At 29.9% G+C, this 72089-nt stretch overlaps 1 protein-coding gene and 1 long non-coding RNA gene across 2 annotated transcripts; one reads left to right on the top strand and one right to left on the bottom strand.

Moving 5' to 3' along the window:
- The first annotated feature begins 32538 nt into the window (after positions 1-32538).
- LOC147814395 (uncharacterized) lies at positions 32539-41680 on the top strand. The gene is made up of 3 exons (XM_087155538.1): positions 32539-32688; positions 38692-38896; positions 41485-41680. The coding sequence occupies exons 2-3, from the start codon at positions 38706-38708 to the stop codon at positions 41603-41605; spliced, it is 312 nt and encodes a 103-aa protein (XP_087011664.1). The 5' UTR covers positions 32539-32688; positions 38692-38705; the 3' UTR covers positions 41606-41680.
- A 20193-nt stretch (positions 41681-61873) lies between these two features.
- LOC147814394 (uncharacterized) lies at positions 61874-68156 on the bottom strand. Its single transcript, XR_015430655.1, has 2 exons — positions 67960-68156; positions 61874-62214 (listed from the first exon to the last, which is right to left on the bottom strand). It is a non-coding gene; the product is annotated as an uncharacterized LOC147814394 (long non-coding RNA).
- Positions 68157-72089: the final 3933 nt, after the last annotated feature.

Raw genomic sequence — 72089 nt, 5'->3', positions numbered from 1 at the left:
TTATAAAAAACGGCTCATAACATGTATTTGAGGGAGACAGTCTTGAAAAGAAAAAAAAGTGAGACTTCCTCATATCCAAAATTAAAATCGTCATGCAAGTAGTCTATGCACCCAAGTTATTTTTTTAAGTTTTTTTTTTTTTAAATAAACCTTAAATCAACTTTGACACCTCAAAACAACCTCATATAAACCTCAAAAATACCTCAACTTTTTGTAAGGGAAGAAGTTATAAAAAACAGCTCATAACATGTATTTGAGGGAGACAGTCTTGAAAAGAAAAAAAAGTGAGACTTCCTCATATCCAAAATTAAAATCGTCATGCAAGTAGTCTATGCACCCAAGTTATTTTTTTAAGTTTTTTTTTTAAATAAACCTTAAATCAACTTTGACACCTCAAAACAACCTCATATAAACCTCAAAAATACCTCAACTTTTTGTAAGGGAAGAAGTTATAAAAAACAGCTGATAACATGTATTTGAGGGAGACAGTCTTGAAAAGAAAAAAAAGTGAGACTTCCTCATATCCAAAATTAAAATCGTCATGCAAGTAGTCTATGCACCCAAGTTATTTTTTTAAGTTTTTTTTTTTAAATAAACCTTAAATCAACTTTGACACCTCAAAACAACCTCATATAAACCTCAAAAATACCTCAACTTTTTGTAAGGGAAGAAGTTATAAAAAACAGCTCATAACATGTATTTGAGGGAGACAGTCTTGAAAAGAAAAAAAAGTGAGACTTCCTCATATCCAAAATTAAAATCGTCATGCAAGTAGTCTATGCACCCAAGTTATTTTTTTAAGTTTTTTTTTTTTAAATAAACCTTAAATCAACTTTGACACCTCAAAACAACCTCATATAAACCTCAAAAATACCTCAACTTTTTGTAAGGGAAGAAGTTATAAAAAACAGCTCATAACATGTATTTGAGGGAGACAGTCTTAAAAAGAAAAAAAAGTGAGACTTCCTCATATCCAAAATTAAAATCGTCATGCAAGTAGTCTATGCACCCAAGTTATTTTTTTAAGTTTTTTTTTTTTTAAATAAACCTTAAATCAACTTTGACACCTCAAAACAACCTCATATAATCCTCAAAAATACCACAACTTTTTGTAAGGGAAGAAGTTATAAAAAACAGCTCATAACATGTATTTGAGGGAGACAGTCTTGAAAAGAAAAAAAAGTGAGACTTCCTCATATCCAAAATTAAAATCGTCATGCAAGTAGTCTATGCACCCAAGTTATTTTTTTAAGTTTTTTTTTTAAATAAACCTTAAATCAACTTTGACACCTCAAAACAACCTCATATGAACCTCAAAAATACCTCAACTTTTTGTAAGGGAAGAAGTTATAAAAAACAGCTCATAACATGTATTTGAGGGAGACAGTCTTGAAAAGAAAAAAAAGTGAGACTTCCTCATATCCAAAATTAAAATCGTCATGCAAGTAGTCTATGCACCCAAGTTATTTTTTTAAGTTTTTTTTTTTAAATAAACCTTAAATCAACTTTGACACCTCAAAACAACCTCATATAAACCTCAAAAATACCTCAACTTTTTGTAAGGGAAGAAGTTATAAAAAACAGCTCATAACATGTATTTGAGGGAGACAGTCTTGAAAAGAAAAAAAAGTGAGACTTCCTCATATCCAAAATTAAAATCGTCATGCAAGTAGTCTATGCACCCAAGTTATTTTTTTAAGTTTTTTTTTTTAAATAAACCTTAAATCAACTTTGACACCTCAAAACAACCTCATATAAACCTCAAAAATACCTCAACTTTTTGTAAGGGAAGAAGTTATAAAAAACAGCTCATAACATGTATTTGAGGGAGACAGTCTTGAAAAGAAAAAAAAGTGAGACTTCCTCATATCCAAAATTAAAATCATCATGCAAGTAGTCTATGCACCCAAGTTATTTTTTTAAGTTTTTTTTTTAAATAAACCTTAAATCAACTTTGACACCTCAAAACAACCTCATATAAACCTCAAAAATACCTCAACTTTTTGTAAGGGAAGAAGTTATAAAAAACAGCTCATAACATGTATTTGAGGGAGACTGTCTTGAAAAGAAAAAAAAGTGAGACTTCCTCATATCCAAAATTAAAATCGTCATGCAAGTAGTCTATGCACCCAAGTTATTTTTTTAAGTTTTTTTTTTTTTAAATAAACCTTAAATCAACTTTGACACCTCAAAACAACCTCATATAAACCTCAAAAATACCTCAACTTTTTGTAAGGGAAGAAGTTACAAAAAACAGCTCATAACATGTATTTGAGGGAGACAGTCTTGAAAAGAAAAAAAAGTGAGACTTCCTCATATCCAAAATTAAAATCGTCATGCAAGTAGTCTATGCACCCAAGTTATTTTTTTAAGTTTTTTTTTTTTAAATAAACCTTAAATCAACTTTGACACCTCAAAACAACCTCATATAAACCTCAAAAATACCTCAACTTTTTGTAAGGGAAGAAGTTATAAAAAACAGCTCATAACATGTATTTGAGGGAGACAGTCTTGAAAAGAAAAAAAAGTGAGACTTCCTCATATCCAAAATTAAAATCGTCATGCAAGTAGTCTATGCACCCAAGTTATTTTTTTAAGTTTTTTTTTTTTTAAATAAACCTTAAATCAACTTTGACACCTCAAAACAACCTCATATAAATCTCAAAAATACCTCAACTTTTTGTAAGGGAAGAAGTTATAAAAAACAGCTCATAACATGTATTTGAGGGAGACAGTCTTGAAAAGAAAAAAAAGTGAGACTTCCTCATATCCAAAATTAAAATCGTCATGCAAGTAGTCTATGCACCCAAGTTATTTTTTTAAGTTTTTTTTTTTTTAAATAAACCTTAAATCAACTTTGACACCTCAAAACAACCTCATATAAACCTCAAAAATACCTCAACTTTTTGTAAGGGAAGAAGTTATAAAAAACAGCTCATAACATGTATTTGAGGGAGACAGTCTTGAAAAGAAAAAAAAGTGAGACTTCCTCATATCCAAAATTAAAATCGTCATGCAAGTAGTCTATGCACCCAAGTTATTTTTTTAAGTTTTTTTTTAAATAAACCTTAAATCAACTTTGACACTTCAAAACAACCTCATATAAACCTCAAAAATACCTCAACTTTTTGTAAGGGAAGAAGTTATAAAAAACAGCTCATAACATGTATTTGAGGGAGACAGTCTTGAAAAGAAAAAAAAGTGAGACTTCCTCATATCCAAAATTAAAATCGTCATGCAAGTAGTCTATGCACCCAAGTTATTTTTTTAAGTTTTTTTTTTTTTAAATAAACCTTAAATCAACTTTGACACCTCAAAACAACCTCATATAAACCTCAAAAATACCTCAACTTTTTGTAAGGGAAGAAGTTATAAAAAACAGCTCATAACATGTATTTGAGGGAGACAGTCTTGAAAAGAAAAAAAAGTGAGACTTCCTCATATCCAAAATTAAAATCGTCATGCAAGTAGTCTATGCACCCAAGTTATTTTTTTAAGTTTTTTTTTTTTTAAATAAACCTTAAATCAACTTTGACACCTCAAAACAACCTCATATAAACCTCAAAAATACCTCAACTTTTTGTAAGGGAAGAAGTTATAAAAAACAGCTCATAACATGTACACTGGTTATCATAAATTAAGGAAAAATCACAAAAATAGCGATAACTCTTTCAAAAGTAAGCCAAACCGTGCAAAATTTGCATATGTTGTCCACTAAGAGTAGCTGAGTAAAATTGCAATATGCAAATTAGTGGCGCTGCACTCGGCTTACGTCATCTGCCTGGAGCATAAAAGTCCAAGTTTGAGAGAAAGCACACAAATTTTACTGTGATTGCGACATTGAAAATCTGAGATAGCCAATTCGTAATAATGACCTCTAGGCATCATTTGCCTGAAGAACTACGATGGAGAGCCATCGGGAGACTAGAGGCAGGGCAGAGTCAATCAGAAGTGGCCAGATGGCTAAATGTGAGTCCATCTGTGGTTCATAGACTTTGGAGGCAATTTCAAACCACAGATTCGGCATCTAGGAGGTTCAGTCAAGGACGGCCAACTGTTACGACCAGTGCCGATGACCGATATTTGACATTAAGTGCACGCAGGAATAGAACCGCTACTCCGACACATCTTAGATCCTCTCTTGCTGCAGCCACCGGAAGGTTGGTGTCAACGTCAACTGTGCGCAGAAGGCTCCACGAAGGTGGTCTGTATGCGAGACGACCAGCCATTTGCGTGCCGCTCACATCACGCCATAGGAGAGACCGTTTGCAGTGGGCCCGACAACATGTCCACTGGACGTCAGATCAATGGAGGCCTGTTCTCTTTACGGATGAGTCCAGGTTTAGTCTAGAAAGTGACAGTAGACGTTATTTGATATGGAGAGAACCTGGGACCCGTTATCATCCATCAAACATCCGTGAAAGAGATGCATACGGAAGAGGCAGTGTCTGTGTTTGGGGAGGCATATCCTTAGGAGGGCGCACATACCTCCATGTCTTTCCAAGGGGAACCGTGAATGCTCAGGTTTATCGAGACAACATCCTTGATGCTTATGTGCGCCCATATGCCGGGGCAATTGGTGATTGCTTCCTGTTACAGGACGATAATGCAAGACCACACAGAGCTCGCATTGTTGATGATTATCTTCAACAGGAAACAATTACTCGCATGGAGTGGCCAGCTCGATCCCCGGACTTGAATCCTATCGAGCACGTTTGGGATGCTCTAGGGAGGCGTGTATCTGCCATCAATCCGCCCCCTCAGACCCTTGCCACGCTTGCAACTGCTTTACAAGAGCAATGGCTCTCACTTCCTATTGAACTGATAGACCGCATAATTGAAAGCATCACACATCGCTGTTTGTGCTGTATTGCTTCTAGAGGCAATCATATTCCATATTAAAGGTACTTTTTCTATTGCAAACCGATACTTCCAATTTGTTTATTTTATACATGTGCTAATTTCTATACTACTATTAATGTCTGATAATTTCTTTTTATGTTGTTTAATACCTTACTATGTGTTGTATATTGTGGGTAAGTTTCATAAAATTCCATGTGTAATTTCTTGAGTTATCGCGATTTTTGTGAATTTTCCTTAATTTATGATAACCAGTGTATTTGAGGGAGACAGTCTTGAAAAGAAAAAAAAGTGAGACTTCCTCATATCCAAAATTAAAATCGTCATGCAAGTAGTCTATGCACCCAAGTTATTTTTTTAAGTTTTTTTTTTTTAAATAAACCTTAAATCAACTTTGACACCTCAAAACAACCTCATATAAACCTCAAAAATACCTCAACTTTTTGTAAGGGAAGAAGTTATAAAAAACAGCTCATAACATGTATTTGAGGGAGACAGTCTTGAAAAGAAAAAAAAGTGAGACTTCCTCATATCCAAAATTAAAATCATCATGCAAGTAGTCTATGCACCCAAGTTATTTTTTTAAGTTTTTTTTTTTTAAATAAACCTTAAATCAACTTTGACACCTCAAAACAACCTCATATAAACCTCAAAAATACCTCAACTTTTTGTAAGGGATGAAGTTATAAAAAACAGCTCATAACATGTATTTGAGGGAGACAGTCTTGAAAAGAAAAAAAAGTGAGACTTCCTCACATCCAAAATTAAAATCGTCATGCAAGTAGTCTATGCACCCAAGTTATTTTTTTAAGTTTTTTTTTTTAAATAAACCTTAAATCAACTTTGACACCTCAAAACAACCTCATATAAACCTCAAAAATACCTCAACTTTTTGTAAGGGAAGAAGTTATAAAAAACAGCTCATAACATGTATTTGAGGGAGACAGTCTTGAAAAGAAAAAAAAGTGAGACTTCCTCATATCCAAAATTAAAATCGTCATGCAAGTAGTCTATGCACCCAAGTTATTTTTTTAAGTTTTTTTTTTTTTAAATAAACCTTAAATCAACTTTGACACCTCAAAACAATCTCATATAAACCTCAAAAATACCTCAACTTTTTGTAAGGGAAGAAGTTATAAAAAACAGCTCATAACATGTATTTGAGGGAGACAGTCTTGAAAAGAAAAAAAAGTGAGACTTCCTCATATCCAAAATTAAAATCGTCATGCAAGTAGTCTATGCACCCAAGTTATTTTTTTAAGTTTTTTTTTTAAATAAACCTTAAATCAACTTTGACACCTCAAAACAACCTCATATAAACCTCAAAAATACCTCAACTTTTTGTAAGGGAAGAAGTTATAAAAAACAGCTCATAACATGTATTTGAGGGAGACAGTCTTGAAAACAAAAAAAAGTGAGACTTCCTCATATCCAAAATTAAAATCATCATGCAAGTAGTCTATGCACCCAAGTTATTTCTTTAAGTTTTTTTTTTTAAATAAACCTTAAATCAATTTTGACACCTCAAAACAACCTCATATAAACCTCAAAAATACCTCAACTTTTTGTAAGGGAAGAAGTTATAAAAAACAGCTCATAACATGTATTTGAGGGAGACAGTCTTGAAAAGAAAAAAAAGTGAGACTTCCTCATATCCAAAATTAAAATCGTCATGCAAGTAGTCTATGCACCCAAGTTATTTTTTTAAGTTTTTTTTTTTTTAAATAAACCTTAAATCAACTTTGACACCTCAAAACAACCTCATATAAACCTCAAAAATACCTCAACTTTTTGTAAGGGAAGAAGTTACAAAAAACAGCTCATAACATGTATTTGAGGGAGACAGTCTTGAAAAGAAAAAAAAGTGAGACTTCCTCATATCCAAAATTAAAATCGTCATGCAAGTAGTCTATGCACCCAAGTTATTTTTTTAAGTTTTTTTTTTTTAAATAAACCTTAAATCAACTTTGACACCTCAAAACAACCTCATATAAACCTCAAAAATACCTCAACTTTTTGAAAGGGAAGAAGTTATAAAAAACAGCTCATAACATGTATTTGAGGGAGACAGTCTTGAAAAGAAAAAAAAGTGAGACTTCCTCATATCCAAAATTAAAATCGTCATGCAAGTAGTCTATGCACCCAAGTTATTTTTTTAAGTTTTTTTTTTTTAAATAAACCTTAAATCAACTTTGACACCTCAAAACAACCTCATATAAACCTCAAAAATACCTCAACTTTTTGTAAGGGAAGAAGTTATAAAAAACAGCTCATAACATGTATTTGAGGGAGACAGTCTTGAAAAGAAAAAAAAGTGAGACTTCCTCATATCCAAAATTAAAATCGTCATGCAAGTAGTCTATGCACCCAAGTTATTTTTTTAAGTTTTTTTTTTTTTTAAATAAACCTTAAATAAACTTTGACACCTCAAAACAACCTCATATAAACCTCAAAAATACCTCAACTTTTTCTAAGGGATGAAGTTATAAAAAACAGCTCATAACATGTATTTGAGGGAGACAGTCTTGAAAAGAAAAAAAAGTGAGACTTCCTCATATCCAAAATTAAAATCGTCATGCAAGTAGTCTATGCACCCAAGTTATTTTTTTAAGTTTTTTTTTTTTTAAATAAACCTTAAATCAACTTTGACACCTCAAAACAACCTCATATAAACCTCAAAAATACCTCAACTTTTTGTAAGGGAAGAAGTTATAAAAAACAGCTCATAACATGTATTTGAGGGAGACAGTCTTGAAAAGAAAAAAAAGTGAGACTTCCTCATATCCAAAATTAAAATCGTCATGCAAGTAGTCTATGCACCCAAGTTATTTTTTTAAGTTTTTTTTTTAAATAAACCTTAAATCAACTTTGACACCTCAAAACAACCTCATATAAACCTCAAAAATACCTCAACTTTTTGTAAGGGAAGAAGTTATAAAAAACAGCTCATAACATGTATTTGAGGGAGACAGTCTTGAAAAGAAAAAAAAAGTGAGACTTCCTCATATCCAAAATTAAAATCGTCATGCAAGTAGTCTATGCACCCAAGTTATTTTTTTAAGTTTTTTTTTTTTAATAAACCTTAAATCAACTTTGACACCTCAAAACAACCTCATATAAACCTCAAAAATACCTCAACTTTTTGTAAGGGAAGAAGTTATAAAAAACAGCTCATAACATGTATTTGAGGGAGACAGTCTTGAAAAGAAAAAAAAGTGAGACTTCCTCATATCCAAAATTAAAATCGTCATGCAAGTAGTCTATGCGCCCAAGTTATTTTTTTAAGTTTTTTTTTTAAAATAAACCTTAAATCAACTTTGACACCTCAAAACAACCTCATATAAACCTCAAAAATACCTCAACTTTTTGTAAGGGAAGAAGTTATAAAAAACAGCTCATAACATGTATTTGAGGGAGACAGTCTTGAAAAGAAAAAAAAGTGAGACTTCCTCATATCCAAAATTAAAATCGTCATGCAAGTAGTCTATGCACCCAAGTTATTTTTTTAAGTTTTTTTTTTTAAATAAACCTTAAATCAACTTTGACACCTCAAAACAACCTCATATAAACCTCAAAAATACCTCAACTTTTTGTAAGGGAAGAAGTTATAAAAAACAGCTGATAACATGTATTTGAGGGAGACAGTCTTGAAAAGAAACAAAAGTGAGACTTCCTCATATCCAAAATTAAAATCGTCATGCAAGTAGTCTATGCACCCAAGTTATTTTTTTAAGTTTTTTTTTTTTTTAAATAAACCTTAAATCAACTTTGACACCTCAAAACAACCTCATATAAACCTCAAATATACCTCAACTTTTTGTTAGGGAAGAAGTTATAAAAAACAGCTCATAACATGTATTTGAGGGAGACAGTCTTGAAAAGAAAAAAAAGTGAGACTTCCTCATATCCAAAATTAAAATCGTCATGCAAGTAGTCTATGCACCCAAGTTATTTTTTTAAGTTTTTTTTTTTAAATAAACCTTAAATCAACTTTGACACCTCAAAACAACCTCATATAAACCTCAAAAATACCTCAACTTTTTGTAAGGGAAGAAGTTATAAAAAACAGCTCATAACATGTATTTGAGGGAGACAGTCTTGAAAAGAAAAAAAAGTGAGACTTCCTCATATCCAAAATTAAAATCGTCATGCAAGTAGTCTATGCACCCAAGTTATTTTTTTAAGTTTTTTTTTTTTAAATAAACCTTAAATCAACTTTGACACCTCAAAACAACCTCATATAAACCTCAAAAATACCTCAACTTTTTGTAAGGGAAGAAGTTATAAAAAACAGCTCATAACATGTATTTGAGGGAGACAGTCTTGAAAAGAAAAAAAAGTGAGACTTCCTCATATCCAAAATTAAAATCGTCATGCAAGTAGTCTACGCACCCAAGTTATTTTTTTAAGTTTTTTTTTTTAAATAAACCTTAAATCAACTTTGACACCTCAAAACAACCTCATATAAACCTCAAAAATACCTCAACTTTTTGTAAGGGAAGAAGTTATAAAAAACAGCTCATAACATGTATTTGAGGGAGACAGTCTTGAAAAGAAAAAAAAGTGAGACTTCCTCATATCCAAAATTAAAATCGTCATGCAAGTAGTCTATGCACCCAAGTTATTTTTTTAAGTTTTTTTTTTTAAATAAACCTTAAATCAACTTTGACACCTCAAAACAACCTCATATAAACCTCAAAAATACCTCAACTTTTTGTAAGGGAAGAAGTTATAAAAAACAGCTGATAACATGTATTTGAGGGAGACAGTCTTGAAAAGAAAAAAAAGTGAGACTTCCTCATATCCAAAATTAAAATCGTCATGCAAGTAGTCTATGCACACAAGTTATTTTTTTAAGTTTTTTTTTTTTAAAATAAACCTTAAATCAACTTTGACACCTCAAATCAACCTCATATAAACCTCAAAAATACCTCAACTTTTTGTAAGGGAAGAAGTTATAAAAAACAGCTCATAACATGTATTTGAGGGAGACAGTCTTGAAAAGAAAAAAAAGTGAGACTTCCTCATATCCAAAATTAAAATCGTCATGCAAGTAGTCTATGCACCCAAGTTATTTTTTTAAGTTTTTTTTTTTAAATAAACCTTAAATCAACTTTGACACCTCAAAACAACCTCATATAAACCTCAAAAATACCTCAACTTTTTGTAAGGGAAGAAGTTATAAAAAACAGCTCATAACATGTATTTGAGGGAGACAGTCTTGAAAAGAAAAAAAAGTGAGACTTCCTCATATCCAAAATTAAAATCATCATGCAAGTAGTCTATGCACCCAAGTTATTTTTTTAAGTTTTTTTTTTTAAAATAAACCTTAAATCAACTTTGACACCTCAAAACAACCTCATATAAACCTCAAAAATACCTCAACTTTTTGTAAGGGAAGAAGTTATAAAAAACAGCTCATAACATGTATTTGAGGGAGACAGTCTTGAAAAGAAAAAAAAGTGAGACTTCCTCATATCCAAAATTAAAATCGTCATGCAAGTAGTCTATGCACCCAAGTTATTTTTTTAAGTTTTTTTTTTTAATAAACCTTAAATCAACTTTGACACCTCAAAACAACCTCATATAAACCTCAAAAATACCTCAACTTTTTGTAAGGGAAGAAGTTATAAAAAACAGCTCATAACATGTATTTGAGGGAGACAGTCTTGAAAAGAAAAAAAAGTGAGACTTCCTCATATCCAAAATTAAAATCGTCATGCAAGTAGTCTATGCGCCCAAGTTATTTTTTTAAGTTTTTTTTTTAAAATAAACCTTAAATCAACTTTGACACCTCAAAACAACCTCATATAAACCTCAAAAATACCTCAACTTTTTGTAAGGGAAGAAGTTATAAAAAACAGCTCATAACATGTATTTGAGTGAGACAGTCTTGAAAAGAAAAAAAAGTGAGACTTCCTCATATCCAAAATTAAAATCGTCATGCAAGTAGTCTATGCACCCAAGTTATTTTTTTAAGTTTTTTTTTTTAAATAAACCTTAAATCAACTTTGACACCTCAAAACAACCTCATATAAACCTCAAAAATACCTCAACTTTTTGTAAGGGAAGAAGTTATAAAAAACAGCTGATAACATGTATTTGAGGGAGACAGTCTTGAAAAGAAAAAAAAGTGAGACTTCCTCATATCCAAAATTAAAATCGTCATGCAAGTAGTCTATGCACCCAAGTTATTTTTTTAAGTTTTTTTTTTTTTAAATAAACCTTAAATCAACTTTGACACCTCAAAACAACCTCATATAAACCTCAAATATACCTCAACTTTTTGTTAGGGAAGAAGTTATAAAAAACAGCTCATAACATGTATTTGAGGGAGACAGTCTTGAAAAGAAAAAAAAGTGAGACTTCCTCATATCCAAAATTAAAATCGTCATGCAAGTAGTCTATGCACCCAAGTTATTTTTTTAAGTTTTTTTTTTTAAATAAACCTTAAATCAACTTTGACACCTCAAAACAACCTCATATAAACCTCAAAAATACCTCAACTTTTTGTAAGGGAAGAAGTTATAAAAAACAGCTCATAACATGTATTTGAGGGAGACAGTCTTGAAAAGAAAAAAAAGTGAGACTTCCTCATATCCAAAATTAAAATCGTCATGCAAGTAGTCTATGCACCCAAGTTATTTTTTTAAGTTTTTTTTTTTTAAATAAACCTTAAATCAACTTTGACACCTCAAAACAACCTCATATAAACCTCAAAAATACCTCAACTTTTTGTAAGGGAAGAAGTTATAAAAAACAGCTCATAACATGTATTTGAGGGAGACAGTCTTGAAAAGAAAAAAAAGTGAGACTTCCTCATATCCAAAATTAAAATCGTCATGCAAGTAGTCTACGCACCCAAGTTATTTTTTTAAGTTTTTTTTTTTTTAAATAAACCTTAAATCAACTTTGACACCTCAAAACAACCTCATATAAACCTCAAAAATACCTCAACTTTTTGTAAGGGAAGAAGTTATAAAAAACAGCTCATAACATGTATTTGAGGGAGACAGTCTTGAAAAGAAAAAAAAGTGAGACTTCCTCATATCCAAAATTAAAATCGTCATGCAAGTAGTCTATGCACCCAAGTTATTTTTTTTAAGTTTTTTTTTTTAAATAAACCTTAAATCAACTTTGACACCTCAAAACAACCTCATATAAACCTCAAAAATACCTCAACTTTTTGTAAGGGAAGAAGTTATAAAAAACAGCTGATAACATGTATTTGAGGGAGACAGTCTTGAAAAGAAAAAAAAGTGAGACTTCCTCATATCCAAAATTAAAATCGTCATGCAAGTAGTCTATGCACACAAGTTATTTTTTTAAGTTTTTTTTTTTTTAAAATAAACCTTAAATCAACTTTGACACCTCAAATCAACCTCATATAAACCTCAAAAATACCTCAACTTTTTGTAAGGGAAGAAGTTATAAAAAACAGCTCATAACATGTATTTGAGGGAGACAGTCTTGAAAAGAAAAAAAAGTGAGACTTCCTCATATCCAAAATTAAAATCGTCATGCAAGTAGTCTATGCACCCAAGTTATTTTTTTAATTTTTTTTTTTAAATAAACCTTAAATCAACTTTGACACCTCAAAACAACCTCATATAAACCTCAAAAATACCTCAACTTTTTGTAAGGGAAAAAGTTATAAAAAACAGCTCATAACATGTATTTGAGGGAGACAGTCTTGAAAAGAAAAAAAAGTGAGACTTCCTCATATCCAAAATTAAAATCGTCATGCAAGTAGTCTATGCACCCAAGTTATTTTTTTAAGTTTTTTTTTTTAAATAAACCTTAAATCAACTTTGACACCTCAAAACAACCTCATATAAACCTCAAAAATACCTCAACTTTTTGTAAGGGAAGAAGTTATAAAAAACAGCTCATAACATGTATTTGAGGGAGACAGTCTTGAAAAGAAAAAAAAGTGAGACTTCCTCATATCCAAAATTAAAATCATCATGCAAGTAGTCTATGCACCCAAGTTATTTTTTTAAGTTTTTTTTTTTTTAAATAAACCTTAAATCAATTTTGACACCTCAAAACAACCTCATATAAACCTCAAAAATACCTCAACTTTTTGTAAGGGAAGAAGTTATAAAAAACAGCTCATAACATGTATTTGAGGGAGACAGTCTTGAAAAGAAAAAAAAGTGAGACTTCCTCATATCCAAAATTAAAATCGTCATGCAAGTAGTCTATGCACCCAAGTTATTTTTTTAAATTTTTTTTTTTAAATAAACCTTAAATCAACTTTGACACCTCAAAACAACCTCATATAAACCTCAAAAATACCTCAACTTTTTATAAGGGAAGAAGTTATAAAAAACAGCTCATAACATGTATTTGAGGGAGACAGTTTTGAAAAGAAAAAAAAGTGAGACTTCCTCATATCCAAAATTAAAATCGTCATGCAAGTAGTCTATGCACCCAAGTTATTTTTTTAAGTTTTTTTTTTTTAAATAAACCTTAAATCAACTTTGACACCTCAAAACAACCTCATATAAACCTCAAAAATACCTCAACTTTTTGTAAGGGAAGAAGTTATAAAAAACAGCTCATAACATGTATTTGAGGGAGACAGTCTTGAAAAGAAAAAAAAGTGAGACTTCCTCATATCCAAAATTAAAATCGTCATGCAAGTAGTCTATGCACCCAAAATGTTTTTTTAAGTTTTTTTTTTTTTAAATAAACCTTAAATCAACTTTGACACCTCAAAACAACCTCATATAAACCTCAAAAATACCTCAACTTTTTGTAAGGGAAGAAGTTATAAAAAACAGCTCATAACATGTATTTGAGGGAGACAGTCTTGAAAAGAAAAAAAAGTGAGACTTCCTCATATCCAAAATTAAAATCGTCATGCAAGTAGTCTATGCACCCAAGTTATTTTTTTAAGTTTTTTTTTTTTTAAATAAACCTTAAATCAATTTTGACACCTCAAAACAACCTCATATAAACCTCAAAAATACCTCAACTTTTTGTAAGGGAAGAAGTTATAAAAAACAGCTCATAACATGTATTTGAGGGAGACAGTCTTGAAAAGAAAAAAAAGTGAGACTTCCTCATATCCAAAATTAAAATCGTCATGCAAGTAGTCTATGCACCCAAGTTATTTTTTTAAGTTTTTTTTTTTTTAAATAAACCTTAAATCAACTTTGACACCTCAAAACAACCTCATATAAACCTCAAAAATACCTCAACTTTTTGTAAGGGAAGAAGTTATAAAAAACAGCTCATAACATGTATTTGAGGGAGACAGTCTTGAAAAGAAAAAAAAGTGAGACTTCCTCATATCCAAAATTAAAATCGTCATGCAAGTAGTCTATGCACCCAAGTTATTTTTTTAAGTTTTTTTTTTAAATAAACCTTAAATCAACTTTGACACCTCAAAACAACCTCATATAAACCTCAACTTTTTGTAAGGGAAGAAGTTATAAAAAACAGCTCATAACATGTATTTGAGGGAGACAGTCTTGAAAAGAAAAAAAAGTGAGACTTCCTCATATCCAAAATTAAAATCGTCATGCAAGTAGTCTATGCACCCAAGTTATTTTTTTAAGTTTTTTTTTTTTAAATAAACCTTAAATCAACTTTGACTCCTCAAAACAACCTCATATAAACCTCAAAAATACCTCAACTTTTTGTAAGGGAAATAGTTATAAAAAACAGCTCATAACATGTATTTGAGGGAGACAGTCTTGAAAAGAAAAAAAAGTGAGACTTCCTCATATCCAAAATTAAAATCGTCATGCAAGTAGTCTATGCACCCAAGTTATTTTTTTAAGTTTTTTTTCTTTAAATAAACCTTAAATTAACTTTGACACCTCAAAACAACCTCATATAAACCTCAAAAATACCTCAACTTTTTGTAAGGGAAGAAGTTATAAAAAACAGCTCATAACATGTATTTGAGGGAGACAGTCTTGAAAAGAAAAAAAAGTGAGACTTCCTCATATCCAAAATTAAAATCGTCATGCAAGTAGTCTATGCACCCAAGTTATTTTTTTAAGTTTTTTTTTTTAAATAAACCTTAAATCAACTTTGACACCTCAAAACAACCTCATATAAACCTCAAAAATACCTCAACTTTTTGTAAGGGAAGAAGTTATAAAAAACAGCTCATAACATGTATTTGAGGGAGACAGTCTTGAAAAGAAAAAAAAGTGAGACTTCCTCATATCCAAAATTAAAATCGTCATGCAAGTAGTCTATGCACCCAAGTTATTTTTTTAAGTTTTTTTTTTTAAATAAACCTGAAATCAACTTTGACACCTCAAAACAACCTCATATAAACTTCAAAAATACCTCAACTTTTTGTAAGGGAAGAAGTTATAAAAAACAGCTCATAACATGTATTTGAGGGAGACAGTCTTGAAAAGAAAAAAAAGTGAGACTTCCTCATATCCAAAATTAAAATCGTCATGCAAGTAGTCTATGCACCCAAGTTATTTTTTTAAGTTTTTTTTTTAAATAAACCTTAAATCAACTTTGACACCTCAAAACAACCTCATATAAACCTCAAAAATACCTCAACTTTTTGTAAGGGAAGAAGTTATAAAAAACAGCTCATAACATGTATTTGAGGGAGACAGTCTTGAAAAGAAAAAAAAGTGAGACTTCCTCATATCCAAAATTAAAATCGTCATGCAAGTAGTCTATGCACCCAAGTTATTTTTTTAAGTTTTTTTTTTTTAAATAAACCTTAAATCAACTTTGACACCTCAAAACAACCTCATATAAACCTCAAAAATACCTCAACTTTTTGTAAGGGAAGAAGTTATAAAAAACAGCTCATAACATGTATTTGAGGGAGACAGTCTTGAAAAGAAAAAAAAGTGAGACTTCCTCATATCCAAAATTAAAATCGTCATGCAAGTAGTCTATGCACCCAAGTTATTTTTTTAAGTTTTTTTTTTTTAAATAAACCTTAAATCAACTTTGACACCTCAAAACAACCTCATATAAACCTCAAAAATACCTCAACTTTTTGTAAGGGAAGAAGTTATAAAAAACAGCTCATAACATGTATTTGAGGGAGACAGTCTTGAAAAGAAAAAAAAGTGAGACTTCCTCATATCCAAAATTAAAATCGTCATGCAAGTAGTCTATGCACCCAAGTTATTTTTTTAAGTTTTTTTTTTTTAAATAAACCTTAAATCAACTTTGACACCTCAAAACAACCTCATATAAACCTCAAAAATACCTCAACTTTTTGTAAGGGAAGAAGTTATAAAAAACAGCTCATAACATGTATTTGAGGGAGACAGTCTTGAAAAGAAAAAAAAGTGAGACTTCCTCATATCCAAAATTAAAATCGTCATGCAAGTAGTCTATGCACCCAAGTTATTTTTTTAAGTTTTTTTTATTTTTTTTAATAAACCTTAAATCAACTTTGACACCTCAAGACAACCTCATATAAACCTCAAAAATACCTCAACTTTTTGTAAGGGAAGAAGTTATAAAAAACAGCTCATAACATGTATTTGAGGGAGACAGTCTTGAAAAGAAAAAAAAGTGAGACTTCCTCATATCCAAAATTAAAATCGTCATGCAAGTAGTCTATGCACCCAAGTTATTTTTTTAAGTTTTTTTTTTTTTAAATAAACCTTAAATCAACTTTGACACCTCAAAACAACCTCATATAAACCTCAAAAATACCTCAACTTTTTGTAAGGGAAGAAGTTATAAAAAACAGCTCATAACATGTATTTGAGGGAGACAGTCTTGAAAAGAAAAAAAAGTGAGACTTCCTCATATCCAAAATTAAAATCGTCATGCAAGTAGTATATGCACCCACAGTCATGTGCTTCTATCAAACGATTTCACATAGTTGCAATACCTTAGAAACTACTAGGCATGTTCCCAATTACCATATATGTACCGGCACGACGTCCGCTAACATGAATCTCAGTTTACGTTACTTAAAATTACGTTTTACCAGTATAGTTTAGTTACTTTACCTTTTTGTCAAATAAGTAAAAAATAAAAAGTATCATCGAAGGCAGCAAGATCAATGTGGTCATTATAGACCAGAAATTGTTTCTCGAATGTGAACTAACAGACAGCTTCAAGCTGTCAGTAAAAAAAAAAAAAACTCATTGATTCTAAATGAGTATTATAAAAACATAAGATCAGAAACAAAAAAAAATTTTTTTTTTGTTTGACACATAAGAAGGGAATCACGCGAAGTACTGTTTTCATAAATTTCATCTCGAATCGTTTCGTAACATGTTCGCTTAAAATAGAATGTATTGTCTAGAATAACATATTTTTTCCTCAACTTCTTTTTTATGCTTTTAAAGATAAATAATTTGACACGTTAATGTTTTCATTACTTGCATAACCTATAAAAGTTGTTATAAAAATGAAGGGAATCAAATCATGGATAATTGAATCCTTCAAAACTAACAAGGTTTTTTTCGTACATACCAATGTTCTTTGCGCTCGTTTCACCCATTAACGATGTTTTTAAAAGATTTCAACAAAAACTAATCAAATATAGTTTTATCACAATTTTTTTATGAGGAAAGAGTTATTTCGAACATTTAGGATTGGTGCATTAATATAACAAACAATAATATTTTTCGTTAGTTACTCAGTACCGTTCCAATGTTAAGAAAAGCATACCAAAGGCAACTTATGATAAAGTTTTTGCCACGAATGTCGTTGACATTGATCATTTATTGAAAGCTATACAAAAATCGACAGATAGGTTTTGTGCAGTACTTGGATCTAAAATTGACGATTCACTCCAAAAGCAACTCGTAGATGAAGGAAAAGTCGTTGGTGTGAGTGGAGTTTCTCCCTCTTTGCTATACAACGTTTACGTCTACACAATTGGAAAAATGTTAAAGGAAAATGAAAAACTGAACTCTAACAACGTCAAAGACGTAGCACAGAAATGGGTGAACGAGCTCAACAAATCTGCCAAGTCTTTGAAAAGAACAAACTTCATTTCGACTTTTCCAGCTCTGACTGCTGCAAACGCTAGGTTGTTAAAATCCTTTGGTTTGACTTCACAGGAAAAAGCCAATCAGTTCGCTCGGATATTGCTTAAGGAAACAGACAAGTACAATATACTACTAAATTGAGTGAGAAATTTGGCATATAAAATAATTCTAAACCAAAATGTATTTGTTCTATTGATATAATGCATAAAAATTTACTTGAGGTTAGCTTTTTTCTTCATTTAATCAATTCAAATCAATTTTTTTTTTCGAAATTCTATGCGGTTCAAAAGTTACTGGAATTTTAAAAATTATTTTTCCGCGAATTTTGATTATTATTATTCATTTATCATTATGATTAATTATCATTAGTATTAATGTCTATTATTATTATTATTCATTTATAATTATTATTATTTTGCTTTGAATAAGGGTTATTTGTTCAACGCTGTCGAAAATTTTATTTCTTTTTCTCAAGACTTTCATTCTATAAAGTGTCACACTTGACTTGATGTCAAAACATAAAAAAAATACTAAACTATATAAAAATAAAAATACTAATGAAAACTAACACTAATAAAATACTAAAATAAAAATACTAATAAAAACTGAAACTTGCCAGATCTTAACATTTATATCGAAATTAGAAATATAAAGGACCCTGGCTAGCGAAAAACTGTTTTCAACTTTAACTGTTATATGTTATAAGGCTACATTTTATATTGTTAATAAATAAAACTTTCTTTTATTGTGCCTCATATTTTGTATTCCTAACCCTAAACTTAAATATTTTTTTTTCAAATACAATTTATTATTTTTTTAAAATCAATTAATCGTTTATTTAATTACGTTTAAAATATTAAAAAAAAAATTCTTTACATAAAATTATCATAATTCTAAGTTTCTTAAACGAAATAATCATTTTTTATTTATTTATTCATTTAGTACTTTTTTTTGTTGATAATATTGATTTTTAAGGAAAAAAATTGAAGTGACCATGGGGCTTTCGAGCAGAGCGAGCAGGGATCAAAGCCTCCTGGTTATGATTTGAAAAAAAGCATTAAAATGAAAGTGTTGTATATTTATATCTTATAAAGTCATCAGATACATTGAATTATCAAATTTATCAAAATATATTGCATAACAATAACTTATAAAATATTTTTTGATAAACGTATGTAGTAACCTTTTTCACAATTATTAAATGGTTGATAAGTTATGTTCATTTGACAAGACATATAATTACTTATAATAAATTTTATAAAAAAATTCAGTTCAATCAGCTTGAAATATTAAATGCAAATTAACTATATGAATAACTCTCATATGAATAATAATCACATGAATAATAAAATGAATAATAAAACTTCATGAATAATAACTATATAACTGTCAATATATATGGAATTAGAAAGAAATATTAAAAACTAATTTTTATCACTGTTGCTAAATACTCTTTTAGGCGATTTAAGGAATTTTCAAGGTACTTAAAAATTAAATCAAAATTCCAAAAACAATTTTTTGGATGTTACAATATGGCAGCCATGTAAAATTATTATATTTAAATTTTATCTTAATTGCAGTGGAAACTAAATATGCGAAAATAATATTATATTAATAATATAAAACATAATGAAAACTTTTAAATGAATAAATTTTCATTTGAATAAAAGATTTTGTTTAAAAAAAGGGTTGGGATGCTATCGTAAGAGCTGGTGAGCTAAGCGATCAAAGGGTCAGGGACGATGAAAGAGTTAGAAGTTTAGTTTCTAGTAACAGAAAGACCTTATTAGAAATGAATTATAAATCTAAGTTTCCATTTGAGTGCTTAGCAGCATTATAACATTATTATATGGCAATATTATATGACTTGATTATAAAATATAAAGCCATCGAGTGTATGGATGAAGTCAGTAAAGAAGTGAGAGGAATCAAAGAAATGCATGAAATCTTTTACAGAAGTCCATAGCTGCAGTTATCCAAAACTTTTTAAAAATTATTATAATAAATAAGAATATTTTATTTTTGATTATAAATCTAATACTTTTTATATAATATCATTTCTAAGTTCTTAGTAAATGTTTCTGTAAATGCCTTAGAACTGTTTAGCGAGAGACGAAATGCTTGCAAAGTAAAAGTGTTATATATTTCCAAGAGATGGCAGCACTAAGCCTTGAAAGACTAATGTTAAAATTAAAATTCTTTTATTTGAAGACAGTGAAAAACATCAACTTTTTTTCAAGTAGTATACTTTTTTCTTAAAATTTATTTCAACTTGAAGTAAAAAGGGCAGAATATTACTTATGAGCATATTTTTTTGAAATACTTTCGGAAAATTTGTACCAAACTTGTCGGATTTATTTCTTGGAAGAGAGTCCAAATTTGATAACCGCATCAGTAAAATAAGAGAAATACAATGCGAAATATGTGTTATAATAATACACATATGGGTAACATATCACAGAGATTAAAACTTATAATTTTTGTCTAACTTAAAATTGAAAGAAACTTTATTACTAAAGTTGCGGGAAACTGGGTTTCTGGGAAACTTTTCACATAGTTTTTTAAACGTTCAATCGCTCGTACTATAAATTCTCTTTCTGATTTGAATATATATATATATATATATATATATATATATATATATATATATATATATTTCTGAAAAAATAACTATTTTTTCATAAAATATAAGTTATTATTTTTTTAATCTCCATTCATTAATTAGCTCAGCAAATAATTTTGAGATAAATGAATGAGCTATTCTAAAATCACTGAACAATAGAACCAGCATATAAATCTTAAAAATAAAAAAATCTCATAGAAAAATTATGAGGACTGCTCTTAAGTAATAAAAACTGATAGTTTTCTATTTTGCATTGTGTTTATGCTAAATGCCTGTATAATTAGATACATTACTTTGAAAATCAAAATTTATCAGGACGAACAGGGGAAAATCATCCAATGAATTTAAACTTATAGGTTTATTAATTTTTTAAAAATTTTAATACACGTGTTTTTACTATATTTTACGTTCGCACTATGATCGATGAGAACCGGAAGCAGAATTCGTAACAGCCGGTCATCGCTTGGATTCGAACCTTTGTCACCTCATTGGGAAGAGAGCGCTCTATCCCCTGTGCCCCCGTGACCCACCATAAAAATATAAAATATCCGCTCCAAATAATACTAATGATAACAAAATAATAAGTTGATATGTGCTTCAGTAGAACATCTCAGCGAACTCATTTACTGTAAAAAAAAAAAAAAAAAAAAAAAAAGGTTTTCTTAAAAATGAGCAAATATTTGCAGAATATTGAGTATTACTTGTTTGAAAAGTTTGTTTTTGGAGGTGCTTTTTTATTTTTTTTTCAATTTTGAGAAACTCTTTTCAACAACCGTTTACCTCCTCGTATTATTTTATTCGCTAAATTTTGTTTTCAGCTTTTCACATGATTTAAGGAAGCAAGCAAAAAGAACTTTGTGCAACGTCTGATGGTCAGCACACTTCACTCTCTCAAATGTCCACTGAAAAGTCTGGTGGTGGCTGTCTGGTCCCTCCTACAAAACGAGAACGATAAAGCACCCCCAGAGCATTTTCCCTGACACCATTGGCGAATATGTGGGATGGTCCAAGAAGCATTTTGAGTTTTTACTCCAGTTTAATTACAATCCTTTGGCTTATCATAATTTTGCTCCTAACTTTTTAATTGATATGTAAAACCAAACTTACTTCCAAACCGTGCATGCACTGTTCCCCTTCTTTATTGCCAAATATTACTGAATTAGAAATAATTAAGTTTTTCACAGTTATTAAAGTTATTGCATTATAGTTATTTAAGTCTATAGGTATTACAGTAGCATAAAAATTTATTTAAAAGTTATGCATTATCATACTTTTTTTAAAATTATTTTCTACTCTTCAATTTTAACTTCATGGCAATAACCATTTTGAGGTCATTCTTTGCTTGATCTAGCGATGACTTATTTTCCCACAAGATCACACGTTACATCAAATGTTATTTAAAATGGTCCATTTATTTATTTTTTTGCGCTCTGCACATGTGACCATTAAAACAATAGCGTAGTAATTTCACCCATTCTATTACGAAATTAAAATTAATAGATAAAGGTGGAATACTCAATATAGCTTAAACGGTTCATAAGCCCTAAACCACTCCACAATAAAACCTAATGAAAAAGAGAACGTAAAAAGATGGAATACACTGATTTTCGGAGACAACTTTAGACAACTTGCAATTGAAACTGGACTGCAGTTAATGTGTCTTTATCTCATTCTCTTTTGACCTAAATATTTAAATTCCAGTTACAACATGCAGGACATCTCTTTTTCACTTTTTTATGTTTTAAAATCCCTCGTCAATTAAAAATATAATATTCCCGGCATAAAGGAAACGAAACGAACATAATACAGTTCAACGCATTTTTTTTCAGTCTATCTCTTAGTTCTTGACCTAAAAAAAAACAAGCAAACATACTTTCTTTCTAATAAAACTCGCCCTTGAAACAAATTTTGGAGACCACATCGAGAGAAAGTATATTCAGCCATGCGATAACAATAACTGTGATGTGCAGCTTTGGTTTACCAACCTAGATACAGTGACCCCCATAGCCTGAATGTGACCCCGTTTAGAGGCTTCTTACCCGCAAATGACCCTCCATACTCTAGTTTTCAACCCTTGAATAAACATCAGAATGGGTGACCCGGGATCAACTTCTGAATCGGAAGTGAATGTCAAAGAGGGGACCTTCTCATTTTTGGGGTCACCCTCAAAGCAATTGGGGTTTTAGAGAGGAATATTAAAGTTATAAAGAATGAAGGATACGAATCGTAACAATAAATACGTTTTTTGATAATATATTATAGGAGTCGTACTTTAATAATTAGAGCAAACAAGACAATTTAAATGTTTCGTTAACTGAAATTTCTACAAAAGATTTTATTGTTAAAAAATTATTTTATAATGAAAGTTTGTGAAATGTAGGTATTTATGTTATTTTAGTTATGCAGACTAATGAATAAGAAAAAGGAGTTGCCCCTTGTAAATTTTTTATCTTTTTATTATTATTATTATTTTTTTTTTTTTATACAGACTAAAAGATTTCTCTACCCTCTTACTCCCCAGCCTTGCAATTGCTTTTCATTTAAAAGGCTTAAAAAGTCGATAATTTCTGAAAAGCTAAGCTCATTTTTTAAACATTGTATAATTATTATAATTTTTTGTAATCATATTTTGTTAATATGTGGATCGTAAAAAAAAAATGATTACTTGTTTTTTAAAAAAATAATCAACTAGTACTTGAAAAAGTATTTGATGAAAGCAGAATGTGTAACACAATAAAAAGAAATAGTTTTACGCGTTAACGAAATCGCCCGTTATCCTTAACAGTTCGAAAAAGTGACGGTTTTTATTTCGCTTGAAATCTTGAACTATGTTTCTTCATATTTTCAAAAGTTTTAATATAAACGTTAAGATGTTATAACTAGCGATATATAATCCATCTCTCCTTTTCTTTTTCATAATTTCGACATGCGCGGGAATATAAAATAATGATCTCGAGAGAGATAAATGAAATTTCTACAAAAGTGAATAAAAAACTACTTAAAGGAAAAAAGTAAAGAACAAAATGCGAAAAGAACATTTAATATTGCAATAACTGAAACAAAGTGGAAAAAAACTAGCTTAAAGTACAAAAATGAAAATGACCAAATCAAGTGTATAACGCTGGTCAATGACAAAACATTTTTGTCAATCAAAGGTAAAACACTGGTCAACAGCACTTTTAACAATCAAAGGAATAACACTAATCAAAATTACAACACTCTTTAAAATTAAAGGTAAAACGCAGGTCAAAGACACACCACTCTTGACAATCAGAGATATAAGAGTCGTGGCGGCTCAGGAGATAGAGCACTCGCCTCCCAATCAAGTGACCCGGGTTCAAATCCTAGCGATGGCTGGGAGATACGAATTTTTTTTTGCCACCGACTGACATCAACCACAGTGCTGATGTACAATATCCTAATTGGTAGACAGATCATGGGTTAGAATCCCCTTACCGTCAGGCTAATCGTGAGACGCTTTCGGGATTTTCTCTACATGCAACGCAAATGGTCGTTAGTTCCATTAAAAGGTACTCCACAAATTCAAATTTCTCCCAATACTTGTTCCAGTAGTTTTTTTATTCTAGATTTGGTTCAAAATTACTTGGCTACTGAGTTGAATACTAGAAGTCGTTGACCCAAAAATATTGGGTCGGCTCTTCAACGACATTTATAAAATAAAAGAATAAAATAAAGGGTATGAACACTGTTCAGGAGTGTATCCCTCTTAACATTCAAAGGTATAACAATGCGTCAAAGTAATAACACTTTTTGAAACAACACTTAACACACCTCAGCAGACATTTTGCATCTTTTTTAAATGCAGAACTTTAAAAATGAATCATAACATTAGGGTGTCTTGGGATATTCATCCGCTTTTAGATGCACCTGGATAATTTTTTTTTAAATTTTTTTTCCACACATGCGCTGTATAAAGCAACTACTTCAATTACTCTTATCTGGCTCAGTTTTTATTATTATTTTTTTAATATTAAAGCAATAATTTCGTTATCAGTTTAAAATTACTAAATATAAGTACAGGTAAGGAAGACATTAACCTCGAAGGAACAGTGGATGAATACCCCAAGGAAGTGTTCATAAAAATAACAATGGGTAAAAGGTACAACAACTTGTGAAATGACAGTTATTCTATACTTCTCTGAAAGATTAAAAATAACACATCTCAGCAGACATTTTGCACCCTTTTTATATACCGAACTTTAAAAATGAATCATAACATTATAGTTCATAAAAATAACAATAGGTCAAAAGTACAACAACTTATGAAATGACGGTTATACTATATCTTTGAAGGAATAAAAATAACACATCTAGGCAGACATTTTGCATTTTTTTTTAAATACAGAACTTTAAAAATGAATCATGGCATTAGTGCTCATAAAAATAAAGCTAACCTAACTAGATTATTGCATGTAAATGCTTATTGTAATAATAATTTATTACTTTATATTATTTTACGTAATAATATTAAAAAAACATTTATAATATTTAATTAAATATTATTTTAAATGACAAAATACTATATAAAACAAAATCAGTTCAAAGGTTCTTAAAAACTGGAAATTAGAATAAATGCGTTTTGAGGAAATGTCATAATACAGAAAGTATTCGGTACCTTTGGTAGAGTGGGTTGAAAAAATTAAATTTTTGAATGCTTTAGTGCGAAAAATTTGTCAACTGCAATAAAAATGGGAACTTAATAAAAAAATTAAAATCAGTTCATATCCTTCGTTTGTTCCATATTTTATGTACTATTAGAAATTTCTTGAGAAAATTTTATCTTATCATTTTCAAACAAAACATTCAAATAACCATAAATAAGATGGTATTTAAAATATTAATTGTGAGATAAACCGTTCACTAAGCGATTTCATCCATTACGGTTAAACAACCAGAATTTTATCGAACCTACTAGGCCCCCCAACTGAAACCGCTTAGTTCATATAAGGTGGGTACATGTTATAGCCGAGAGGGCTAATCGGTCAATCTCATGTCCGACAGAACAGGGGTTCGAGTCCCAGTGTGATAATACACTTTTCTTCTGCACATGAAGAGTTTCCAGTCTCCCAGTTGGTTACCCTGCACTATTAGAATACAATACTCTCTTTCACGCATAAATGGCAGCACCATAAAACTCCTTATCACAAAATTTTAAACAATGCCAGCTGTAAATGGTTAAAAAAAAGTATAATTTTGTATTCATGTTTTTTAACCATACTAGTTGTAAATGGTTTCAAAACCGTAAAGGCAAAAAATGTTCTTTTATTTTAACTTTACGGTTAAACGGGGGACAGACTACTGCATAAGAGTATCTGGAAATTTTCTTATATTTTCTTTATTTATAAGGAGATTTTTTTCATCACTCATGTTCGGGAGAATGGGAGTTCGAATCCAGCCGGCCGAAGACTCCCCGTGTTATAAATGGTGTCTGGAGCACATTAAATTTGTTGTCTTCCATGTTCCTATAACAAATTATACCTCTGGGGGTACTGAATTGGAGATTGATCGTTCTCTGGTTCAGGTCAATATTACGATCTGTGTATGAATTAATAGCTGTATGAATGGGTCCGCCCTATGAAATGGGTGTGACAAATTCTTGGCCATAGATGACGCCACTGGAAAACAAGAACCGCCTTAATTGCCGACGACAACAACAACAGTACGAAAAATTTGTCTTTGCTCATCAAATTTTTGTCATCCAACGCCTGCGGTTCATTTCAATTGCAATCATTTTCGTGTATTTTCCAGAAAACTTGCACACTCACGATCCTGTTCTTTGTCTTATTTCAGGCCTGCTAACTGTTGTAAATCCAGTCCTTAGATTGTACATAGAAAACATCTTAAAATCAAGACGAACCATTCCAAAGAAAAAGACTGCTAGAAATTTCGAAATGCCGAAGATAAACTTCAAACCTCCGGATTACTTGGAAATTATAAATTGGAATTTCTGTGTGGTATATCCTTTCGAAGTGCTTAAATGCTTCCCAAATGCGTCTTTGCTCAACAAATTTCTGTCAACCAACATTGCAGTGCCTTAGGGTATTATCCAGGAAACTTGTAGACTCGCGATCCTGTTTTTTGTCCTATTTAAGGCGGCTAACTGTTATAAACCCAGTCTTTCGTTTGCATGTAAAAAAAGATCATAAAAGAAAGATGAACCATCCTAAAGAAAAAGACTGCTAGAAATTTCGTAATGCCCAAGATGAACTTCGATCCTCCGGATTACATGGAAATTATTAATTGAAATTGATGTGCGGTATATCCTTCGCAAATGCTTAACGGCTTAAGTGATGTTGAATCGCACATTAATTTCTGACACTACGTGCATTACAGAAGTAATAAAACGTCTCTATCACATCTTAGGCTGTGGAAAGGCGTGCCATGCTCGTGTCAGAGACTTGTGAAGATGAACCATTACAAAGTAGGATTTAAGTAATCATCCGCGATTGCATATAGTTCCGTTATAGTAAAAAAAAAATAAAGAAAATTGCGAAGAAAGCTCTTAAAACTGCAATAATTTCCAAACTAATGGCAATTTGAAAAGAAATCGCATAAATTTAAAAATAAAAATAAACCTGAAAGTTTATTTTTATTTTTAAATTTATGCGATTGCGGCTTGCAGTGTACGTCGAATTTCAACCCTGTACTTGTGTCCGATTCTACAAATTCAAATTTATAAAACGATAATTATTGAACAAACAACTGAATACTTTTTTTATTGAATCGTACTCCTTCAATATTTTTACTCACTTTCGTAATTTCAATTTTCTAAGTCTTATTGTTTTTGCCCTGCAAAAATTAAATGTAACACAAAGAAAAAATCACAATAAAAGCACTTAAGCAAATTTTATTTAAAACTAATATAAAGCATGTGTTAATTCAAAAAAAATTTAAACAATTTACAGCATCAAATTTCAACTTTAGCTCTGCTCAGCCAGCAAAGCGACATGCATGGTCAGGGGGGCCGGCAGAATAATATAAAAGGAGGTGCAACAGCCTAACAAACTACCCCCTCACCCCCCACCCCCCCCCCCCGAAAAAAAATTCCTTTTTAAATGTTCTGTTATTGCATTTTGTTTTGTTATTACATATACTTTCATCTGTTAATTTTTTTCAAGATACATTTCTTCATTGTTTACAAGGTACTTTAAAAAAAAGTACGAATTTCTTGTACTTGCAAATTTTGACACGAGAAACTGTACTAATGGCACTAGCATAGCTACTGACTTTGAAACGCAAATAACTACAAACAGTAGTTTCGTATACTAACGTCCTTGTGCACGCTTAACATTGGTATTTATTGTGTTGATGAAGTATTACAGTTGTGAGAAGTCTGTTTTTGCTATACAGCTTTGTTAAAATAAATAACTGATAGAAAATATGCTACCTATATATATATATATTTCTCTTACACGGCGACAAAAAAAGCCTCATTACAACTCCCCGAGTTTCAAAGCTAGAAAATCGACCAATGATTGCCGCTAAAAATGTAACATGCCAAATCTAGCTGAGGTCGCTCAAGATATAGCGCTTTTTAAAACGGAAACTGAAATAACCTTAAGTTAGGCAGAAGTGAGTAGTCTTTGTTGATAGATCTCTATTTCAGTATTTTGTCGAAAGCGCTTTTTTTCACGAATTTATATATTGCGAATTTATTTGACGAGTGTTGATTTATATCACGAATTTATTTGTTTTATTATTGTTATTAGTTATTCATTGAAAAATAAGTCTCAGTCGTGCTGTTACGCTTTAAGATTTTATAGTATAGCACATTTCTAATAGGTTTAACGAATTACATGTCATTTATTTGAATTCAAATTTATTTTAATGACTTAGTATTTACTAAAAAGATGTAATTTTTTTAAAAAAAATGTTGTTATGTGGATTTGAATGATTGTTTTGAATTCTTAGAATTTTGTGTATTTGCAATGTACCTAAGTTAGTAGTCAGCGAAGCGAGCTGGGTTTGCGAAGCAAACCATATAATATTGCGTAGTAATTTTCGGGGTTGGCGAGCGTTAGCGAGCTGGGAGCGCAGCCTACTAGTTATTTATATTTTCTTAAATGAAATTTAAAAATATAGCTTAGATATCTGCCGAGTTTGTGAATGCTCAGTGTGCATAAGAAAAGAATCAAAGATGACTCAGAATTCACTGAAAAAGTTATTAACAGATTTGAACAGCAAACAAGACGATTAGTAGTAAAAAGTAAAAAGAGTGAAATTGAAGTAAAAAGGTTGTGGCAAAGTGTCTTTTCATTTAATCAGTTTTTGTATCCGGCTTCAAGATGTATAAATTGGTGAGATCTCTTTCCCCAGAGTTCACAAAACCATAAAAAAATATTAATTTTTTTTTAATTTCATATTTTTTCTTATTATTTTACATTTAACCAATATAATGTGTGTTAGTAATTGTTTTGACTTGTGACTCATTAAAATGTTAACTAATATTTATATTAAAATTTTTTGAATCATTTGGTGCTATGATAACATTTTGGTTTTTAATCATTTCATTATGACATATTAAAATTGAACTCAATTGCAAAAAATTAAAAATCTGTGAATGATTTTTATTCAATTCGTGAGCTACATTTTCTGTCGTTTGAATATCTTAAATCCAAAAGAGAAATACTTTGGAAAATGTTTAATTGAAATATATGGGTGATCACTCAGATAAATCTATGTAGTTTATGTTTAATGATATCAAGAAGACAGGAAAATGACAACATAAAAACCTACTCACCTAGAAAATTTTTTTGAAATAGATTTTGAACCAGAAAATTGGTTCTTTATTCATACAACAGGACATGTTCAGAAAGGATAGTATCTAATCAATCTATTAACATAAGATATTAATTGCTGGCTCTATCTATTATGGTTATAAATCACTAAATAAAAATAGCTAGGAAAATGAAAGATTTTCATGTGACAAACAAATTATTGATAGAAAAAATTATTTTATTATGCGTATATTATAGAAATGCTTACAATGGTTGAGATAAAAAAAATTAGATATCGAAAAATGTATGCGAAGTTTTGAAGCTGGTTATTATTGGAAATATTGTTTGCGACATACCTAAAACATGACATTTTGAAATTCAATTAAATTTTATAAATATACAAAACAGTCGATGCTAGTACAAGGTCACTTTAAAATATTAACAGCAATGCTATTTCGTAAAATTTGAAAACAAAAGTTCTTTTAGTGGTATAGTATTAGATCTTGGAGCAAGAGACTGTAAATTGTCATATTTCGTGAGAGTCACCCATATATATAAAAAAAAATTACTCTGCATTTTAAAATAATAAATATGAATATTCTGTTTCAAACAAAGTTTTATGCAACAGTTAGTCTAATCAATTTTTAGAACAAAACATTAAACGTGAGAATTTTGCAATAATTCTTCAAACTATTTAATTTAATTTAATGTTGAAACTATTTAAGTTTTATTTTGAATCACCATATGTTCATAAACTATTTAATTAATCCATAATGTTAATTTCACTTGATTTATATTTCGCCATTTGGTTAAAAATTATTTAATTAAATTCATTAATCCTTAACGTTAATTTCACTTTTTGTTCGTATCACCTTCTGTTCAGAATTATTTAAGCGAATGAAAAAATAAAACATTTGTACACTTACAATAGACCTCAAGCATGGGTTAGCCAGTCATATTCGATACACACGCGTGACGTCGCTAGCAGTTATTCAGTTAAATCTGATCTGAAAATTAATACAGCGTTACAATGCTTTTAAGCTGTAATGTTAACGTGCCATGCACATCCATGTGATTAGAAGCAATTATCTAATTACAGAAATAATAATTTTATATGAAGTAATAAAAAGTTCATATGGAGAAAACAAATTTTATATTGGTGCACTTGAACCTATTCATATGGGTGCGTCAAGTCACGTGGATATGCATAAAGTGCTGCAACTTTAATACTTGAGATTATTATCAGGCTGAATCGATTTTCGGATCTGATTTATTCGGATACCTGCAAGGGACGTCACATGCGTGTCTCGAACCTAATTGGCTGACCAACGTGTGTCGTAGCCTGGAAGTATCCATTTGCAAGATGTATAAATTTTTACCAGATTTTAAATTATGTAAGCTTAATCGACGAAATAAAAAATTATAGAGGAATAGATAGAATTACTTCTTAACAATGGAATTTTTTAAAAAAATCATATTTTTAATTTTTTTGTTTAACTGATTTCGTTTAAAAAAATTTATTTTTATAAATTTCATAGTTTTGATTCCTATTGGTTTGAGAGGGTAACTTCAAATATGCTGATTAATTAGTGCAGGCGATATTTAAAGTTACGAAATCAGACACAAAAACTTACTTTCTCTGAATAAACATGCATTTTTTTTCAATGGATTTGGATTTCTGACGCCCGAAATATAATTAGTAGTCATAATCTGTAAAATATGGTGCCCATAGTTTGATCAGGAGAGCGATCCAAAGTATGGACCTCTTATTGTTAATTTTTGCGTATTTCGCCATACGTCGAGAAATTTCGAGGGGAATTGAAGACTTTTCGCATACAATTATAAAATTTATTTGTCCAGAGATAATCCCGTGCAAAAAATAAATTTTAGTAAATATTTATTATTTCTTAGTATCTGATTTCTTAATATTCGAAAAAATTTTGAATTGTAAGGAAGACATTTTTTACATCATTTTAAAGTAATTTATTTTACATGACAAAATACAAAATTTCGCAACATTGGTCGAATAGTTTCTGAGAAATCGAATTTTAAGAAAGTCGTATAGTTTATTAAAGTTAAATAACTTCTCTCGAATTTTGCATTTTGCCATGTAAAATTACATACTTTAAAATCATGTCAAAGAATTTCACCTTAAAATTCCAAATTTATTCGACTATTATTAAATTAAATAATAAAAAATTTCAAATATTTACTAAAATGTAGTTTTCGCATGGAATTATCTTTGGATAAACAAATTTTATAAATATAAAAAATGTATGAAATTATATATTCATTCAAAAAGTTCTCGAGATTTGGCGAAATACGCAAAAAGTAAAATTAACATGAAGGAGTACAAACTTTAGATCACTCCTCTGGTCAAACTATAGGGACAATATTTCCCAGATTGCAGCTACCCCCTATATTTTGGGGGTCAGAACTCCTAATCAGTTGGGGAAAAAATGCTTACCAGAGTATCTGCTTTCATAACTTAAAAAATTTCGTCTTCACTAAGTAATTAGCACTATTAAAATTTACGCCTAGAACGTGAAGATCCGATAATTAGATCAAAAGTCATTCTGGGTGGTCAGCTTTTCTTTCCACACTGTATGTGAAATATTTAAGGTAGTAAACATTCAGACGTTAATTTATTGTCATGTAAGCATGACTGTTTGTTCCTTCGAAAAGAGATAAAGCAATCGATAAAATCATTTCAAGTCGAGCTGCTTTTCAGTAGAACTAAAAAGAATGACTGGTTACCAAAACTAATCAACAGTTATAACGTATATACAATACTATTACAAAAAAAAAAAAAAAGACGGAAAATTACTCCAATAAGTTCTGGATATCGTGGACATTCAATCCTTCCGAAAAAAGCTATAAATAAAGAAATTTCAATACCATTTTCTACTGCTATTATTTTAGTAATAAATAAATAGAGGTTTCACTACATCTTATGTACTTCTCCCCCCCCCCAAAAAAAAAAATATATATAAGCCTACATTTTTGATCATCGTGAAAGTAACAAGACGATAACCCAGGAATTATTCAACCGAATGAACAACGTAACAAACACATCATTCATTCTTTCAGGGCTATTATAAATCTTCTGAAATCCCTTTTTCCAACTATTTTCGTATACGAATTGGGCATTCATAATTAAATAGAAGGAAAAAGAAAGCAACAAGCTAGAACGTCTTCAATTATGTTGAAGAACACATGTTATACCATAAATGACGTATGAGAAGCAGACGATATTCCCTATTTAGTGAAAACGATGAGAATTAGATTCTCAGAGAAATGTAGCTTCAGGACTATAAAAAGTTTCAAATTCAAGTGCAATCACAATATGTTCCATATCATTGACAGAGCGTAGAAAAGGGGTGTCGGAGTGCTCCAATTCCCAAAGTGTGGTGCCTCAGGAAAATAAGAAAAAGCGACACGCAAAGTAGAATCCTTTTTCATTCTTAGATTCGTTTGTTGGGAATGGATTGCTGTTATGTACCTTCAGGTAAGAGACATTTTACCAAACCTGCAATTTCTGTCATGAAACACAACACGCCATTACTGACCATTCAAAATCACGTGAACTATGGCAAAATTTTATTCCAGATTTGTTTTTTGTTATTTTTTATAACATATACGTATTTTTCTTGCTTTCTTTTTTCCTCTTTTCTTTAAACTAAAATCTACATTCGAAATTGTGATATGTACTTAAACGCTTTGTGTAGTACCGATATTATTACAATCAATGAATCCATTTAAATGTTCAACCTTTATTTACAAACGATTACTTTAAATATCTCATTCATAGTTTCAAAAAGTAAAAAGTAGTAGCCGCTTTGTTTGAATGTTGACATTTATATCAAAAATCAAAACATTAGTATCTAATTTAATAACAATATCAATATTCATATTTGGACTAGAAATTAGTAGCTTCAATAAATTTTATGTGGTCTAGATCAGCGGTAAGAAAGTTAATGAGGTTTCGAGAGTAAAAAAATTTTCAGCAGTTTTATTTTTAATAATATTTCCGAAAGAGCCTTGGTAGCTTAGGGGACAGAGCGTCGCCTTCCAATGAAGTAAACTGGGTTCGAATCCCAGCGATGGCTGGTCGATTCAAATTCCGCATCGACCACAGTACTGACGTAAAATATTTTCAATGGTAGACGGATCATGGGCTAAATTCCCCTTGCCGTCAGGCTAACCGTAGGAAGTTCTCGTGGTTTTCCTCTCCATGTAAAGCAGATGCGGGTTAATTCCATCAAAAAACCCTCCAAAAAGGCAAATTTCTCCCAATGATGGATGATTTGATCCAGGAGTTCCCTTGTCCTCTAGATTAGGTTCAAACTTACAAGGCTACGGAGTTGAACATTAGTAGTCGCAAATCCAAATTTAGATCGGCTGTTCAACGACGGTTATAAAATATTTCTGAAATATCTAATTATATTTAGATTCAACCAATAATAAATTATTTCGATTGCCTTTATGAAATTAGTTAAAGTAAAATGCCAAAGTGTGAGAAACTAAATTTAATATATATATATATATATACTTTACTTTACTTTATTTGCAAAGTCGGGGTAACGACAGGAGAAATGCAATTATTTAGGGTTCCATGACCGAAAAATATTTTGATTCTCTGGTCTAGACTACATTAAAGTTGCATTAGTATTATTAAAGCAGCAAATTTTGAATGTCATTTAGTTTAAGGGCAAGAGTTCAACCCTTTACCATTTTCTACATAGTCAGAGTACTTATATTTCAGCAAAAATTTTAGGTAAATATGGAAAGTTTTCTGATAACCTTCCGCTCCTTCGCCTTCTAAGTCATAGTTTAAAAAAAAAGAACATGTCGTTTGCGAGCATTTTAGTCTGGGCACAGCTCGAGATGCGAGTATAAGAATGGACACGGCTCCTTTTTAATGTTCATCCGAGGGATTCCGTACTCTATTTTTATTTACTTTTACTTATTTTATTTATTTACTTTTACTTATTTAAAAAATTGCATATTCATTAAGGGGCAAGGAACCGGACGCTTATTTACAATCCAACGGCTTTTAACAAAAACTCTTTTTTTTTGGAAGATATTCTTCTAGGCTATATTTGATCACAATTATTAAGGAAGCTTTTATTTCTTTTAAAATTTGTTACCTGAACTAAAAAAAACGAGAATAAAGTTTTGTTATTTTAATTTTTTTAGTTTTCCCCTCCATGCAACATATTGACGGGTTAGTTTCTCAAAATTTCTCCCAATACTTGATCCAGAAGTTCCCTTGTCTTCTGTATTAGGTTCAAAATTGCAAGGCTACCGAGTTGAACATTATTAGTCGTAAACCTAAATTTGGGTCAGCTGTTCAACGACGGCTATAAAATAAAACAAAAGCGATCTCTTCGTATTCAGATCATGAAACGATGAAGACTAACAAGTAGTGTTTAAAAATCTAAATTCCCACAACTAAATTCAATATCACCATTCTAAATTTATAAGATACGTTGTAGGAATAACTGTTTAATTTTAATATCTGTTCAAAAAAATACTAAATTTTAAGAAAAGTACAAGGGGATATAAGCAAGCAAATGACATCACATTACGGATTTATGTGAATCTATTTATTTACTCTTTATAGAATAATTTTCATAAGAGAAGTTAGGTAAATGTAACCAAATGCTTTGTCCATTTTCTTAAATATGTTCATTTTCCTAAACACGTATTTTGAGTTGTGTCCAGAATAAAAAGAATTTCAGAATCAAAAGCTAATTTATGTTACACGCTGTTGCAAGTTAAGAAAAACCATAATCCTCATGGAGAGAACTTATTTTCGTCAAAGCGTATGCCAAATGGATGCCAAGCTCCTAGCGCTAACGTGTATCATCGTCGCCAATTCTTGAAAGACGTTGCTCAGCCTCCTTTTTTTCTTGCTGTTTTATTAATAAGAATAATCAATTAACAAGTAGTAAGAATTAATAAAAATGTTATTTAAAAGTTGTAACAAATATATGTCTTTCTGTTCGCATTTGAAGAAACTGATGAAAGAATAGTAAACATTGTTTCGTGCAGACGTTTTCCTCTATTACGAAACAAAAGTTAAAATTCTCTATCTCGCATTTGATTTGTTAAGAGCATCTCAGCCTAATACACGTCATTTTTTGTTGTCCAATCAAATCTAATGCTCTTGCTTCTTCATATAGCAGTTTCGTTTTCAAAAACGAATTTTCTTTTTGTTCAGTCCGCAGAGTCTGGGATTCCAGTCAAACTAGAAACTATAACCTTTTTTTTAATAATTCTATGATATATTTATAGTAAAAGATAGCACAAATTAAATTTCTGTCTCACGTGTTTAAGTTTTAAAAACTTTTATATTGTTTTGAAAGCTTATTTGAATGATTTGATAGCAATATAAAACTGAACTGCATACAGTTGCCGATGATTACTTAAATCATGTACCCCAATGGTCTTATCTTAACTTGTAACGGAGTATAAAACATACGAGTAGATTCTACTGGTTTAGAATAATGTAAAAGCTGTAGTAACATTAAGTTTACTCTGGTTGAGCCACAGACTGGGAAAATTTAAAATGAGGTGACAAATGCTTCATATAAGACTGTTAAAAAAATTTTTGGTTTTAATTTGACTTAAATTTTAGGAATTCATTTATTTTAATTCATATATTTATATTTATTTTAATTCATAAACGGTTTTGGCAATAAGAAATCAGAAAAAAATGGTTCCTTTGATCTATGTCTACTATTTTTAAAGTTTCTTTGATTTTCTTTGTTTCTTCGATCTACTATTTTTAAAGTTGACAGTGTTATTACGCTAAGTAGGTTTTATTTCTGTTTTATGTCAATTCAGCGTTTAGAGGTCTGGTAAGACAGAGTTTTTATTTTGATAAGTTTTCTTTATGGTATAAGTTTGCACCAACCAAATTGCTGACATATCGCCGATTGCTGATATATGGGTCCCTTTGCCATCAGGCTAACCGAGTTTTCGAGGTTTTCCTCTCCGTGTTAGGAAAACTCTGGTTAGTTCCGTCAAAAAGTCTTCCACAAAGACACATTTCTCCCAATGCTTGATCCAGAAGCTTCCTTGTCTTCTGCAATGGGTTTTAAATAAAAAGGTCATGAAGTTAAACATTAATATTCGTAAGCTCGGAATTGGGTCGATTGCTCAACACCGGTTATAAAATAAAGTTTTAGGATAAATGGTGGAACAGCTACACAATTTTCACATTGGCCTTTCATACTGTTTACCAAGGTCTCTGTGGCAATCGCACCCATTCTTGCAAAGGACCCTTGAACTAGTCGATGGTCGTTGAAGCTGCGTAATTGTTTCCTTTTTTCTTTCTGAAAAATTTAAAATGTTTTAGAGGTCTCTAACTATATACGAGAGGAATCGGCTAGCATTGACGCTTTATATTAATTTGCAAAAGATCATTATAATCTTTATTTTGAATGTACAATAGATTACATACATTATATGTTCAAAATAAAGAGCATATTCTAACGTATTATGTATCAAAATGTGAAGAGTTATCTTCATTTTGAAAACTAAGTTTGCAAGTATAGTTCTTCAATATTATTTTTTTTAATTTTTCTGTCCACACCAGCTCAGGGCTGCCAGCTTTCTACGCTTTTTGGGAAAACTACTTCTAGCAGTAGCTAAGTTTTTGTTTTAATGTATGATAATTAGTTTTCTAAACTTGTTTTTTGAAGTTGTATCCCTTACCACTACATTATATTCAAAATTATTCAAAATTTATATGTAGTGGTAAATATTTTTTTCCAGCTCTCTTGCTGTGTGGATTTAAAATTGTTGGAAAAATTACAAAAAAATTATAAACCTTTAGTTTTTAGCAACCAAACTCTACCAATTTACATAATATTTTGTAAAAAGTTTAGAAGTAGGCAGCCCAGATAGCTTCATTAAAAATTTAATAGTAGTAAACAATAAAAGTAACAAACTTTGATTATTTGATACAGTTATTAATATCACTATATGATGTAATGAAAGGCAAATTCATCTGCATGTAAACTGAATGCTATTACACTTTCAGAAATAAACTTCTCACTTTTGAAGATTCAGCAATTCTGTATTTTGTTAACTTTGAGAATCATTTCGTCCCGAAATCGTGGTATTTGTTATGAATTGGGGAAACATATGACAAAAACGTTTCCTCAACTCGAAACCTCATCACAATTATGGGAGATTAACTGAAATGAAACTAGAATGAAGACTAGGATCGAAAATAAAGGGACGAAACAAGCCGTCCGGCTGTATAGTGTCAAGGGGTTGGCCTCGTATAAGGAAAACGCCGGGTACGAAACCCGCTTTAGGCATATGTGTAGTTTATCTCCTTGTTCTATCAATCCTTCTTTTGTCGTTGGGGCATACTATGTGGTGCCCACGATAAAGTGATTATTAGAAAAGTTAGATAAGTTAGGTATTACGAGGGTTCCATTTTTTTTCGAAAAAAATAGTATGAAAAAATATTTCTTTACTGTTGATGAAATTTGCTTCCTCAAGGAAGTGACTATAGTTATTTTGTCACTCTGCTTGCTCGGAGCATATACCAGGGAACAGTTTCGTCAAAAACGAAAGAAGTTTCGTAAAATTTGAGTGTCCAATTTTTACAGTGTATGAATTTAGAAGTATCTTAGAAAAGGAAATTCCTGTTAGAATTGAAACAAATTTAATATCACTTAAAGACTCTATTAATATGGACTTGCCCTTATAGCTTCATCACTATCTATCCCCACTAGTTACATCTATTCATTTGCTATGAAATGAAGAAAAAAATTGTTAGTCCGTTGATGAGGGGAAAAAATCTGTATGATAATATAAAAAAAGGCATATGACAAGTGAATATTATAAATTGTAATTTACATAATCATTCATATTAACTTTTACTGTAAATGACAATGAACAAAATAGTCAAAAGTGACAATGAAAGCAAAAATTAAGAAGTTATTTGTGCACCTTAAAAAACCTTGCTATTTAACTTACTATTTAGCATTCGATTGTTTTGTCTTGCAACTTTATATATGAAAATGTAACACAGTTTCTTCTATCTGCCTAACTTTACAGTATTAAAAAACAGTAAATTCATTCTTTATTCATTTAATTTTTTTTAAACTTTTTATTTTAATAAATAAAAAAAATGAAAGCATAAATAAATTTAATAGCTGAATTTACTTACACCGGTAAAATGGATAAGTCTCTGATTTTCTATTTTGTCTACTGTGTTTATTAACACAGACGCGGGAAAATTTCTTATATTACCATTTCTAAAAGATGTTATTATAATTTTGAAACATTATACTTTAAACCAAGTTTGTTAAACCCAGAATCATAATGCTTTATCTAATCAACCTTCCATAAAAATTTGACTCACAGCGATCTGATTGACTGAGCTTTATTGATTATAATACAATTTATATTTTATTAGATTTTTTTAATGGCATGAAATGTATTTCACATAACTATTTGCTAACTTGGATTTTAATGCTTTTAGGTGTAAAGTGAACTATGTTAAAAATTCGTTCGTTATTGTGGTTGGCGGTGCTGTTGCTTTTAATTTGTCATCTTGGCCACTCATTTCACATGCATAAGATCATGGCAGCTGCTTTACTCGCCAATTCAATGCAGAGAAACAGCTTCTTGCCTTTACCGATCCCAATTCCCATTCCAGTTAAGGTCGGAGGAAATACAATCATAGCGTAAGTATGCCTATATTTTTGATTCTATATCTAATCTGTAACTAAATTCTTTTATAGTACCTAGCAAATACTATACGAGATTTTTCACTAATATTTTATTCTTTTTTTCCCCCACAACTTTCGTTTACCATTAAGATCAGTATTAGGAATGAATACTCAGTATAAACACTAAATACGAGCAGGGTGGGCTCTGAGGAGCCTCTGAATGAAGCGAACCAAGTTCGATGATTCAGCTTCCGGCTCGCATTGACTACAGTACTGATCTAAAGTATCTGTTGAGGTACGTTAATGGGAAACCAGCAAGTGACGTAGAGTGGGTATCTCCATCCTTATTGGTTGTTGTGACGTGGTATTCGTTTACGTTAGCAACTGTATTTTCCATTCTATTTCGAGTAAGCAAAACCTGTCAACTATCTTAACTCTTAAGAGACTCATTTTATGTTCTTTCACAAAGATTTTAATTCTTTCACTATATATTTCTTATTTAACACTAAGAGAGGCACGAAGCCATGAGGAACATAAATTAATTATGTAATAAAGTTGCCTGGTTCAAAAAGCAAAAATATTTTACTGTTAAAATAAAATGCAGGAATAAGTAATAAATTTAAGTTTAGTAAAGGGCGTAGATGATAAAGAATTATATTTCAACAAATTTGATGTGCTATACGGTTTTGTATTTAATTAATTTCACGTTAATTAACATTACTTATGTGGAAAAGCTTAGCTCAACTTTAACACGTCATTAAAGAAAAAAAACTACCGTTTATATATTTATATAATCTGGCAACAGGTCAGTACTACAACTTCTATATGTGAGATCCGACTTTTTTTTTTTACTTTTAAATGATTATTGTGCTGTTTTTATTTATTTAATATTATTCAGAATAATCAGCGAATTTACTTTAAGATGATAGATTCAGACAATGTTTGTATAACTTAATTTACATTCACCATATAAATAGATAATAAATTAGTGCTTTGAAGAACAGTGCACCCAAAAGCACTACAACTAACGTCATGGGTCACATGCGTGGGTACTTGTGATCTTCTTCTTCTTGAAATGCAAGTAGCCAATTAAAGAAAAAAATAACAGTTTAATATTTATGTTATGTGGCAACAGGTCAGTTTTTTAACTTCACCTTCTATATGTGCGATCCGATTTTTTTTTTTAAACTTTTAAATGTTTATCGTTCTGTTTTTTTTTTCTTTAATATTATACTGAATAATCAGTGAATTTAACTTTAAGATGAAAGATTCGGGCAGTGCTTGTATCACCTAATTACGTTTATTATATCTATAGATAATAAATTTGTGCTTTGACGCGCAGTGCACCCAAAAGCAGAACAGTTACTGCAACTTGCAAAAAAAATTTCCGAGAATATATTCGGGAATAGAACGAGAAAAAAGTAGAAATCTATACAAGAGAATCTTCTTACCTGAAGTTGAAACAACCTCTGCAAATACTGCCTCCGACCGTTGAGAGCACAAAACAAGCGTGAGCATAAAGTCAGTAGGTAAATCATTAGGCTCAGAGGATGGAGTACTCACTTCCCAATGATGTGAGGATTCGAATCTCTGTAATGGCTGGTCGATACGAATTCCGCACCCAGCTCGCACTTCCGCAGTAGTGCAGCTCGCACTAGTACAGACTTAAAATATCCTCATCGGTAGAAGGATGAAGGGTTAGAGTCCCTTTGCCGTCAGGATAACCGCGCGAGGCTTTCGCGGTTTTTCTCTCTATGCAACGCAAATGCGAGTTAGTTCCATCTAAAAGTCCACCTCGAAGGCAAATTTCTCTCAATACTTGATTCAGGAGTTCCCTTGTCTTCTGGATTGGGTTCAAAATTACAAGGCTGCGGAGTTGACATTGGTCGTCGTTAACTCAGAACTTGGTCGGCTGTTCAACTCCGTTTATAAAATAAAATTAAATAGATCAATATTTGAAAATGAACTGATTTTTCAGTTTTTTCGATAAAATGAAAAGGTTTTTCACTTTTATGGATTAAAAATTTTTAAGAGACTAGGATAGCTTGGTTGGAGGAGCGTTGGGCCCACGTCTGAAATGTCGTGAGTTTGATCCCGGTCGGTAGAAGACTCCCCATGCAGTAAATGGGACAGGTGGACGTTAAATCTGTCTGGTCACAAAGTCCTCCATGTTCCGATGACAGATTATACCTCTGAGGGTATTGATTTGTAGACTGATCGTTCTCTGGTTCAGATCAAAACTGCGATGTTTATATGAATGAATGGATGTATAAATTTGTCCGTCCTATAAGCCGGTCGTGATGAGTGTGTGGAGCTGAAGTCGTTTTCTTGGCCGTAGATAGCGCCACTGAGAAACAAGAAACACACCCTCAGATGGGCTGGTTTTCACCAAGCAACCTGGATTGGCAAGTGGCATTAGAAAGAACACCAAAAACGCTTAAACACATAAAATTGACAAGAATATGAGGCATTTGTTTTCAAAATTATATGAAGCATTTTTCAAATAATATATTTTTTATTGATTATCTTTAATTAATTTCATCTATTGTATTTTGTAATTTTTTAAAGTAAGTGTGCTTTATTATTATGCATTAATATTTCAGGATGCCCAATATGGATGGTACTACGTCATACATGCCTACGCAGAATACAGGATGTTCTCAGCCACCCTGTGTATCCCTGGCTAATTTCGCCAAAGGGATTGGTCGAACCTCTTTTTGGTGAATAAAGACCCATGAACTGTTATTCACTCTGGCAGTGAATTTCTTATGCGATGTATATGTATAATTCTGTTGTAAATAAATATTTGTCTTCTCAGTTGCATTATTATTCATCTAATTTCCACTAACATGTCCATGATTTTCTTACTAAACATCTTCCCAGATTATCCCGAGTTAACTCGGATATATCTTTATATATAAGAAGACAGTGGAATGATAACACATAGCCAATCACAAAAGACTTCTGGTTAGTAACGCACAAAACAGCCAATCAAAATTGAGAACGCATGAGTGTGAAAAGGTATTAATTTTTAATAATGCTGTCAAAAAATACAAAATACAAACTGACCTCAAATAAAACTCAGAGGACTTCGAATCGAAATCTCAGAGGAATTAAAAAGGAAGATTTATTAACTCAGCAACAAAATTACAACATCGCCATTCCAAAACAAAACAAAAAAATCTCACACTTGTTACTTAGAGCTATAAAAAGACCGAACGATTATTTATGCAAACGATTATATATGAAAATTATGAACTAAACTTTATGCAAACGATTGTTTATGGCGTCAATAGATAAAAGTGTCATTAACGCAATATTATCCAGTGTTTATTAATAATTTTGAGTGGCAATGTAAAAAGATAGTTGTTCTAAAGTTTTATAATAAAATGATTGTTTTGATAGAACGCAGTTATTTGATTTGTCGAATTTCAGTTACATATGTTTTTATTATATAATTTGCTTTTTGTCTGATTGAAACTAAAATATTTTGCCAGTTGACAGTATTGAAGTTAATTGGGCAAATACCTGCAATGGTATTTGCTTTTGAAATATTACTCAGCATCAGCTTATTAATATTACATGTTTTAATTTGTTTGCCATATATTTTAAAATTCGTTTTTTCAGTAGGAATTAATTTTTTTCAGTTTAAAATTTAAACTACTGGGGGGGGGGATGTAGCACCATATAGGATGCCTCCGGCATCCTATAAGATCATCAATGATTTGAGTTAGGCTCTGCCACGCGTGCTTCGGCTACAGAGATTAATCTTTGCCCTATATCAGTGCTTCCCAAACGTATGACTTTTGTGTACCCTTTCTAAATTTTTCGTAACGCCGTGTACCACTAATAAAAAAAATGAATGTATTTCTTATTAAAGTTAAAAAATCACAACTGGCTGTTGACACCACTAATTATTAACTGTTACTATTACTCTGCAAAAAGTAGCCTATAGAAAAATATATAATCGTAAATTTTCATGCCTAGTTTTATTTTTAAATGAAATTTTTCGAAATTTTTGTTTGTTGCAAGAACGCGTACCCCAGCTAAACTGTTCCCGTACCCCTGGGGGTACGCGTACCACACTTTGAGAAACACTGCCCTGTAGTAATGTGTTAAATAATATTGCTTCGTTGCTTTAGTTTATAATATTGTTTGCATTAAAATTGCGTTATATAAGTTTATAATGTTGATAATAAGCACCTCTGACATTTTACAATCTTATCATATTCTCTCTATGTGATGTTAATGCAGAAAAATTTCCAGCTAATCTCCAGGAAAAAGACTTTAATTTTGTTCGCGAAGCAAACAAAAATGTAATTGCGTAGTAATTATCGGGGGTTGGCGAGCGGTAATGAGCAGGGGGCGGAGCCCCTCTAGTGCATATATATAGTAAATATTTATTATCCCGAGTAAGCTCGGTCATAATAGCAATCGCCAATACGTTCTGTTTTATCACGTTTTTATTCGGCCGGTAGCAAAACAAAAAATAATAATAATCTGTCGTGATTGGAAGTTTGGCAATTTTTGTTTGGGAGTTTTGCTATTTGTGGGACTGTGGACGCGTTTTGTACAATTGCATGATGGTTGATGAATTTTCATTGGAGAAAAGAGTAAAAAAATGGCCTTTGCGAGTGAAAGTGAAAAAAATGCAGATGATTTTTTTTTTAGATTACAAAGATGTGAACAGATACAAAGACTAATATTTAACTTTTTTCATTTGCCCGAGATTATTTGGGATAATAAACTGGTGGTAAGTTAAATATTTTTTACACATAAAAAAATTTAAATTTCAACTCAGAACTTGTGTTTAGTTTTAGTTCGTTATATTTATTAATTAAAAAAAATATGTTGATTTTTTGAATTTTTTTTTTCAAAAAAATTTGTAAGGAAAGCGGTTATAGTATTTTCTAATGTTTTTTTCTTCCTTTTTTTTCTGAATAGTATTCCAACTTTTAATCCTTTCATTGTTTCAAGAGAATGAGTACATGCTTGGGGACTAAACACTGGGGGCTCCACGTTCGGCTGACCTTCCAGCCGGAACATCTGGTCCTGCAACCCAAAGTCCAGAGTACAGTAGTTTTGGCCCTCTATGGGCTGTTGAGCCACTGAGTTTACTCTGACTGTTAAAGCTTATTTGGAATCCATTTTCAAAATAAAGAAGTATTTATGTAATATATAATATCGATAAATTGGAGCCGGAAAAATAAGAATCAGCATGCGTCCAATTTAGGGAAAAGGGAGACTAGCGTGAATTCTTTTTACAGATTTATCATAAAACCATATTTACCATAATTTTTAACTCATGAAGAATTTTTCTTACAATAAATTGAAAACTTATATACATTCTCTTTTATCTCTTGAATTACAATGTTGCGTTTGTTTTCCATAATATTTTTTTTAAATAAAGGTTGTTTTTGTCCCACTGACTGCACACGGCTAGTGTGGATAAGCTTACTAACTATTTATTCCATCGAGGAATATTTTGTCGATGGATGGTGCCTGTGTATTAGCCATAAGTTGATGAGGTTCTATGAATTTATCATTCGTTGAAGAATAATTTTATTGATGTATTTCAAAATGACCATATTTTATTCCAGACGGATGTAAGCAAGCCATTATTTAACAAAAATCTTAAATTGCTTAATAAAGTATCAAGCTATAATATAAAAATGCTTTTTAATTGAAGTTTATAAAGAGCTCCAAAGTAAAAATTAGTCTCAATTTTTAATACAAATATACATTATCAAATGATAAACTTGGAGAATGGCCTGGATAGTGTGGCTGCAGAGCTCAGCCCCACGGGACACCTCCGTCCAACCAAAAACTCAAAAATGTGAGTGTCATACGTACGTTGAAATAGTTTTCGCCAAGGAAAGTTAAGGAATCCATGTATTGGCTATTAATGGATTAAATTTTATGCCAAAGCTCGTTTTCTTAGCTTTACGCATTCAAATGAGTTGGCGGGAAAAAAGCGGGAAAGATAATAGCGAGTTTGAATGAATCCAAAACATTAGCAACCCTATAACGGTTTTCGAATTCTATGCCAAAACGTTTGGCAGTTGTTGAGGTAATCTTTAAAAATTGATTTTATTCCGCACTCAATTCAAGGTCATGGTATAAAAAGATTACAGATTATATTCATGATTTTTATTTATTGAAAAAGGATTAAATTAGATAGTAATTTGGTTTTTAAATGCAAGAAAATATGTTATGCGCATTTCAGCAAGACTTATTCATTTATTACAACTCAAAAAACTACAACTACAGTCAAAATGAAATTAATTTCAATGTAAGCCTTACTCGGGAATATATAATGACATATTTTAATTAAAATATTAATTTGTATATTTCAATTTACTAAAAAGGACACATTTTGAACACAAATTAATACATTTAAAAACAATTATTCAAATTGATTTATTTTAAAAACATTTTGAAATTTGCTTTAATTTAATCAAAAAAAAAATAAGGCACGTTCATTCTAAATGATTACTGATTTTCAATTCTAATACTTCCAACAGTTGCTGGGGAAGGAAGTTTGGGATCTATTTCTTTTCTTTTAAGATTTGTGAAATGTTTTTTATTTGTGGGGAAAAAAAAGGAAATATTCATGATTAAAAGAATTTCGTCCGTTTTTTTTTCTTATTGAGAATTGAACATCAATAAATCCATCATGATAAACAACTTCCACTCTATTAACATAATATACGATGGTGTGTTTTTTTTTTCAAATATTGTATAACAAAAAATCGTTAAGTTTTATTGAGTCAGCGTCGTCTAGAAATTTTAATTCTTCATTCCCATTCTTAGAAAACAAAAGGCGTGACATTTACAGCGTGTTTTTTGGTCAATATACGTTTCACGCATTGCTGTTGCATTGACAGGTACATGCCAACAGGTACTTATAAACAAACTGAATGGACAATTTTTTTTTGGATTTCTTTCATGGAGAGAAACGTCTAGACACAATTTAAAAAAAAAAACTTTTTATTTGTAAACGTCAATGCAATATTGAAAATAATGGTGTTACATCGGTTCATCTAACATCATAAATGTTTAAAATTGGCCATTTTTGGTGGGAAAATATTTTTTGTAGTGTATACAAAATTTATGTTCATTCCTGGCTCTAGGCATAATTATAAATTTACTCTAACATTCATACTGTGTATTGAATAATAAAATGTTGTAAAAGTTTAACTGCATGTTATGTTCCCACCTTTTGAAAATAGCCCACGTGTATAGTTCCAATTACTATGATAAACCAAACTTTGATATTTATCCTTAAAAGACGATAGTTTAATAAATATTATGGTGAAAATAATATGTTTCTTGGATTCTCTACAATCTGTTAATATGTTAAATAACTTATATTGTTTTGTGATATTCTATGAAATGATAAAAAATAATAATAATTTGCATTATATATATATGTAACGGTGAAACTCTGAAATCTGGAGAATGTCGACATTCACGTAGTCGCTTGGTGTGGCTCCGAAATATTTGCTAAATACCCTTATTTCTGACTCTCACCGGTGAATGTCCACAATCACATAGTCGCTTTGGTGAATGTCCGAAATATTTGTTATATCCAATTTTATATTAACTTATTCGTTAATATTATTATATTTATTTCATATATTTATATTTATTCTATATTTTAATACTTACTGACGATAGATTAGAAAAAATATCAGTGTTTGGAGTATCTGGCAAATATATACCGGGCAATGGCACTTGACCTTAAAAAAAACATCAGTGTAGGGTATACCGGGCAAATGTATACCGGGCAGTGGCACTTAACCTTAAAAAAACATCAGTGTAGGGTTAAAATATCGAATAAATGTAATTATATCCACGATAAAATTCAAATCAAATCGAATGTAATAAATATTTCGGAAATTCAAGCATATCTATGATTGTCGACATACACAGGTGAATGTCAACAACCACCGATTTCGGTCTTTCTCCGTGACATACATACATACATACATATATATATATATATATATATATATATATATATATATATATATATACACATGCATATATATATATATATATATATATATATATATATATATATATATATATATATATATATATATATATATATATATATATACACATGCATATATATATATATATATATATATATATATATATATATATATATATATATGCATGTGTATATATATATATATATATATATATATATATATATATATATATATACATATATGCATACAGTACCACTCAAAAGTATTAGTACACCTAGAAACTTATAAAAAAATGGCAAAATTCAAACTTCTTTAAAAATAATCAAAAATGCTTCTGCTTTAGCTCATTTTGAAGCTTAAAATCTCTACTTTTATGTCTTCTAAATGATGACTTCTATGATTGTTTAGAGTGCAATTGTACATAGTTGCAAAACATATTAATTAAAAACAATTAGAGTGCATAAGAGTAAGGAGTTTAAGCTTCAAAATGAGCTAAAGCAGAAGCATTTTTGATCATTTTTAAAGAAGTTATTACGCCTTGAATTTTGCCATTTTTTTATAAGTTTTATAAGTTTCTAGGTGTACTGATACTTTTGAGCGGTACTGTATATATATATATATATATATATATTAATTATTGTGGTTTCGGTTGTACTCCGTCTTTCAAATAAGACTTATTTAGCATTAGTTTTATTACTCATCTTTAAAGTTTCATAAAAATTTTATTTTGTTATCTTAGAGAAATAGAAATGAACCAACAAATAAATGGTCCACTTTTTTTTTTCTTCCTTTTCCTTCAAAAATATGATCATTACTTTTCGGACTGTTAACCACAAATGAAAGACTTCTTTCTGCATCGTCGAATGCTCAAACAACAATCTTTAAATAAATTCTACTCATTGTTTTGCACCGCTAACTCCTTCTTCTTCATCTAAAACTATTTTGGGAGGCGAAAAATAGTAACTTACAATGTTTTTGTCCCTAATATTATTTTATTGAAGTATAAATATTTAATTAAAAAGGAGAATACAAATTTCAAGCTGTACCTTTTTTTCAAATTTATAAAAAACACAACTTAGAGTTCTGAGACCCTTGCACGACATCGCCTTCCAACCCTCTAGTAAGTCGCTGTTTCGCATGGATCATACGTATATAAAGTATATATAAGCATATAAAGTATTAATATTTTTCTAATTTAGTGGTGCTTATTAGAATATTTATCTATAATATTATCTAAATACTATTCTTTGTTGTTACAATTATTATTTCGATTTTTAATATTATTAAAATTTTAATGCTTAAGACTAAGACTATTGTTTTTTTTTATACTTTAGTAAGGCTCCACTTACAAACCCCGAAAACATTTATGGGCGTTATATTAATTTCATCCAGAGATACAATGATCTTTTTTATTATTTAATAATAATATGTGGTTTTTCTGTCCAATTGCAAAATGGTTAGACGATCTAGTATATTTTTCATGTTGTATAGAAACACAATTTATTGTTAGGATAGAAAATGGAAAAAAAAATCAATTTGTCTTATTCAAAAATATTCTTATATACTAAAACTTCAGACAACCTAGCAAAATGAATCTAAATAAATACTTAACATATAATTTATTACTTAACACTACATAAATTATTACTTATAACTACCTGATAAAATGAATCTCAATAAATACTTAACTTGCAACTAATTATTTAACACTGCTTAAATTATTACTTACGACAACTTAATAAAATGAATCTAAATTTTGTAGATGTAGAATAAAATTAAATAAAATTTAAATTATTCTAGCTATATTAATTGAAAACCTCAGTGAAAGAAGTGGGATTTTTAGAACGAAAAAGAAAAGTTTTATCCGAACTATTTTTTTACCAAATTAATGGAAGGTGGGGATAATAATACTTTTACTTATTCTATTAACCACAGCCTGATTTGAAAACGAAAATCATGCAAGCATACTAAAAGCTGCTGTATTTTAGTTATGTTAGAGTAAAGTGAAAGAGAAAAAATTCTGTCACATTAAACATACCCATATTTATGCAACTACTTTACGCTATTTTCACTGTTTCCTAAATAACCATAAAAATGTCACTTACCTGGTTCTTCTACTAAGCTCTTCAATTTTGCAGATATATGTCTTTCAATTTAGTGCATGATTATGTAGTGTTATTCGGTATCAATTATTTGATTTTTTTATTCACCCCGTATGAAGATTAAGTATTCAGTAATTATTATATAAACAACTATTTGACTGAGAATTAATAAAAGTTTCGAGAAGTAAGGGATAAAGAAATTAATAAAACAAATTTCTTTGAAGGAAATGAGCTGTTTTAAATATTTAGATTTAAACTTCAATACGCATTTATCATACAATTTCCAAGCGTTTTAAAGTAAAAAAAGTTTTATATTTTTTAAAAAAAAAGACACTAATAATCATATATAAATATTGTATTAATTATCAGCACTGTCCGTAACACCATTTTTTATTTATCTGACAGTGCTTGCTGTCTTCCACTTTTTCGAACAGCTTTCCGTATTGGGAACTATTCCTTCTTTTTCACCATTTACAATTTAACTGAACCAAAATCCTGTAGTCAAGTTCGGGAAGAAAATACACGATATGAAAATAATTTGGCACCCTATCAGAGTGGCATAAAAGTTAAATAATATTAAAGAAACTCCGGTAGTAATCTTCATTTCAATAACTTTTTCACGTTATATATAAAACTCTATGAATATTTTATAAAAATCATGCAGTTACAGTTTTTTTGACTGAGAATTGAAATAGTTTTGAGAAGGATAATAAAAATAAATAAAAATCAATAAATTTCTAATAGAAATGAGCTGTTATAAATAAATAGCTATACACTTCAGTACACATTTATTATATATTTATCAAAGTTTCAAAATGAAAAAAAGCTTATAACATTTTCTTAAAAATGCAATAATAAATAAATATAGTATTATGAGGATAATTAATATAAATAAATATTGTGGTAATTATCCTCAGTGTCCGTAATATGATTTTTCTTTTTTAAAGATTGTTTGCTGTCATCCACTTTTTCGAACAACTACCAGTAATAAGCGCTATTTCTTCTTCCTTTTTCACGATTTTCGTGATGCAACTTATTAAAATAAGCGAAATCACTTGAAAGATGATTTTCCCATCATTTCTTTAACAATTTCATTTTCAAAAGTAGGTGAAAAGTGTTCAGTTACTTGTTCTAAATAACAGTTGTCAACTATTGAATAAGAAAAACTGAATAACATGTCACATTTGCGTGTTTACATCTGGATTCACAATTTTACGGGAAATCACCACAAACAACAGCGAAGATTACATCAACTAGAGAGAATAATTTTTAAAGCTTCTAAATGTAAAAACAGTTTTGTTGACCGAACCTAGGAGTTTTTGGATAAAACAAAGTAATAAATTAAGGTAAGTACTATAGTTTTTGCTCAATTCACCGGGCTGTTTAATAAGTTTTCACTCAAGTTATAAGTTGAAAAAATTTCCTTTCCGAATGTAAAATTTATCAATTAAATGAAAATTTCAGTTACGTACAGAATCCATTTTCAAACCGAAAATATGTATTAATAAAACACGATGTTTTATCAAATTAAAGAAAATAAATAATTTTAGTGATGGCTATTAAATTATGTTTGAAATTTTTTATTAAAATATCTAAATTTGTTCTAAGACCCTTTACTGTGTTATAGTATATTGTTATTATACAGCTAAATTTTTGAGGGTACCTAATTTGAAAAAATGGCGACAGCGTAATGACCCTGTCCACAGGAAGCAATGTTCAGAAATCGTTTGATTATTGTAGCATCTCTTATCATTTAGGTACTCTATATTCTTTCACATAATTTTGTTCCATAACTTTTGTTTCAAGAATTGAACATTGTGGTTCCTTTTTTTATTAAATTATTTTGCATAAACATAAATAAAAAAATAAAAAGATTGCAGAAAAATCCATTCACCTGAAAATTTAGCTGATAATTCTTGCAAAATATTGACATTTTGCAGAAATTATCAGCATGTATGAATCACGGTTGTAAATTGATGCATAGCACCATCAATTTAGTATTTAATAATGGAAAAGTATCTAACGTAGTTAAAATTTAGAGGCTGATATGCCTGCAACAATTTAATTTTATCATTCGTTAAGTCGGAGGTGACCTACAACAATTTAAATTCATATGCTTATTAAACAAATTAATTATCAACGATAGAATCAACTCAAAAGTTGATACCTTTGAGATGCTTCAAACAGATTAGTTTAAAAATATTACCATCGTTGGAAATATAGAGTAAACATAATCCTTAGAGGGTCGCGTTTATAAAATCACAATTTCATTTATTTTTATTTATTTATGTATTTAATTATGTGAACTGTTTCAAGTTCTATTTCAAAGATGCGAAGTATGAATTCTCATTTCTTCATTTTTAATTACTTTTTTTTAATCCAGATGATAAAATGCCATGTAATTTTAATTTCGTTATCATTGACCAGAAGCATAAAACCAAAAGTAACCAAATTTAAACATTTCCCGAATTACCCCTATAGCAATAGAAAAATCACAAAAATACAAAAAGATTATTATAAATGGGTCAAAATTTAATAAGAATTAGTTCTTATTTTAATTTCGCATGAAAATTTTGAATAGATAATAGAGGAGAAAAGTTTTAATAGATCTAAGCATCACGGGACATTAACCTTAGTCTCCAGTTGTCATAAATATTTGAGTATGCTCTATTAGTATTAAATAATTTTAAAAATAGCATGTTTTACTTTCTCTTTCCTAACATAATAAACCTTTAATAATGAAACAAATCTTAAACGTATGCATATTTGACAATTTACCATATTTTCAAAAATTACTATTTTCATTGTCATAATTGCAATGAATAACTTATTTATGAAGTTAAGATCTTTGTACTTATCTTTTACGCTTGATGCCCTGATAGACACGTAAAATCGTAGCTTACCTTTTTCTAATGCATTAATTTTAATGAAAGTCATACTGACGCTAATGTATTAAAACATTAAATATGAATATTTCAAGAATTAATTATTACTTCATGAATGAATAAATTTTTTTGTTTTTCAAATAAAATTTTTGTTCTTGCTGGATGAATGCTATTATTTTTAAAAATCTAATTATAGATAGATGGCATTAAAATCGGCTTTCATGCGTTTTCGAATGAAAAAGTTTTATTGTTTTTCATATATAGTATTTTTTTCTTTTGCTGGATGAATACTATTAATTTTCAAAAGCTGAATGTCGATCGATAGCATTAAAATAAACTTTCATGCTATTTCGAATGAAGAAGTTTTATTGTTTTTCATATAAGTTTCTTTTGAAGGATGAATACTGTTATTTTTTAAAAGCTAAATCTAGATTAATGTAATGAAAATAAGCTTTCATGTGTTTTTGAGTGAATAAATCTTAATGTTTTTCATATAAAGTATTTTTCCTTTCTTTTGCTGGAGGAATACATTTATTTTATTACTCACATCAAAAACATTAAAATGATAAAAGAAATGCATTTTTAATGAAATATTCTTTTAACTTTATTTGGGTAGTTTTAATGACAAAAAAGTTCACATTAATGAACTTATGAAGCAATATATATTTAAATAAGAAATTATTGGATAATAATTGGCATTTTATATTCAAGTGTCAATAGGAAAAACATTCTTATCATCATTGTAGAACAGCAGCCCTTACTGAGTCCTGACTTTTTTTTAAATTTTCGTTCATTCTTTTGTGTTGGTCATTTTTTTTCTTGTAGTTGGGAATTTTGAGCAATTTAATGTCCTCGTCAATTTGTTCTTTCACTGTATACTGATGTCAGAAATTCCGTGTCAAATTATCGTAAAAAAAATACCGGCAATCAGGATGCAGGTACGTTTTATCATAAAATCTATTTTTAATTTAACATATTGTGGAACAAATCGTAATTTTTACAGTAATAATTACTGTATTTCTTTTGAGCAAGTATATTGAATAAGGTAAAATTCAGTATGTTTTGTCAACTATTGTTATTAATGTTTTTATCTTATTTGTTATCATTCTTGAATTTATTTCAGAGAGGAAGGAAAGGGGGGAACAGAATGAGGCTTCTGGTTGTGATGATCATGGTTATGACAATAAATGGTTTCCGTCTATCTCACCGACGATTGATGTCTTATTGGATGCTCTCTCAACTTTCCCAAAGAAAAGTCATTATTTTTCCTATCATTATCCCATTGAATTTGGGAAATAATGCTCTAAGTAGAAGTCTTTGGTCAGAGTAAGTACAATTTCAATATCATTGGTTAATTTCATTTTTTCTACGCATACTTTTATCTTTTACCCAGTGTCTCTATAAAATTTATCTTCTCATTTCAAACTGCTGCAGCTCTGTATCATTTTGACTACAAATTTCTGCTTTGCTAATTTTAATGACTTTTTTTATTCATTATAAAATAGTTGTAGTTAGCTTTAAAATGTCTATCAACAAACCGACAAGAAAATTTTTGGAAAGTTGGATTTGGATCACATATTTCATAATCTAGCTATATATATCTAGTGTAAAAACAACTTATTAATTCTAAAACCAACTAGTTAAGTACAGTACTAATACTTCAAACAACCCGGATACCAAATAAAGAACAGTTTTTAGGGTAGATTTGTGTTATCATCTTTGGTAATTTTATTTGCTTGACCATCTACAAAACAGTGTTGGGTTAAAATATTGAAGTTTAAAATAACTATCATCATTCTCAATAATGAGAGGCCTCCATGGCTGACTGACATCACATGCCAAACGTTGCGCAAAACGTGGAGGTAGCGGGCTCAAATCCCGCAGTTACCATGGAAGCATCTTCATGTTGTCCTTGTATTTTGCTATCCGTTCTTCTATTTGACAAGTCCCGCAGTGGACTGATCGTTAAGAGACGGTTCCCAGCAGATCACCTAAGTCAAGCATCACTGGATGCGATCACTGAGCGGGTGGGTGACAACTTGGATCAGTCTACGTAGGGACCGAGGGTGTGAGGTATTGGTCTTCGTTAAACTGTTCTACCGTTGAGTGCTTGATTGCGCGTCCAGGTCGTCGAGATTCCGAAGTGGGGTCGGGTTCTTTCTGCCGAGCATCAAAATTCTAATGGCATGTCTTCGGATCATGCTCAGGGATGTTTCCCAGACCGTCGCCAATAGCCCATTGTGCAGCTCTAGTGCGACATAAATGAACTACTACAACAATAACAACAATCTATTTCACAAAGGCTCATGAGCCTAAATTGAGCACACGAGCCTGCAAATGCGTGTAATTCCAATAAACCATCTTAATATTGAAATAAATAATAAAAATAGAGGAGCATATGATATTATGACATAAAAATACTTTAATTTCCATTTCTTCAAAATTGATTTTTTTTATGATCGAAACTTCAATTTAATTCTCCATATGTTAAGAAATAAAATGAAAAAGCAATCATTTTAAACATAATTAAAAATACTCAACATAACGATCGTTCCAAAAACGAAAAATTATTCGAAAAATCATTGAAAAAACGGAAATGATAGAACTATACGGTTTGTTGCACTCTTCTTAGGAAACTAGAGAATTTACTCTCACCATATTATGAAATTAGTTAGGAAATTCCTCAAGAGATGGTGCTGCTGATTGGGAAAACTATAAAAGAATGTTTTTAAAATAAGCAAAGTTAACAATAACACCGAGGTGCATCTAAAATACAAAATTAACAGACGCTCGGCCAGATATTTCAGTTGGAATGGATGAGTCACAGAATGTAAACAACTACAAGCTTACTTAAACCGGATGAAATATAGAAAAAATTCGGTATATCCCTCGACTTATCGACTTATCCCTCGTTTACGAGGACAACGCTTACTTACGATTTTACGTTTACATTGCGTGAACAAGCTTGATATTCAAAACGTTTCATAGTTGCGATTTATGTTTAAGTTTACGCGTGCTTTTTTTTCCATTCATAAAGAGTTTTTTGTACTTTATAAATTCTAAAAAGTGGTGAACCTTAAGTAAATTTAGGAAAACTAATATCACAACCGGACCAGACTGTGTAAGGGTCAGGGAACCGTCCTTGCATCAGAAAGTTTCTGGGTTCGAATCCCGGACAAGGCATGAATGTTCTTTCACTCTTCCTTACTATATTTCCTTACTATCTTTCCTTGCTCTCTTACTACCTTGCTCTGAATTATTTTCTATCGGTAAATCTAAAGTTAATAAAGCTTGGCTTGTTCCACCGGATCTCAATTGGTATCCTCGCAAGCGTCCTGGAGGAGCCCTTGACCTTCAGGGTACACATACCGACCAAACCGCTACCTGTAGATTTTTCAGTGGGCATACTAAGAGCCTCCCTTTCAGTGGACAAATTAAACTTTTTCCATCTTGTAAAAAGTGCAACTCCAGCGAGGCTAGTCCTCACCATCTACTTGATTGCCTGGATTTCACCATGGAAGAGGTTCTTGAGAGACCTCTCCTTTTCCTCGATTTTTTGAAGACTCGCGACCTCATGGATCTGGTATAGCTCCGCTATCCCAGCTGGGATTGGAAACAACAATCTTTCCTTGCTATAGAGGCAACTTCGGCCCACGTAATATAGTGTCCCTGAAAGAATGGTCATCAAATCTGCCCTAACTATGCCTGAATTGACGAATTTCAACCCAGGTTTGCATTGGAAAAAAAAACATCGCAACAGAAATAAAGCGTAAGGTTTGCCATGTTTCTCTTATTCCTTATTTGGTTATGTTTGTATAACGTTATATTTTAGGTAATATTACAGCATGCTTGATGAGTTGTCAAAATTCGTATTCAGCTAAAATGAAATGGATTAAGCTAAAGTTAAAATGAAAGAATGAGTTTTATATTTCAAACACTATTAAGTATATTAATATTGACTGGCGGGCTTTTTCAAACTTAGGCGTACAAATAAACCGGAAGTAGTAACCCGGAAGTCTTACAACGAATAATAATTAAAAGCGCCACCTGTGCTTAACTCTCACGGTCAACCATCCATAGTCTAACAGCATGTAACAAAAAGCATGTTGTGTAGTTCTTTCGAGTTAGCAGCGGCATTTGTTATTAAACATTGCAACAAACTTGAGTTTTTTATGAGTGAATTCGCACTTTCAAAGCAGAATGCATCAAACTGCAAAATTTGGTAAATTTGAAGTCTTATCTGTTTTCTTAAATTGATTTTTGGATCATCCGATAATTTTAACTCAAATATAACTTAAATAACATGTAAAAGCTCTAAAATTCCTTTAATGCTATTTTTCGAAGGCTCAATCGTTGCATTATCACTTTTTTAATATTTTCATAACTGTTGTGATTGTTATATCAAGTTTAGCCAGCGCCCTCTATGTTAATTCTGAAAATAATGCACAAAAAAAAAAAAAAAAAAAAAAAACACTATGGGGAGAAAAACGCCATTTTGAAGAAATAAAACGCATTTAAGATCCAATTTTTTACAGTTTTGAAAGTTACTCCAATACTGCATTATTTAGGCTTATAAAAATTTTCAAGAACTGAAAATGATTTTAATGATTTTCAACTTGGGTGAAATCTGCCAAATCTTGCCAAATTTGCTTTTTTTTTTTTTAAGTTTAGTAAGTTTTAAAATATTTGCGTAATTTGCCTGTTATAAAGCCCAAATATTGAGATGGTATAAAAAATTTAAAATTATAACTTTACCTTGAGTGTAGAACACTTTACATGTTACTTCTTTATTTTTGTTGGTGAAAACTGAGACATCTTTGATTTTGAAAATTTTCCTCTAAGCGGAAAAATCTTGCCAAATTGGCATTTTTTTTTAAAAGTTCTATACCTTTCACAAAATTTACGTTATTTATGTGTTCTAAAGTCCCCAAATATGCAAGATGGTATGCAAATTTTTAAATTATACCTTTGCCTTAAGTATAGGGCACTTAAGCTGTTGCTTTTTTATTTATGTTGGCGAAAAAACTTAAAAAACACTGTTAATAAAATTGTATAAAACTAATTGGAAGTATTAATCATTAACTTATTAATTCAATAAATCACTGTAAAACTCTTTATTTCCAACAGGCGACAGTGGAAAAAGCCCACCGATATTTACATCCACACAGAACCTTCTTCAAATCCATTTATCAAGATATTCGAATGGCCTCTATCCTGATTGCCAAATGAAGTATTTAAATCATCAAATTCCAAGACGCTGCCAAATTGATCGACGCATTGGTTAAATATTTAAAGTTTTTGTAAGATGGTCATTAGGCTCTATACAAAAATGCATATATTTCATAATTATATAAATGCGTATGTTTTTGGTAAATGCAAGCAAAGACAAAGTCTTATTGCTACTCCAGACTGGCTTTTATCAATCAGTATTCATATCAACTACCTCATTTTATTTAATCATAAATCTGATAATCATGCGATTGAGATTGCAGGTAATTCAAATTACAATTATTATCAAGATTAGATCAAATCATTATTACTTGTAGTTGTATTTTATTATTACTTGTAACCGTAGTCTAATATTAATTGTAATTAAAGAGCTTAATGAAAGAAAATAAGTATCATTTTTTGTGCGAAAGATCATATTGATGTATTTAACTATGCAACGTTGATTTATATTGTGTTATTAAATTTCCTGTGGATGAAAGTATGGGGCAAGGATAGCCTGGTTGGTAAGGCGTTGGGCTTGTGCTCGTGAGAACGAGAGTTCGAATCCAGACGGTCGAAGAATCCCCGTGTATTAAATGGTGACTGGTGCACGTTAAATCTGTCAGGGTCACAGAATCCTTCAAGTTCCCGTAACAAATCAATACCTATGGGGGTATTGATCCAGAAGTTCCCGCGTCTTCTGCCTTGAGTTCAAAATTTCAAGGCTACTGAGTTGAACATTGGTAGTCTTAAAATCAAATTTGGGTCGACTGTTCAACGACAGTTATAAAATAGTCTTTATAACTAATGTTGAACATCCGACCTATTTCTTGTGTTTACGGCTACCAATGTTAAAATCCGTAGCCTTATAATCGTGAACCTAGCCTAGACGACAAGGAACCTCCTAAATCCAGCAATGGGGCAAATTAGTCTTCATGAAGGAATTTTCTGATAAAAATAACCCGCATTTAAGCCACATTGAGAGAAAATCAAGAAAATTTCCCACGGTTAGCCAGAAGGCTAATTCCAACTCATAATCTGTCTGCCAAATATTTGAGAGAGCAATAAGGATCCTATAAATATTCAACGAGTAACCTTGGAAAGATTTTCTCTTGGCAGCAAACAAAAACTCCAAGAATGCGACCGCTATGACGCAAACAGTTTAAATGAGTGAGCTGGATTATAAATTAAAAGCTTGCTGACAAGAAATGAATTCAAAGCATATTATTTACTGTCTTCAATTTAAAATCATCTAAAATTTAACTGAACGCCTTCATTACCTAATTCTTTAATTATAATTATAATTACAATTACAATTGTAACCGGAAAACATGATTTCTGATAAACACGATTGAAATAAAAAAAAATTGTTTTACACGTCACTTTGTTATCGTGCTAACAAGATACATATTTCTACAAGTAACTTATTTATTTACTACAAGTTATCAATTACTTAAGATCATTTAACTAAGATTTCCAAATAGCCGCTGGCTCGGTTATTATTTATTATGCATGTTATTTTGATGTCTGCACGTATATATGATCGTTTTTACATACACATTTATAGTTTTAAATTGAATACTTGACATTTTTGATTTTGTTGAAATTCCTTTGGGTAATTTCGTCTGGCAAAACTATTAGACACATGCTGTAGACAACGCCTTGGGGGTCAAAATTGTAAATCCTCTGGAATTAATGTACGTAATGTACTGACCAATTCCTTGTGTGGGACGGGGCAGTCAAGACAATGACAGTCATTTTATGTTTTTGTATTTCCGCACCAACTATTAAAACATAAATGTGTACAGAGGACCTTTGCCTCAAAAGTCAAAGTTCATTCAAAAATCTCTAAAATAAGAAAATTTTTTTGGACTTTATCTTAAAAATTTGTAAACTGCAATGTACTGCATTGAATACATTCTATTGAGCAGTACCTAAAAAATCAAGATATGAGTGGTTTACGTTTGGCGTAACCTTAAGGCTGCCAGAGATTGAAATTTTGCAAAAATTTATATTACAATTTTGCATTATAATTTGTATATATTATAATTTGTATGTATTATAAATTTGCATTAAGAACATATCCTAAAAATCTCAACAAAATTTTAAACTGTCAGGTTTTCACCCTAACTGACTTGACGTATAATTAAAAAAACTGGCTCTTAATAATTCAACTAATTTGTATTCCTCAAATATTTTATTAAATTAAATTGTAATTATATCTTTCTAAAACTATAGATTTTGATATTAAATATTAAATCTACAGACCCTAGATTTTAAAAATTTTTTTGACCCTGTGCAATGTATTTTTAAATTTTATAAACTTTTCAAATAAAGCAAAATATTTTCAAACAGATTTTTTATGGTAATTTCCTAATTCATTTTATGACAGTTATCCCTCGAATGGTGCATCTTTTCCTTGAACACGAAAGAAAGTTGTACTCATAACGATCTCTAAATGTTCGATTAAAACGCGTATTACCTACCCTGATATTTTTATGCCATATACTAATAAAAATGCTGCATTAAATCAGTATTTAACCAAAAACAATTTAACGGTGAGAGAATTTTTTACTTAAAGTAAATATAAATTTATATTATCTACAATCTATATTATGTAAATGGATATTAAACTGCCCTTCTCACACTGTAAAAAATTTCGAATCAGTTTACGGTCTGAAAGGACGGAACTTTGGGTGCATCATCCGTAAAACCCATTTTGCTGTAATATCCATTTTTACCGTAACATATTATATCATAATTATTTTTACAAAACTACTTATTTAATTAGAATGATTCAGTAATTTTACGATAATTATTAGTGTAAAAATTACGCTATATCAGAATTTTAGTTTCCGCAATATTATCCGTTAAAAATAGATTTTACAGTAAAAAGTATCGTCACTCTAAATGCCGGTAATTTTTACCGTAATTTCTTACAGTGCACAGAAGAGTGGCATTTATTTTCACTTGAATATTCGATCATATTCCCACAAAATTGTTTAACTGCCTAATTTTCGTTAGTAACATTATTTCCGACAAATAAATTTATGCAAAACAGGGAAAAGACAATAATATAGTTGAATACGGATATAGCAAAATTAAAACATTTCTTTCACGCAAATTTTGAGAAGGTCCACTATGGTTTCAACGTACAAATAGAGCTCTAAATTTTGAATAATTTTTTGGGCTATAATGATATTTTTCAGAATAATAAATAATACTGTTGCTAATACAATTAGGGAGCTCAACAATTAAGAAAAGTTTTTTTAAGGAAATATGAACAGAATATTGGACCCTAATTCACTGTGCGAAAACTAATATTAATACATCACACTTTTGCCTATTTTTTTCAAAAACTTTTAAAAAATTTTAATTAAAAAGAAAGAAAAACAATTTAAGTGCATATTAAGAGGCCAAAGTTGCTCGTCAAAATACGTGCTTTTTGGTGAATGATAATGCATTAGTTTCTGGTATCAAATGAAACAAATAATTTAATAACAGATAATTAGATAATTTAGTTTATTTACTAAACTAAGTTTGAACTTACTTTCCTTTATAAAAAAATTATGTTTTAATTTTTCTGTTTGTGTGGAGTGTATAGCATAGATTAGGGTTTTTTTTTTTAATCAAATACGATTTTTTTTTCTGTTGTTTTTTAATATATTCTCCCCATCTAGGTTATTTGTATGGAATCTGTACTTTTTAATTTTATTTGTAATGCATTAGTTGTAGTGCGACGATGTTTGTCTAGTTCGTATAATTGTTCCATTCTTACAGAAAAAGACATGTGAAATGTTGTAAATGGTAAAAATAACACTATTTTCCAAGCAATTGTAGATCAATAAAAATACTTTTTATGCATTATAAGAGTTAAATGTTTTGAGTTAAAAACCATTTTACACATAATGATTTTACTTCATTCCACTAGTCATGTTACTCTGACAAATGCGTTCACTTAACTTTTATTTTTGGGTTCCATAAATAAGAGAAACTGAATGTTTACAAATTTCTACACATTAGTGCATAATACTGAATAATCGACAGTCTGTGAAACTGCATTAATTTAGTACACTTAATTATTAAAAGATGAGTTATACTACACACAAAAAAAACAAATCTATTCTAAAATCAGGAAGTAAGTTATTATTTTATGTAAAAAAAAAACAACATTTTAAGAAATATATAAAATAATATTAATATTTTTAAAAGCGATGATAAAAGATAACTTTTTTCTGAAAAACGGCTCAGTTGTGAAGAGAGTGTTTGGCATTTTAACTTCAAAACTGAACATTTTTGAAAAGCATTAAGGAATTTTTATTTTATTTTCAACTAAAGAAATAGAGGCTCTTGATGAGAAAAAAAAGTTAATAACTACGATCAATATTTATTAAGATTTAAACGTGAAGTTATTAACATTTTTTTTTTCATTATGAAATATGAGTATTAAATACGTTTAAATTTACTTATGCAATGTGTAGTGAAAGTACATGAAAAAAAATAGATGTAATAATTTACAAGAAATGAAAAATTTGAAATACAGCTTTTTATGAAAATTTATGGTTAAAAATTATTTGATACTGTTTAAAATCGAATCAAATAGCGAACAATACAAAAATATCAGTTTATTAAAATATTATTTACATATTTTACATTATACACAAAATTCATGGAACATTTCATTAAAGTAATGAAAAAAGACACAAAGTACAAAAAAGTATTCTATTTTGGCACACTGGTAAGCAAAAAGGTATTTAAAAGGTTTGAAAATTAAAAAAGCCATTATTTTTTATTAACAAAATAAAGTTTTTAAATTTTATATTGAATAACACTTTCGTTCGATTATTTCAAAATCCACACCAAAATGATTTTTTTCTCTAAACTTGATTAAAATTCATAATTAAAAATCCCAATAAAAAACTTAATTAAACTTGATCAAAAATATTGATTAGAAAACTTAAAAAAGCATTCAATTATGCTGCTGCAGAAGTAATGCAAGCAGACCAGCAGTAATCATCTCCATTACATCATTATCCTCTTCTTTATGGTGACCACTGACAGTGTGGATTATCGTCAAGGCAGCCAAAATCATGGTTATCAATAAACTCATCAAATGCATTTTCTTTCTTCAGTAGTATCTAAAATGAATTACAAGAATGATTTAATTTTCTGTGCATGGTAGGCTTAACACAGCGACTTTAAATCATTCTTTTCTATGCCCCTACCAACGGAAATATAGAAAAGAAATAGTACTGCCAATTTCATTTTACATTATCTACATTCATTTTTATGTAAAATCAATGTAACTATACATTTATTGAACGGAGAAAAATCTACGCATACACAAATGAGATAAATTTAATTGTATTTTAAATAATCATAAGTATGATTAAATATATCTCTTATTTTAAATAAAAGGATTATTTATTTAAAATAATGATAGGAAATAAAATTTTAAAATCTACATTTTTAAATTTACATAAAATGACGAAACAAAATCTATTTTTGTTTCACTTGCCCAGCCTTGCCGCACTTTGTTTAGATACACTCTCTATGGTTCTACTATCAATGGATGAAAAATAATAACTTCCCTTATAAACTATGTTAGAATGATTTTCGTTATATGAGCGACAGAGCAAACTAATGGAATGAATATTCTATTTAGAAAAATATATATATAAAAATAGATTAATTGCATAAAGGAACGAACAAAAGAAAAATCGTGAGGAAATGACATCTTTAATCTCCCCGATTGCCCAAGAAGCAGTGCTGTAGCTGCCTTTCGTCTTGCTACCAAGCACGACTGCTTATACGACCATCTTTTCCGTCTTAAAATAGTGGATAGTCCTGCCTGCCCCCTCTGCCGCAGTGGTGCGACGATGAATGCTGGACATCTTCTAAACTGTTCAGTTCTCACAAAGAACTGCATCTACTCCCGATACTGGGAGGCCAGAGAACTTTTGTTCAATTTAAGTTCTTGAATTAAATTTTTGTGTTTGATGTTTTGCTTTTGTTTCTGTATTTTGTATATTTCATCTTCTTCTGTATTTGTATTTTTGTTTCATTTTGATCTCTGTACGGCGTTAGGATAGTGTCCGTATCGCCTGCTGCATTGGAAATAAAAAAAAAATAAAAAAAAAAAAAGATTAATTGCTGATTTTTTCATGATATAAATTATTATTATTATTTTATTTTTTTTACAATTGCCAGCTTGTTTTCATTCATAGTTAGCAGCTTTTGCTCCTTGAAAAAGAGTTACACGTTAATTTAAATTTCAAAATTTCATTTTATGCTCTGTAGCTCTAAAATGAAATACATTATAGTGCTGCCATCTGTGTCAATAAAAATTAACAACTCCCGCAAGATGCGGTTAATAAATTCAGCTTAGAAATTAATTATTAAGTAGGACAAAATTTTAATAAAAATGTATACATTACAGACGAAAATAGTTTTAAAATTTGATTACTAATAGCATCATGGGCATCAAAGGGTCCAATTTTGGATTGGACGAAATTAAATTAAGTAACTGCGATAGTTCTCTAAATTTCCCAAATAAGAAAAAAATTCCTAAATGTGCTAGCAAAAGTATTAAATATTTTTCACTTTAAGAAATTTAAATCGATTATAATTCACGATTTTTTTCTTTTTTTTTAAACAAATATTGAGGGGGATTTTTAGTGATTTCTTATTATTGACGAGGGACAAATATCCATCGACAACCACGCAAATGACGCCCATTTAAAATTCTCTGGTGCTGCCATCTGAATTAAGTGTATGCAACTTAGCTTCAAACTTTTGCACAAAAAAATATTTCGGTTTTTAAGATAAAGATGTCTTTAAGAAAAAGAGTGACCTCCGACTGGAGGTATATACAGTCACCAACATCTACAATATTTTTGATACAAGCACCATTATTTACATTATTAACTTTTGTTTACGTTATTACTTTTTCTTTATATATTTTGTAAAACATCACTGGGCAAGTTTATGCAGTATATTCTGCTCCGTATTGTGAGAGGGGGCACCTTTTTGGTTTTAAAATAATGTTCGTTTATTGTACGTTTTATGTACACGTGCATAGTTGTATCTTTCATGCATGCATATTTATATCTAAATATATGTATAAAACTTAAAATAAATACAGGGCCTATTCTAGAAATGCTGGGACCCTAGGCACAGAACTATCAGGGGCTCCCCGGGTTGCCCTAGTTCATGTAAGTTCATTTGAGTTCGCAACTCGCTTTATAATTTTCGTTTTATGTTTTATTCTGTTTTTTTCTTTAAATTTTATTTTTCTGCTTTTGCGTGATATTTTTACTTAATGTGTTCTATTTTATTTTTCGCAAATTTTTTTGAGTGCTACTCACACTATTGTATTGATATATTTTGCTTTGGCTATTTTGATACAATATTAAAATGCCATCCTTTTTGCTGATATGATATTGTGAGGTGATGGAAAAATTACATCTTTGATTTTCCGGACTTTTATTTCTTTTTCTTCTTATTATTATTTTTCTTTTTCCCTTTTTCATTTTTCTGTAATTTTTTCCAGGTTTTCTGTACATTTTGAACTATATATATATTTGTATACATATTTAAAAAAAGATACAAGGTTAACATAAAGAAAAATAAATTTTTTTTCACTAAAAAACTTTTTTTATCTTGCAAATGCTGTGCTTTTTTTTTTTTTTTAATTTGATATAGTCGATTCATTTTTTTCATTGATATTTAAATCTTAGAAAATAAACTTTTTTGTAATTATTTGAAAATGTTCTTATAAAAATGCTTGCTTAGTGTTAAATATTGTATAACGGTGTTGTTCAAATATCACGTGACCACCTAAAGGGGAAGAGGGAATTGCGATTTGCATATTTTCTCTGACAATGGGAGGAGGGAGGGTATGAGCAATGCTTACGTAAGGCTCTAAATTCCCCTTACTTTCAATTTTTTTTTTTAAATGCTAAATAAGTTTAACAAAAAATTATAGAAAGAATTTTATTTGGAAAAATTGAAAATTTAAAATGAAAATTACATTTGGGATTAGCCAAAATCCTTCACTAAGTTTCAAAAGTTTATGAAATAAATTTTTTAAGGGGAATCGGTAGAACAAGCATATTTCGATAATGCTAAAACTGACCTTTAACGATGTACCTTTTCTGAGAAACTACTGTTCAGATTGAAAAAATTTTTTCCAGATATATGAAATTATATCCGTTTTATGATGTGATAATGTTCTAGCGTTAACAGGTATACTTTTTGAGTTATGAAAGATTTTTGATGAAACTTCAAAAAAAAAAAAAAAAATTAGAAGTTCTCAGTCCATAATTTTCCTTAAAATTTTTTTTCCAAAGATATGTATTAACAGTTATCACAGGGTAAAATACAACAAGCATAAATATTGCGTGGAAAAAAACTGAAGCTTGTTTAGATGCTGAAAAACGGTACATCGACAAGGTCAGTTTTATTATTATTGGTATATGCCCTACAGATTATTAAAATTTGGCTTTATGTCAAACAGTTGAATCTGTAAATCGGGAAGAGCTTCTATTCTTATTTTTCAATTAATTTTAATGCACGAAAAAACATAAAATGAATTAAATATTTTGAATTTTGATTTTTGTCAGGAAAAAACTGTTATTCAACGTCATTATTCAGCTCCAAAGATATGTATTAGCAGTTATCACATCGTGAGCATGTATATGTAAATATTCTGTTAAAAAGAAGAGGAGAAAAAACTGAAGCAATATTTTATTTTCTTGCTGAGAAAAGGTAGGTCAGTCTTAGCATCATTGGTGTATGCCTTACCAACTCCCCTTAACGTACGTAAAGTTAGAACGGTCCCTAAACAGGATTTTCTTTGAATTTGAAAAATTCATACATATAAATGTGTAGATATATGTACTACTAGAATGATTTAAAATCATCTTCAACATATATCATCTGCGAATAGATAAATTTTCGTTGATATTTTTTGAAATGCTGAATGTTATGGATCAAATAACTTCCATTAAATTTTGCATTTGCAATAAACATTTTGCTACAAAAGTATTTAAATGTTTTATCAAAACAACGGAGTCTAATTTGAATAAAAATTTCGAAGGTGGAGATTCCATGGAAGATGAACAGCTATCTCGTCAAAAGTAGATCATCCACTTCGTTCAGTAATCAATGTATTGATTAAATCAGAGAATTGATACTTTGGTAATGATCGTTTGACACTATAAGATTTCATAAAACAAGTTCCTCAATTATTTGGCTCATGTAAAACAAATTTTAGAAGAACATTTAAGGTAACATCGCATTGTTCTAAGAGTTGTTCCAAGAACTTCCGAGAACATTGTTCCAAAAATTGTTCATCAGGAAATCGTTTCTTAAAATCATTGTTATTAACAGTTTTAAGAGACCTAGGATCTATGCTTTTGTTGACTCAGAAACTGCACAACAATATCGCTTGAAAGGCGAAACAGAACAGAAAAGACAAAGTCAAAGTCGATCAAAAATCAAGGTACACTGCTAGAAATTTCTCCAATGGAACGGTTAAGTAAAAATTTAATTGTTATTTTATCATATCTAACCGAAACGGTAAAATATCTGTAAAACAATAAAGAAATTCCAATCATTCCAACATAACTCTAAGAAAAAATTATAAGCAAAAAAATCAAAAAAAATGTATAGGAAAAATGTAGTTTAATGACGCATTATAATATTCAATTGATGCATGGATTCAAAATTGCGTTTTTAAGTCAGTTAAATATTAACATACTTTTGTATAAGCTCAGACATAACTTCTTAAACTTTAAATAAAAATCTTGAATGAATTCCAAATTTTGTTGGAAAGTCATAGTTCCTAACTCAATGCATGAACACCTAAATATTTTGATTTTACATAACTTTATTAACAAAAACTTACAAAATAAAATTCACTAACTTTTTTTCCAACTTATTTATAGTTAAAGAGAATTTAACGACAAGGAAGGTAAAAGAAAGAAATAATAAGGAAAGAAAAGATTGAGACTTAAAAAAAATATTTATTGAATGTGATTAATAAGGAGTGAATTCCGCTCTAAGGAATTCCGTGATAAGGAATTCCGCTCTATTTTTTTATCCGAACTTTATATTAAAAAATAATGAATTTAAATTATTTTTTCCGTTATAGAATAATAAAAAGGTTAAGAGATAAAGGTTTCGTAAGGAAATTTTAAAAAGAGAGTAACTTAAATTGCAACTTAAATTGGGTAGTCACATAAATTGTGTATCGGAACACAAATTGTGTACTTTTTATGATATTTCTTTTCATCGATGCCACAATAACTATTAATCCTATCTCCATTTCTTATAAGATTATCGATAATCTACTCCTCTACATCGTAGAGAACGAGTCTCGTTATGTTTCTGATTTTTGACTTCAAAAGATTATTTTTCAAACTTTTTGTTTGAAAATTACATTTAAAATTTTAAAGTGAAAAAAAATAAAATTGTATGATACGTCCTACAGAATTCGGTTCACTGTATGAATTTGGTACATTAAAACGAAATGGATTTAAGAAGAATGGTGTCTGATGTATCGATGACATGAGGTGAAAAAAATATTGTTTTCTGGAAAAAAATACTTAAATTCGTGAATTCATATTTTTTACTAATATGTTACTGCACATTGTATTAGGAAAAAACACAGGCTTTTTTTGAATCAATTATAAGTTACAATTATAAGTTTTTTTGAATCAATTATAAGTTACAGTTGAATCAATTATAAGTTTTTTAATTAACTTACAATTAAATCATAATCTTTTTTTAATTTAAAAATACATACTTCATGAAAATATTCTATTATGAGAGAATATTTTAAGACTTTCTCTTGATGAAGAAATAATTTTATGACTTACCACAATAAATCAGAAATCAAGAAGTTGACAGAGAACAAGCACTCAAAGAACACAATGAAATATCAAATGGAACATAAATTTCCTGTCTGTATCTAAAGAATGGTCGGATTTACCTAATGTTCTAAAAGAACAAATCGAGCACTGGACCGCGTAAGGAAAAACTAACCGATCTTGTAAATAAGAAAGGTTCACCGACCCAAGTAAAGAAACTTTTCCCTTTAATCGAAAGCTCTCTTGGTTTTGAAGAGGATGTGAAAGGTAATTTCATGAATTACTTTCCAAGAATAAATGTAAATGAGACTCAAATAACAAAATAATACAAAATTCCATTAATCCAGTTTTCGGTACGAAAATACATTAGGGTTTAAATTGAACAAAAGGAAAAGTAAACAAATCCATGCCAAGTAGACAATAGGTAAAAGATTTTGACTATCTGTTAACTTACACGTAAGTAGGATTAAAATAAAATGATAAACACAAAATCAAATAACTTACATAAATCGCGAGAGAAATTATTCAGAAAATTATCTTTATTAAATTTACAATATAATTTTATATTAAAGGCAAATGATTACGAATATAAACTTTCTGTGAATTAAGAATTAGATTTAAATGATAAAATGAACTGAAATATAATTTTAAATTCTGAGGGAATTCAAAAGGGAGAAATTACATACTGTTCGAATTCTTATAAGAATTCTATTCAAGAATATGAAGAACTTTGGTGTTCATAGAATTCAATTAAATCAATTTTCATTTTTTGTGCCATGTTACACACTTAAACATGGTTGTTGTTTTTTTCAAGTAAGAAAAGTTTAATTTTAAAAAATAAACTTTTTGAATTTAAGAAGTTTTGTCAAACATTTGACTTTAACAAAATGAACGACTAAAAATTCTATTGAAAAACGTGCTATTGTAGCAAGAAAGATTTTAAAAGAAAGGCTTAAATTATTGATTCAGTATTTACCTAAAACTTAGTTTTCCACTTTAATATGGGTTAGAATTGATCATCAATCTCTATTCGTTTCAGTTCGTTTTCTTTAATGCATTAATTCTGATCTACAAACGAAAATCTTTTGCAAGATTCTTTGATTAAAGTACTCGTTTAAGGTAGTTTGAATTTTTTCAGAAAATAAATCAAACGATTATCGATGGCAAAAATTTTACGATTTTTTTTTGTTGAATTCCCGCATAATGTCTCTCATACTTCAAAAGTGCGAGATATTCTAGTAAGAGAATCATGAGAATTCTAATCGGAAATGTCGTTTGCAGTGTGGGCTAAGACTGATTTTATACATCTGGCAATAAGGAAGATCATTTGACGGAAGGAGGAAGAAATTAAAAACGAAGTGTGAAAGATTTTGGTCGACAGGAAATGTTCTGATATTTTTTTTCCCCTTTAAAAATAAACAATCTCTGGAAAAAAAATTAGACATACTTAACTATTTTTAATCTATATTTAGCTTGAGAGTAATGCAATTGGGTTTATTGTTCCTCTTTTTCTTTAATTAATATTTTTGCCAGATTAGGATATCTCTAAACCATTTTGAGACAAATTCATCGCTTTATAAGTGTAATATTTTTCGTAGTGTTGATTTAATTTATGCACAAATACGACTTAGCAATATTTATACAAGAATAACTATTATTATTTCAGTTTTAAAATATTAAAACAAAAGATGAAGAAAAAATAGTGTTTAATGCAGTGAATGTAATGCATCTGTCTAAAAATGTAAAAAAATGTATTGTATCTTACTGAAAACAGTACTGAGGAGAAGTTTGATGTAAAAGTTTCAGATTTGAAATAAGTGTGGGTTATCACTATATTTCCCCAAGGTCTTCAAGTAGAAATTTTAATTTTTGTTTCCAGGAAGTCTTAAAACAAGCATGCAACGCAAAAAAGGAAAAAATTAAGAATTATAAGGATAATCCATATTTTTTATAGGTAAACATAGTGTATACATTCATATTTTTTTTTTTTTGGCAAATGAAATTTTAATTGATACGCTTATACGAAATTTCTGAAAAATATTCTAACAATACTGAAATTAATTTAGTTATTAAAGTATTTTTTTAAAAAAGTAATAACTTTGAAACGTTTGGATATTATTTGACTTGTTAATTATCGACGACTCTAACTATGAACAACTTGTTTCCTTTGATGAATATTATAATTATTAAAATATTATTAAATTGTGGTAGCTATTACTAAAATTGCTTTTTTAAGAAGAATTAGTGATAAAATTACTAAAACATCGTAAAACATCAAACCTTAGTGAAAAAATAACTAAAACATCCTTATTTCGTTATTTGCTTGTTTTTAATTTTTTAGTGTTTTGAGCCATATTTAAAATAAATAATTAATCAAATTAATTTAAAAGAGAAAAGTTATTGTCCTTCTAGAATTTTTGAAATTTCAACAATGATTTATTGTCATTGCGCATAGAATTTTATTCATTTTTGCAACAAAATAGCACAGTGTTGAATGAATACGGTCTCTTGAGTGACACAATTTTGAAATCCTGGATTATCATTTATTTAACTGAAACGATTTTTATTCTATTGGACACAGCATTTTCAGTTTACGATTACCAATGTTCATATCCGTAACCATGTAATTTTAAACCCAATCCAGAAGACAAAAGAACTCTTAGATCAAATATTGGGAGAAATTTGCCCTCATAGAGGACTTCTTGATGGAACTAAGCCGTATTTGCGTTACGCGAAGAGAAAACCACGAAAATTTCCCGCAGTTAGGTAAGGGAAAGGGGACTTTAACCCATGATATTTCTGCCACTGAGGATATTTTACGTCAGCACTATGGTCGGTGTGAGACGGGTGTCGGATTCGTAGCGGTTAGTCATCACCGGGATTCGAAATCGGGTCACTTTATAAAATAGTTAATCATCGAAGCCTCATCGCTTCCGATTTAATAGATTGATAAGATAGATTATCCGCTATCCGCAGCCCCTCATTGCATTCGCAGTCTCATATCATCTCTCACTGATAGGTAGCCGGCAATTTATCGGGAGGTTTGCGCTCTATCCCCTGAGCCACCTCGACTCTAAAACAATCATTGCAATAAAAGAAAAAAGCACCTTATGCTTAACAAAACTCCAGAAAGGTTTAAAATTTAAATTTAATATAAATTTAATTAAATTGTATTTAAATTTCGTTTAAATTTTAATTTTTATAAAAGTGGATAGTATATCGATTTAGCAAGCAGGGAGAATGACAAATAATAGAAAATATCTTTTAAGGATTTCAATGGCTGATTCTTTTGAACGTGTATTTTCGTGTTCATCAATGACTTATTCCCTTGTTAATTAATGAAAACTGCACTGGATTCTTTTTATTGAAGTTCAAATAGTGCTTAAAAAAGTTATGCTCTCAAAAGTTCATACTTTAGATTTTCATATACTAAAATAAATAATTTGATTTTTTGAAAATTTTCATCGTTGTTCATTTTGATTCGATGGAATAAAAGGGTAGAATGTAATTTTCATACCCTTATAAACATATGACTAGTCAGCAAAGAGTGAATAACTTACCTTCAGTAAAAGATACATTTGATTCAGTAAAAGATACATTTGATACATTGACAGCAAAGATACTATGACGACGGTTTCTTTTCTTCCTTTTTTTTATCTTGTAATACATTTTGCATATAACTTCATTTTTTAAGACTAATTCCTGTAATTTTTAAATTAAATTTCTGTTAAGAATCACTATTTATCAGATTGTTCAATTTTTAATTTATTTCGTTTTGTTTTTAAGATGCCCTTTATATTTCGCGAATGAATTAATTAACGAAAAAAATGGTTATAGCTTTCTACGGGATATATATATATATATATATATATATATATCCCGCGAATGCAAAAAATAAACTTAACATTAAGGCAGCCAAACTTTAGCCCGTTCTTCCGACCAAACTATTGGAACCATATTTTCCAGGTTGCGGCTATCCTCTATATTTTGAGGGCAATAAATCCAAATTTGTTGAAAATATATATAGTTATTCAGAGGAAGTATGGTTTTGTGTCTAATTTCGCAATTTAAAACGTCGTCTGCACTAATTAATTAGCATATTTGAGTTCACCCCCCTCTATTCATTAGTATTGAGTTCT

Source organism: Parasteatoda tepidariorum, chromosome 2 (genome assembly GCF_982258835.1).
Source record: "Parasteatoda tepidariorum strain Cologne lab strain chromosome 2, Ptep-v5.0, whole genome shotgun sequence".
NCBI classification, from domain to species: Eukaryota; Metazoa; Arthropoda; class Arachnida; order Araneae; family Theridiidae; genus Parasteatoda; species Parasteatoda tepidariorum.
This window is presented reverse-complemented; position numbering and strand designations above follow the sequence as displayed.

What these genes read in the sequence shown, in the direction of transcription:
- LOC147814395 (XM_087155538.1), top strand. Translation starts at nt 38,706, where the DNA reads ATGTTAAAAATTCGTTCGTTATTGTGGTTGGCGGTGCTGTTGCTTTTA. An exon ending in GGAGGAAATACAATCATAGC is followed by an intron (nt 38,897 to 41,484) that starts GTAAGTATGCCT and finishes TTAATATTTCAG; the next exon opens with GATGCCCAATATGGATGGTA.